This window comes from Diadema antillarum, unplaced genomic scaffold (genome assembly GCF_040938485.1).
Source record: "Diadema antillarum isolate AM-2024a unplaced genomic scaffold, OU_Dant_1.0 scf00000060, whole genome shotgun sequence".
NCBI lineage: Eukaryota > Metazoa > Echinodermata > Echinoidea > Diadematoida > Diadematidae > Diadema > Diadema antillarum.
Window position 1 is genome coordinate 3,360,441 of NW_027270949.1, and position 61,496 is coordinate 3,421,936.

The following is a 61,496-nucleotide window of genomic DNA, read 5'->3' on the forward strand; positions in this document are numbered from 1 at the left end:
TCTATCTCGTGGGCATGTTTTACTTGATATCTTACTTGGTATCACAGCAAGCAAATGGCGACATAATGTTATTACATTTTATTCTATGAACAGATAATGAGAAATTAAGAGACGCAAAGAGAGGTATGAAGAGAGCTCTTGGGCCTGTTTCACGTATCTACCTCATGGGCTGTATGACTCATGGGCTGTATGACTCATGGGCCGTATCACCTGTGAGATTAAATTCTGGAATAATTTATTACTAAAAGTTTATCCAGAGAGTCAACGCGTATTTTGCATAATCCATCCTTACGTTCGAGTTAACTTTCTCGGCAATGTAGAGACCTTGTAGATGATGCTTATATCTTTCTTGTCATCATACTTGATGGTTATTGGAAAGATGAGAACGATGATGACTACGGAGAAGGGAAAAAAATCTGGACTTATTCAAAGTAATTTTATAATTCTAGAAGGTTGTCTTTACACTGTTCTGCGAAGTGAACTTGTGTGATACTACTGTCTGCCTTATGAAAATATTGAAAAAATTGAAAAAAAAATTAATTTCTATTGACTTTGTGCATGTGTTTAATTAGAATAATGAAAAATTTGTTTTTATAAGTATGTAAATTTTTGTTAGTATGACGTCAACATTCTCCTACGTCTGCTTGATGCGATTAAACATTCAAAAATTGTATTCACTTATACGAGGTGCACTTGATCACGCCTTTAGACAAGACAATTATATGCAGTGTCAGTTTGAGTTATCTTATATACATTTTATCTTCCAATACAAAGTTCGGACCTACCAACTACAATTTTGTGTATAATTGTCGATTATAATCATATTGCAAGCTTCCGAACTCTTGAATAGTAGAACTCCATTTCATGATTAAGTTCAGTTTGATCGAGTAACAAAACAAACGCAACAGTGAATGTCTAATCACAAACTTAAACAACATCAACAACAACAAAAATCCGACGTTTCACATGCTTTCTCCGCAGGGATGATGTTGAGCACAGTCGTTCGTTGTTAAAATTAGATTGCTGAACAATTCAAGAGAAAGAAATTAGTAATTGCATCCTGCATATCATATTGTTCTAGAATCATTCAAAATTGCAAGTGCATGATACTGGCCACTTTGTGAAGGGAAGGAGGTTATTGTTCCGAATTATTGGCAAATATTATTAAAAATTTTACGATGGAGTTTATGTAGCAACCAATGGAAATGTCAAATTTGCATGCTATCAGGCAAGTCATTGTTCTCGAAATTATACCAAATCTCTTTTGTTTTCGCCTGTCTTAAAAAAAGAGCACATCGGCCTATATAAAAGAACTTTGTTCTGTTTGTTGGCCTGCTATGTTTCACCAGTGTTGGAGGGGATTTCTCCAGTTTGCATGCTCAATAAACGAGATGACTAATAAACACTAAACTATGCTACGTTTCTTCAACTTTTTGTTTCCAGTTTTGATAATTTTGGACTATAGGGCAATTTCTCACCCTCTCTCTCTCTCTCTCTCTCCCTCCCTCTCTCTCTTGAGGGAAAAGTGAGAAAAGAACGAAAGGGGAAGCGGATCCATAATAAAGAGTAGTACTTTGATAGGTCTGACAAACCGATTTTAATACAGGTATGGGCAGATCATAGCAAGTGAAAAATTAATAAGTCTACGGATCTCGTCTAGATAGTCTGGGATGGACTGGCATCCCTTCATCTTCATGAAAACTAACGCAGAGCACACACATTCAAACACACACACACACACACACACACACACACAGTGGCATAGTATTGAATAGACTCTCAACTTTAAGTCAGAGGTCCCGAGTTCAAATCCAGTCAAGTATACCTACATCCCTGGACAAGAAGCTTTTACTCACGACATGGTAATGTCCCTCTCGACCCAGGTGTACATACAAAAGTATTGTATAAATGGGTAACTTGACAACGCTGGGTAACAAGAATGGCAGGACCATTTGGTATAGAGCAACGGTCAACACTGAAGAGGTTATCCTGGACAAAGAATACCATAGTATTATAATGATCAATTTCTTCATTTATGTTTTTGATTATATTACATTTGTTTATAATGATTTTTCTTCAGTTATAGTATGTCTCCAAGTCTGTTGTCGCCCTCAAAAGAGTCATTATATTGCTCTGTTTAATCCAGTTTTTTCTTTGTTTGTGTTGTCAACTGAACTCCATCCATAGAAAATCAGGTCACTGCATTTGATAATTTGTATAATTATTTTTCGATTCAGGTAATATGCACTCCTTAGTATTGGTCACTGTGTAATAGTGTATCAGTCATATCAGAATTTAGCGAAATATGTCTTCTTTTTAGGGGGCAGTTGGTCTATAAGTACCTTCTAAAAGCTACATTAATAACACTAGAAATCGCTGTATGAGCCATGAGCCCATTAAACGGCGGCGATGATTTTGATTGAATTCAAAATCCACTTGATTGGAAATAACAAAAGTGTAAATGTACTTATTCTTCATTGGGAAAGATTAATAGAACAATTTACTTAAAAAACATATAGATGTCATATTGGTTCATTCTTTCAATTGTTTGGTAATTTCCTTTGTATATTATTTCAAATAACACTTTAAAAATGTACGCTAAAAGTTTAAAATATGGTATGAATACATGCAAAGTGATACATGTTCCAACAAAATGAAGAAATAGATAGCACCTCAACAACCCCAAACTAAACTGGATAAGAGTCTAAAAAAAGAGGATAGTGATGAGTATAAGATTACTTACAGAGTTACTATACCCTCTCCAGCTTCAATAAGCCAGTTCGTTATTAGCTCATTTAACCTTTTTTTTTTTTTCAAGAATGACCTTTCCTAGTTGTTGCGTTTTTTTTTTTGTTTTTTGTTTTAGTTGGTTGAGCACTTCACTTGTTTATGGCATAAGCTTACCCTAGTTTTATGAAATTCTTGTTCAAAAGAATAAACTTGCATGACCAGGCAACCTAATGGTCAAGTAATCAACATTCGGCCAAGCATCCATTTCATTCCCTTGCATCAAATGTATAACATCTTTATTTCTTTTTCTGAATTCAAGGCTTTAATAGACACTCTGTTGCTGGGAGGCTGGTGGACGTGCCGTAATTATATGAATAATCATTACATCACAGATACTTATCTCAGTGAATTTAATAACCGACATGCCTGATTGGTACACCAAATGATCCCTCTTCTGCTCATGCGCAAAGTAGAGCTGCAAACTTGAGCTGCAAACTTTTTTAAAGGTACACCACAGACTCTGTGAAAGCATGTGCTTCTATGAGCCGCAGATACAGAGAAAATTTCATTTTGTTTTCTTAATGTAATGTTTGCTCACTTTTTGCGTAAGTTATGCATGTGGAATGTGATTGTGACTGATGTATGGAGGGCAAGGTGATTAATGATTTATTTCTAAGTTTTGTTCTGAATTTTAGTTCAGACGAGCTTCATATCCAAACATTCCAAAGTCATGAGCGTACACTTGGAGCAACTTAGATATTGTATCGTTAGACAGTTTCCTCAGGGCTTTGTTGAAAACTGCACTGCTATTGGTCTCATGGAAGTTATCACGTGACGGGTACGTCACATTGGATTCTACTCCAAGCTGGCGGAGCATGTACGGTGCGTCCTCAGCCACTGTTTCCAGCTTCCCGATGAAGTCGTACTTTACCGTGCAGGGATCGCACAGGCGATGCATGAAGTTAAAATGTTCGTTGGAAGACGGTCCTCCTGGACTTGTGAGGAAAAACGTGAATTCTCTCCAGCTAACATGCTTGTCTTTGGCACTAAGGTCTTCACGTGTCACATTGTCCCTGCACAGCTTAATAATCTTGTTTGCCACTTTGCTGAGGTCTCTATCCACGGGGTACTTCATCACGTCTTCGAATTTGTTCTTGTACGCAGATAGCAAACGAACAAACGGGTGCCGTACATACATGAATTTTTTGTAGGTGGTGAGTATGCGCGTTCGATCAGCTCGGGAGTACTGAGTGAGATCGCGCAAATGGGTTCCTTTGCCTTCGTAGTGTATTTCCTTCAGCTGAAGATCGCTCAGTGATTGGTTGGCGCCGTCCAACACGAGCATAACACTTTTCCAGTTTGTACAGCCAACCTTTGGGATAAAACAGTAGACAAGTTTTTGTTTATCACTGACAAGGAGCTGATCGAGAGTTGTACGGCTGACGTTCACTCGCCGAAGCTCGGGATGGTCATTGCAGTAAGCGTCGATTGCACGGACTCGGTTTTCATTCCGCAGACGAACGAAGTCGTCAGGGTGCGCAGGCCGCGATGTCTGCGTGATGTTTGGAGAGTATTAAAAGAGAGAGAGAGAGAGGGAGAGAGTAAAAGGAATGGTGGAATGTGTTTTGATTAATAAACTCTCATCGGATCAGCAAGATTAGACTTAGCTGCTCCAAGAGGAATGAGATAAATGAAGAATGTAACGTAAAATAACCATTTCTATACATACATAATTATCCTGATCAACTGACCATGTTGTGTTACACTTTAGACTCACATAATTGGAGAAATCAATAAATGCCACTTTGCGGTTGCAAACCTCACTTTTATCAACGGTAATGATACGTGGGTATGGACGTAGTTACTAGAATTCTTGTATTGTATTCAGTAATCACAATCCGCAGTAGGCAGAAACTGTGTCTATATCATGTTGCATAGAGCTTTGATGAATGTGTGGAGCAGAATGTGCGCATTATTATACAGCATGTGTTCTGAATAGTCTTTTAACATCAGGTTAACATGACATCCTATAATGTGGATGAGGGAGAGAACACATCACCGATATAATTTAGATACTTTGTTTATATGAAAAGAGCACACACCGCTTTAACTATTCAGATATACTTGTATAGTACATGTACTCAAACCCATTCCGTTGGATATCTGTGTGCATTATCTATAGACCTTAAAAATGCACTGTCTTTTTTATCAAACACCACGATACATACAAACACAAACACACACACACACACACACACACACACACACACACACACAAACACACACATACACACACACGTAAATGACAAATAAAATAGTATAACAAATAGCAATTATATTATAATGTAGAAGTAGGAAGGAGCGGTAAGAGTAGCTAGATTTCAGCAGGTTTTAATAAAAGAAACCCAAACCCAAAGAGAAATGTGGATTCAGTGAAAACAGCAACATTAGTAGAACACATCAGTGAACGTTTGAGGAAAATCAGACAATCGATGCAAAAGTTATGAATTTTTAATGTTTTGGTGTTAGAAGTTTAGAATCGCTGGATGAGGAGACTACTAGAGGTTATGATGTCATTGTGGACAACAATATAAAGACAATATATAGGGAATTTTACACATTTTGAAAAAAAAAATCTTTAAAACGACATATTCCATCAATTTGATACTGACATAGGTTAAGGGTAATATTCCCCCTGCTTTCTGAAACCGGTTGGTCAAGTACTCTAGACTTCCATTATGCTAAAAAAAGTGAAAGCATGTTTATGCTAAGAAAGTGAAAGCATGTTAAATGTTCTTTACATTTTCTTCATAATTTTTGTCCACACATGTCATAAACTGAAGTAGTCCCCTCATCCAGCGGTTCCAATATCAAAACTTTAAAAATGCATAACTTTTGCATCGATTGTCCAATTTTCCTCAAACTTTCACTAATGTGTTTTACTAAATGTTGCTGCTTTCACTGAATTCACATTTCTCCTTGGGTTTGGGTTTCTTTTAATGGCCGCCGAACTTTCGATCCGTTAGTGGCCCTCTATCAGGGCTATGCTAACAGACAAATTACAATATTTCATATTTGTTTACATATGATAGTTTTTTACATACACATTGTTATGATGATATAGATATCGTTGGCATCACATCTGCTTACCAAGAAATCTGATTGCTGTAGACCATTCCACCTGTAGTCATTGTCATCAACTGTTGGTCCTAAATTGTGAACACAATAACATTAAAACTATAACATTTTGTTAAAAGCAATACAAGTATAATAAATTCATACAAAGTAACATATGCACTACAACAAAAAAAAAAACAAAAAAAACGTTGCCTAGCTTTTCGAATGTATTATGTATGGGCAGATTTGTTTTTTGTTTGTTTTGTTTGTTTTGTTCTGTTTTTGTTTTGTTTTGGTTTTGGTTTTTTTGGTCAAAGAAACTCCCTATGGTTGCACTGACATGGAAAGATACAGCATCTAGATATCCAAGGCTGACATTTATTAATAAATGAATGTTTCAGAAAGCATATTTAAGGATGCACTAAAATTTGCTATCAACACTCAGAGTTTTCAATGCGATGAATAATTAAGCTTCAACTCTAAATTCTATTGCCTTTTATTTTTGACATCTCCATGTACTTTATTCAAGTAATTTTGACTGTGTATCTAATATTTTCATCAGGTTTCTGTACCTCTGTTATCAGCAAACACATTAAAAACAAACTTGCCTTTTTAGTGAAGTTTCTATCCGGCAAAATTATGCATATATTCATGATGATCATGAGTGATATCATATATATATATATATATATATGTGTGTGTGTGTGTGTGTGTGTAATATTACATATGTGACCGTGCACCTCAAAACGAACATAAAGTCGCACACACTGATTTTGCGTGAGGACTGAAAATAAGTGAAATGGGTCAACCTAGCCGAACTTGACTTTTTCATATTTTCTGAAAGAGCGGGTCTTCTTTTACATTATGCTAAAATTTGGTATCATAAAACGGGCAGGAAAGTGTGTTTTTTTAGCAGTTTATCTCGAACATTTTTGGTAGAATAGTGTGATTAGGTGTGTCTTTAGAATCCCTTTTTCATTTCTGAAAAACCTTGTCCACACTCTTCACTTTCAACTCTAATAACTTTTGAAAGGATAGTGCTACTGCTTTCAAAGTTGGCATCAATTATGGACAGAATGTGTTAATGAGGCATGCTTAATTTCAGTTTAATGTGATAATCCCTTCATTGTTGTTACTCTTGTGGTTTACTTCCTGTTCTTTGTCCCATTCATCGCACAGCCGGCACGGTTTGGTAAAGATTAAGCGCTTGAATAGACACTGTACTTGAGAGCCTCTTTTCTCAGTTCACACTTTTCCTGAGTTTGTGCTTTCTTTCTAATATTTAGATAGGTTAGGAGAGTCCATTTCATTTGAGTTATACATCATTTTAAAGCTTAAAGTCTGCTCTTCCAGAATATGGTCTTAACTAAAAATTCTTGTCTGGCGACTTTTTGTTTGTTTTGAGGTGCAGTGTCACATATACTGTACGTATATACACATAAAATACATACATACACATGAATAATATGTGTGTACATAATTCTAAATAAAGAAATAAACAATAGCATGAAAGTTAGTAAACGTGAAAAATATTACGTATATTTGTGTACTGCATAGATTTAATGTATATCGACAATACAGTCAAATACTTAATACAAACATACAAACGTCAAACACCTGCTAGTAAATCCCAACATCCACACAAGTGGCTGTTCTACCGCAACTTTCATTTAGCACAGCTGTACAATTCTTTCACTGGAGTGCTCTTGAAGAGTCACACAAGATTAAGTTATATGTAGTTACCTTTCTGAGGTTTCTGAGGAGTCAGTGACGTCTCTAGCTCAGACAGTCCGGTCACTTTAAGGGCTGCATACAGAATGGACGATACGAGTATCATGGAGAAACACCAGCGAAGCGACGATCTCATTGTGACGTCATACGTACGATCCTGTGGATTTTGACTATACGGTCTGTGAAAAACAAAACAAAAAACAACAACAAAAAAAAAAAACAAGAAGAAAAAAAGAGCGTTTGCGTCTGCGTGTAACGAATGATATACACCTGTGATGTAACCGATACAGAACTTTTAAGTTATATGATAGAAAATCTGATTACAGTTTATGTCGAGGACAAAAACTGACTTCATTTACACGTGACATTTTATTTGATAATCCAAACTTAGGCTAACTTAAAAGCATGGTCGTATGCAGGAATGTTTTGGTAGGCCTGTTTTATTTTTTTTTCCGGTGGGACAGGGTACATCCCCTCCAACGAGAGAGAGTTTTTTTTTTTAATTGAAATTCAATGATCTGATGCGGATCTTGTGGTGGAATATCTGCAAAATTTTGAATAATTTTCAATTACAAAGTAAGAAAATCTACGATCAGACAATAAAAATGGTTAAAGTTAAGTTGTGGTATCCATCACCTCTTGTTCCTCAATCTTTTCACGTCGGTAAAATGTATGGCGGTGGAACAAATTAAGGGAGGGAATGTGGAAGGAGAACGGTATCCCCCTTCCACACGAGGGAGCTTTTGCATTTTTATTTATATTTATATATATTTATATTTTTTTTGCATTGAAACTCAACGATTGGTGCACAATTTTGGTGCAATATATAGAACATGTTTTTTTTTCTTCAACCAAACAGAAAATGATAACCAATCACGGACAGTGTGAGTAGCTCTGTCACCTCTTGTTCAGAATTTGCGTCTTCTCTGTGTACTGAGTATACATAACAGTAAAAATGGATTGAAAAAAACAATTTTGAAAAAAGTGGATTGAGTGAAAGCAGCAATACTTAGAAGAACATATCAGTGAAGGTTTGACGAAAATCAGAAAATTGATTTAAAAGGCTGGTATAGTATTGGTGGAGATGAAAAATCGGTTTTTGAATGGCTGAGACATAAAAAACAAACAAAGTAAAACAAAGCTGTAAAACGTTCTTCTAAACTCAACGCAGTTGACGCTACGTTGAGTCGTAGGTGCTTTCAAAAACGTCGCGCGGCGCAAAATGGAACAGCGCCGATAGACGGGCTATTGAAAGAGATGATTTTGAAAGCCCGAAACAACTGCTCATCTACATACATGACATTGTTATGCGGTTCATCGGTGCACTGGAGTGAGACAGCAGGTAATCTGTCAAGAAATGTCGCTATACCTCATTAGGACCTTGAAAGAACCTCTAAAAGCTCTGCGTAATGATGTTGTTAACTTCTGAAATGTAGCTTTAATAGTCTGTATGAGCCCTTTACATTGGGTTTTTCAATGCATCGTTAGCAAGTGTGGTTAGTATCAGTGGGGGCCCTGTGGCATAGTAGATGGGATTTCCGAATCCCTAACGGAAGACCCGAGTTCGGTTCCTGCCCAGTACTTAGGTGGTTGGACAAGATGTTTTTACCCACTTTGTCCCTCTCAACCCAGGTGCATAAATGGGTACCTGTTTCTTGTAATAAACTCGAACCCAATCAGTCTGGCATCATATTCAAGGATCAGCGTGAATTAAGTCAGCCTATTGTATAGTAGATAGGTGACTGAAAAAAAGATTTTGATATAGAGAGAATAAGACTGACCGAAAAATAAAATAAATTGGATTTATTTTGGATGTCACACCGCGTTCTAGTCTAGTTGCGCGGTGAGGTCAAGCACTGTCAGCCAAAGGACCTTTTGGGTGATTGATTTAGATTTCTTAACGTTGTTATCTCCTCGATTTTCCCCATCAAAATGGTGAGGCAAATCAGGACCTGCATTTGTTACACAGATCTTTAATACGGAACTATTACTACACGACGCGCAGTCACTGTCGTGATGATAGAATAAGTTATATTATTCTTTACTCAATTCTCACGATTAACAGACAAGCGTCTTAATTCTGAACGGGTATAGAAAGATAATAACAGAAATGCAGTCTCTGACAATTTCAGCAAATTCCTTGGTTTTGATTGGCTAAGATGCTCTTAGACCGGGGGCCCAGAGCATTTATTCAGCTGAAAAGGGTCACACTTTTTGATGGTCTCATCATGTAAGGATGTGGCCAAGGGTCAATAAAATGAATTGCTGGCAAGTCACATCCTGTACCGTAAGCCTAGGGGCCACAAAAAGGGACACCGAAAAATGGATTTATTCAGCCGAAGGGGGTCACGGACAAAAGTTGGTGGATATTGTTCCTTTGGGTGTACTTATCATGAAAACAGCAATGCCAGCTATTTTATCCTGTACGGGGCCCCGACAGTAGCCCCAAAGGGCCCCACAAATATGGTGTTATTCAGCTGAAAAGGGTCACGGCTAATTTCTTTTGCAATGGAAGTAGTTCCCATCAGAGATATCCAAAACACCAAAGCCAGCTATTTTATCCTGTAAGGGGCCCCAGACAGTAGCCCCAAAGGGCCCCACCCCCCATAGGCCTACGTACAAACACACACAAACATTGATTTTATTCAGTTGAAAAGAGTCACGGCTAATTTCTTTTGCAATGTAAGGAGTACCAATCAGAGATATCCAAAACACCAAAGCCAGCTATTTTATCCTGCACGGGGCCCCAGACAGTAGCCCCAAAGTGCCCAACCCCCTATAAGCCCTACGTACAAACACACACACACACACACACACACACACACACACACACACACCCACACACACACATTGGCTTTATTCAGCTGATAAGACTAACGGCTAATTTCATTTGCAATGGAAGTAGTACCCATCAGAGACATACAAAACACCAAAACCAGTTATTTTGTCCTGTACGGGGTCCCAGACAGTGGCCCCAAAGTGCCCCCCCCCCCCAAACACACATACTCACACAATGGTTTCATTCAGCTGAAAAGGGTCACGGCTAATTTCTTTTGCAATGGAATTAGTACCCATCAGAGAAATCCAAAATACCAAAGCCAGTTATTTTATCCTGCATGGGGCCCCAGACAGTAGCCCCAGACAGTAGCCCCAGACAGTAGGCCCAGACAGTAGCCCCAGACAGTAGCCCCAGACAGTTGCCCCAAATTGCCCTCTTACCCCCTCCCCCTCCCCCCCCCCTACACACACATTGAATTTATTCAGCTGAAAAGGGTCACAGCTACTTTCTTTTGCAATCGGAAGTATTACTCATCAGAGATATCCAAAGCACTAAAGCCAGTTATTTTATCCTGTACGGGGCCCCAGACAGTAGCCCCAAAGTGCCCCCTACACACACACACACACACACACACACACACACACACACACACAAACACACATATATTGGTTTCATTCAGCCGAAAAGGGTCACGGCTAATTTCTTTTGCAATGGAAGTAGTATCCATCGGATATCAAAATACCAAAGTCAGATATTTTATCCTGCACGGGGCCCCAGACAGTAGCTTCAAAGTGTTTTGCTTTTTTCTCTTTATTGTTTGCATCTCTTCTTCTTATATGCGCTCCTTCGTCTTCATTTTCGCGACAACGACAACGCGTCCTCCTGATCATCATCAGTTTTGCTGTTCTGGCAAACATTTTCCAGCGTATCGCATAATAATATTGCATGCATAATTTGAGTCTGGGAAAGCGTAGGAACAGCGTAGCTAAAGCGGCCAACAGCGTTATCGAAGCAGGAATGAAGCGTCGTAGGAACAGGCCTTGATTTTATACGAAAGTAGAGAACTAAGGCCCCGTCACACTACAGCGTATAAATCAGCGAACTTGCCTAGCGGATGGGCAAAATTTGGCAAAGTCCAGATACGCTCGTATCCGCTCGAATTCGCAAGCAAAATGTGGTTTTCGAACGTTCGCCTGACGAATGATGAGCATATGCTGACCGTGTAACGAGCGGATAAAGTAACGAATGAAAGCGAATGCGTACAGTCCATCCAACGGATGCTGAGTGGACAAAGCGAATGAGCAGCGAATGCCCAACATATGCAGAGCGATACTGCGGCAATTACGTGACGGATCTCGGATGACGCACACTTTACCAAATCATTTTGAGCAGTGACAGTGTCAAGTAATGTTGTCTCTCTAAAAAAAGAAGAGTGAAATTGTTCACTCATGAAGCAGTAAATAACAAAAAAGAGTGAGTTTCGAGTGAAATTGGAGTGACTTTGGAGTGAAAATGTTCATTTTCACTAATTTTGGAGTGACCTCAGGGATCACTCGAAGATTTTGGAGTGATCTTCTTTTTTTAGATAGTTGTGACTGTGAAAATGGCCCCAAAAAGAAGGAAGCCGAAGTAACCACCAAGTATACTCCTGATGTCACTCATTCAATATTCCCCTAAAAGGTGTACTTCCTTCTGATGATCACGTGACGATGATGTTGGTAGTCCAACATCCTCCATTGCGTCTGGTGCCTCCAACTGGAGTCGAACTTTCACAATTGTATTCCCAATTTCCATTCAGAGATTCCCATTCACTACAGGTTGACTTTTATAGCAGTGGTTTAGAATAATGTTCTCTTATTACTTAATGTCAGAATACGTATAATGAAATGTAATGTGGGGGGCTGTGGCATAGTGGATCCGACTCCCGAACCGAGGACCCGGGTTCGAATCCCGCCTAGTGCTTACATCCTTGGACAAGATTTTTTTACCAACGATGTCCTTCTCGACCCAGGTGTATAAATGGGTACCTGGCAACGCTGGGGTAATAATAATGGCAGGGCCCTCTGGTAGAGCAGTGACAACACTGAAGAGGCTACCCTGGGCAAATAAGACCTTTTTTTTTCTTATTATTATAATTATCATTATTATTATTATATGTGCTATATATGAATATCTATTTTTCATCTACGTTTGATAAACGTGTGTTGCTGTGCACATTTGCTGGGCGAATTTGGACAAACGGCGGACGAATGAGAAACCAATGCAGAGCGACCAAAACTTTCAATCAGCGGATGCTAAGCGAACACAGAGTCATTCCGTTCGTCATCCGCTCAAGATTTGGACATGTCCAAAATCAAAATTTTGCTCCGGCGGATCTCTGCGAATCTCTGCGAACAGCTAGCGGATACAACGAACGTCAAGCGGGTCACGAACGACGAGCAACGGATGTGAGGGTATGTCCAAATTTTCGGATCCGCTGGGCATTCGTTGGCTCGATCCGCTCTAGTGTGACGGGGGCTTAGTGAGAGCGTCGTTAAAGCGGGAAGGTCGTGCTTTGATCAAGAAAGCGGCGCAGCAGCGGGACCATGTCGTTGGTGTCTAGTTTAGACTACATTTCCCGTTCTTGTGCCGCGCTGTTACTACGGTCAGAAAAACCTGGAATTGTTACGCTCATCCCGCGGTATTTACACTGTCACTGCTCTCTCCCCGTTTGAGCTACGATTCAAAATAGGTCAATCTTGATAGGGAGATGAGGAAGAAATTTTGAACCAGTTCAAAATTTCTTCCCGATCTGTCAAATTGCCAGATCCAACCCCATCACCCAAACGCTGCTGCTACGATGCTCCCGGTCCCCGTACACTTTTGCCGCTCTCTCCCGATCTGACAGATTGAATAGATCGGGATGCAGATCTTGATAGTGGAATTACATGTGGGGACACTTTAGGAACACTCCGTGGGGCCCCGTACAGCTATATAACTGGTTTCGGTGTTTTTGATACCTCGTTGAGTACTACTCCCATTGCAAAAGAAATTATAGCAGTGATTCTTTTCACTTAGAATAAAATAATACGGGAGCACTTTCCAGCTACTGGCTGGGGGCCATTGTGTTTTACGTATCTCAGCTGTTAATTCCACTAGCTGCCAAGGAAAATAGGCATACATGACTCTTTTCACCTAAAAACACTTAATTCATATGGGGTGGGAATACTTTTGGGCTATACCTGTCAAGGGTCCTGCATCCGGGCCAATATCGCACCTCTTTTAATCGAATTCTTTAATGTTGAATTAAATTTAGCAAAAATTTCGCCTAGATGACATGGTAGTTCAATGTCATATCAATCTCTTCATTCAAATTTATTTTGAAACATTCACATTACATCATGTACCTCTAACCTTATTCTAAATAACACTTTTTCAACTGAAATCCATATAATATTATAAGACAAGTACCATTCCACTATCCGTTCATTCATAAATTCATAATGATATAGTCACGTGATTACATGCTGCGCTCGTTCATTCAAATTGATTTCTGGCCATCTAATTTAACATGTTCTGCAGTCAATTAAACAGATATGTTCATGCTTGGCCTCTTTCCTTATTTTCTTTCATCGTAGTTATTGTTTTGTAAGCATCATAGCATTTCATGTTTTCGTATTCGTTTAAGAGACTTTGACACCATTTTTTAACGTGCTTTTTGAATCCAAAGAAGTAAGAAGCCACAAATTATCTGGCCGTTACGAGCGCTTTATTACGAGCGGTAGGCCAGTTCCAAGAAGTCAAGGTTATGATCCTAAAATGTTTTTTTTTTTTTAAAATAATTCTTTCTATGTCTTCTAGAGATATACGTCTGTATCTATTGTGCTGTCATGACTATAAAAAATGAAGTTAATCTGCATTACTGGTACACGTATAGGCCTATAATGACATGTATATGAAAGAAAAGGAGCGTTACCAGTCTGGTTACAGAACAACCAAATCCAGTTATACTAGATAAGAAATATGATACTTTTACTGCTTTATAACAGTAATTCATAGATGAAACGAAAACACACATAGAAAGACATGTTAAAATGATCTGAAACAAAGAAATAGCATGATTTGAATTTGAATGAACACGTTTGGAATTTGACTGTCTTTCGCGAAATTTAATGGCTGAAATACCCTTTTCGGCAAGTCAAGGCGAATTAATGAATGAACGTCGGGTACCAGCCAATTTGAATACCCATTTTACGAATTCGAACCTTCTATCAAATGAACCAACAAAAGTGCGAAATTGGCTGGGAAAACCTAACTGGCTTTGATGTTTTGGGTATCTATGATGTAAACTAAGGCCTACTTCGATTGTAAAGGAAAAACAACTATGACTCTTTTCAGCTAAATGATGTCATAATAATTATGTGGGGGAGGGGCACTGTATGGCTACTGTAACCTGGGCCCAGTACAAGATGAAATGACTGGTTTTCGTAATATGGTCCTCTTAGTTGTGCACTTTACAGAAGTATGCTTCCTTTGCAAATTTCTTGAGTGTTTTGCTACTGTAACCTATGGGACCCCGTATACAGGATAAGATGACTTGCTTATAGTGTTTGCGATATCTCTGTTCAGTAGGTCCTGATATTAACGCTACAAAAGAATTTGTAAGACCATTTTCAGCTGATTCACAGTACGATTGTATAATGGATGGGACACTGTGGAGCTACTGTCTGGGGCTCTGTGCAGGATAAAATAACTAGCCTTGGTGCGTTGAATATTTCTGATAGGTACATGTACTTCTTCCAGTGCAAAAGAAATTACCCGTATTTGGGGCTATACTGTGAGGGGCCCCGTACAGGATAAAATAACTGGCTTTCGTAGTTTGGATATCTCTGATGGGTACTACTCCCATTGCAAAAGAAATTAGCCGTGACCCTTTTCAGCTGAATGAAACTTATGTGTGTGTGTGTGTGTGTGTGTGTGTGTGTGTGTGTGTGTGTGTGTCTGTGTGTGTGTGTGTGTGTGTGTGTGTGTGTGTGTATGTGTGTGTATGTGGAGAGGGGGGGGGGGGCACTTTGGGGCTTCTGTCTGGGGCCCCGTACAGGATAAAATAACTGGCTTTGGTGCTTTGGATATCTCTGATGGGTATATTCCATTGCAAAAGAAATTAGCCGTGACCCATTTTGGCTGAATGAAACTAATGTGTGTGTGTGTGTGTGTGTGTGTGTGTGTGTGTGTGTGTGTGTGTTAGGGGGGGGGGAGGGGGTGCACTTCGGGGCTACTGTCTGGGACCCCGTACAGGATAAAATAACTGGCTTTAGTGTTTTGGATATCTCTGATGGATATTACTTCCATTGCAAAAGAATAGCCGTGACTCTTTTCAGCTGAATGAAACTAATGTGTGTGTGTGTGTGTGGGGGGGGGGGGGGGGAGCTCCTTTGGGGCTACTGTCCGGGGCCCCCGTACTGGATAACATAGCTGGCTTTGGTGTTCTTGGTATCTCTGATGGGTGCTCCTTCGATTGCAAATGAAATTAGCCGTGACTCTTCTCAGCTGCACGAATGAAATCAATGTTTGTGTGTGTTTGTACGTACAATTTGTATGACCTATGGGGGGTGGGGCACTTTGGGGCTACTGTCTGGGGCCCCGGTACAGGATAAAGTAGCTGGTATTGGTGTTTTGGATATCTCTGATGGGAACTACTTCAATTGCAAAAGAAATTAGCCGTGACTCTTTTCAACTGAATAAAATCAATGTTTGTGTGTGTTTGTACGTAGGCCTATGGGGGGTGGGGCCCTTTGCGGCTACTGTCTGGGGCCCCGTACAGGATAAAATAGCTGGCATTGCTGTTTTCATGATAAGTAGGCCTACACCCAAAGGAACAATATCCATCAACTTTTGTCCGTGACCCCCTTCGGCTGAATAAATCCATTTTTCGGTGTCCCTTTTTGTGGCCCCTAGGCTTACGGTACAGGATGTGACTTGCCAGCAATTCATTTTATTGACCCTTGGCCACATCCTTACATGATGAGACCATCAAAAAGTGTGACCCTTTTCAGCTGAATAAATGCTCTGGGCCCCCGGTCTATCTGGTCACTGACTGTTACATAATGGTTATTGTCAGAGACTGACAACTTGTCAGCGCTGACTGACTTGATGAAACACCCCCCCCCCCCCCCCCCGTGTGTGTGAAACGGGATACATACATTGTACCTTGCTTTGTGTCCTCGTATAAAATGATGGACCGTTCGGAGACAATCTCTTGATTTTGCTGGTATATTACTAAACTGAAGATGAGTGGTGCATTATATCATTATTACGCCTTAATACATGAGGTGAATCAATGTTCAAAAAGGCCTCCAATCTTGGCTGACGCCTCGCTAAGCTTTTTAGTGCTACCGAGAGGAAGAAATAATTCATCGCCTTCTCTATTTTCCGGGTCAGAAAAGATGAGATTATAACAACTCCCCTTCTCGCCGTCATAGAGAAATATACCTCTGAACACAGTAAAATATATGACTATGCATAAGCCTGTCTTCATTTATGGAAAGCCATCCTGAGATAAGAGAACCCAACACTAAAAGAGCTCTCGACAGGCAAACAGGATATGAAATAAGCATAGAGAAGCGCTATAGGCTTTAATTCAATTCTTTTGTGCATTTAAGACATAGATCAGGGCATACTAACTTACCACTGTCATGAGAACTAAATCCCAGGATGAACGTTGATGTTAATGTTCCTCCGCCTGGATACGAATGCGAAAGTATACAAGTGATATGCATTTGATACGTGCATACTCCGGTACGTTCGTAGACATCTCTCCTCTATACACCATTGTCAGTAGACTCTTTGCTTGTTGTTCGCCCAAGCGCGAATTTGTAGCGAGTCTCAAAGGAGACGCTCATTGTACAAGATGCAGGCTTTAATGCACTGATCTTGGCGAGAGCTTATTTCAAGGAAGTAACAATATTGATCGCCGACGTTGCTCTGTCCTGTGATGTAACGGTCCATTAGTCAACCCTTTTCTGTCCTAGGCGAAATATGGACAACAAGCAACAAACAGAGACCTATAAAAAGAAATTATTGCATTAAAATAAAACATGTGATCGAGTACCTTTAGGAATGCAGCCCCACCTGTCATGAGACGGAATGAATGCACCACCCGCCGGCGCCATACCCTCAAGATGCTGTAATGAGAGGCACACCTGCACCGAACACCTGCACCTGCATAGATTCACAGTCATGAACTCACATCACCACACAGACACCAGTCCTGCAAACAGCACTCTGCACAGCACAGCATAGCCCCCTCCATGAACAACGTCTTCGCTTTTGGGAGAGCCCTCACTGACAATCAAGGTTTCATTATGGTTCAAGTTCAAAGCATAATCGATCGACCAAAAATACATCAATAGCAGGGGTGGATCCAGGAATTCCGTAGGGGAGGCGCCTTTACAAAATCAAATCGGGGGGGGGGGGCGCCCCCTCCCATTTTCTTTATTTTTATTTCTTTTGTTTTAACAAAAAAATAAAGAAGGGGCGCGCGCCCGGTGCGCCCCATCTGGATCCGCCAATGAATAGAATGATACAGTCATAATAGATGACAACATTTCGCTCTAATTTACCCAAGGGAGCTCTTCCGTGTAAGAATTAAATGCACACTCTTGCTTATATATGATTGTCAGTGAAGTACCAGCTTACATTGTAACTTCATGCCAGATTACTTTTCTGAAAGCAAACAAACACTGTTTTGGTAAAAGTAAACCAAGAAGAAGAAAAAGATGGAGGAAACGAAGAAGAAGAAAAAGAAAAAAAGAAGAAGAAAAGAAGAAGGAGGAGAAGAAGGAGGAGGAGGAGGAGGAGAAGAAGAAGAAGAAGAAGAAGACTCTCTGATCTGTTAGATGTAAGCTTTGACTGTATGTATTCAATCTCGGATAAAGATGATAGAATCATCCTTTTGGGAGACGTTATAAGTAACATGTCAACAGTAAATCCACTCTCAAAAAAGCTGGAAGAGTAAGGTTGAGTGGGTTGGTGGAATTTCCACAAGGGTTACTCTCAACAACAGTACGTACACTTGTCAGCTTATAGACTTGATTTTTGTGTCGCAGTCTTTAGGGGAACTGCATTGTTGTGTACAATCTCTCGGATAAAGTGACCACTCCCCAGTGTGACAAAGTCAAAGACACAACAATCGAAACCTAAGAACACGTCTTTTCATTCTTTTCGTTCTTTTCGATGTTTTTATGAAGATGCCTTTCTTAGTGATTTGGCTGTTATTAACTGAAATAGATTGTGGCGACAAAATGCAGATGTTGATCGGAAATGGCGTAAATTCCATGCAGTATTTTTCCAGACACGTGGAATAAACATGCACATTATGTTACAGTTCGTCAAAAAAACAAAAGGGATCAATGATCAATATAACCTAGGGAACATGATTTTAACAAGAGAAAACACAGTGAAATTATTCAAGGAAATGGCACTCAAAGATCCGAAAAAAATATCAATATTACTGAAATAAAGTAAATAATTTGAATAAAAAGTTTAAAAGGGTATAATATATGTATGAAGTATCAGACAGTGGTAATGCGGGAAAGATAGAAGGTGCTTAAAGATTTATTGCCAAAATATAAAGTACATGATGAGTCAAATGTGTGTATTGACGGTGAACTAATTTCCATGGAATTGCAACAGAATTCAATATTACGTTCAGTAAAGTTAGCAAATTATATGTTGCGGTAAGAATGACAAGAATTATAAGTCAGCAACGCCAAAAGTGTTTGGATTATGTCAACCGTGAACAATCTTCCTTTTCTTTTGATGAAACAAGTACAGATTTTGTTCAAAGATAATTACAGAAGCTGGGCAGTACAAAATATGTTGGGTTGGATAAACTTCATCACAACTTTTGAAAATAAACGCTCATCTGATAGCCTCACCCTTAGCGCATATTTTTAATCAATCGTTAAAAAACGGGATTGTTCCCCCGGCGCTCATTTAAGCTTGCTAAAGTTATACCTGCACTTGAAAATAAGTTTGTGAGTAATATATGTAATAATCGTCCGTTTCTCACTTTTATCCACTGTCGCAGAATTTTTTGAAAACTGCACTCCACTCGCAACTTCTTATAGTTACTTGTATGACATATTATGAAGGCGATCTGCTGATGGAACGCCAATCGGGTAAATAGACCAAGTCACTCAGGCACAGATATTTGTGATTTTTTTTTTGGCAGTCTTTTTAGACTTAAAAAAGGCCTTCGAAGTCATACCCCATGACCTGCTTTTGCTGAAATTGACGTACTTCGGCATCAGCAAAACTGAACAAAAGTGGTTTGAATCTCATATTTAATAGGGAAAGACCAATGCGTTTCTTTTAAAGGCAAGTGATCCGAATTTCTCAATCAGGAGATCTTTTGCATGTTCATCGATGATGTTCCAAGTGGAGGATCCAGGGGGGGGGGGGGGGCACCGGGCGCGTGCCCCTCTTTATTTTAACAAAAGAAATACAAAGAAAAATGGGGGGGGGGGCTCGTACGCCACCTTTAATTTTGTAAAGGCGCCTCCCCTTTACGGAATTCCTTGATCTGCCCCTGATTCCTAACTTAATGTTATTCCTTGGACTAAACTTAATGCAGACGACGCATGCACGGCAATATTTTACCCAGGACGTGATGGTTACAAAGTACAGGAACAACTCGAAGCAGACAATCTACCCCTAAGCAATGGTTTTCCGATAATGGTATAATTGTATAAATTTAGAAGAAAAAAAACCCCGAAATTTGTGTTATTCAGACCTCGTCGTGGAAAACAGAAACATCCTTTTCAAATTTGTATGAATGGCAGGCCTTTGGAAACTGTCTCGAGACTGAAACACCTTTGGGTATAATCTTTGAACATTCTTTTGACTGGTCTCCTCATGTTGATGAAGTAGTCATGGAAATTTTCGTTCTATTGTGCATGTATATGAAGAATCAAATCGTGTTTGACACGTAAAATCATGAATCGGTTGTAATTTTCTCTCATACTTCCACATATTGATTACTGTTGTGCTGTATGGGGGTCTTTAACAAAGATTATTCAAACAGTTTGCAACGTTCAAAATAAGTATGCTCGTTTAGTATTAAATTGGTGTTATTACATGTCAGCACACACTCTTACTCATGCTCTCAAATGGCAGTCAATTGAACAAAGAATTCATAATACCATAACTGTGTCCTGGTGTACAAATTGTTCCTCAATTTAGCCCCACCGTACATAGTCAAACGTGTGACCAAACGCCCTGCCACTTATACCACTCGATATCTCCTTTCTTGCCAATTACATACCCAAACCTAGAACTGAATTATATGAAATGCTCCTCATATGCTGCAAACAAATTATTTACTGCGTTACCCATTTTTATTCAAACAGCCTCTTCATTGCAAACATTGTTTAAGAATCGTGTATGCCAACATTCTCTCAATCTCTCAGTTGATATGAACCCTTTGCACTAGCTATGCATTATTTAGATACCATGGTATCATTGGTTTCTGTTTTCTCCTCTCGATTTATGTTCTTTCCCATGTGTCTTATGCTCTTACGACCTCATTGTTCTTAAAGTGTACCATAATATTTTTGTTTGTTTTGTTCTCGTTTTTTATTGTGTGCGTATGACAATGGTAATGTAATGTATATCGACGCAGGGCTCCCTGGTAAAGCAGGCCTTTGTGGTTCAGATTGATTGGGACTATCCTGCTTTTAAAGAAGACTTGATAAATATCTAGTAAATAAACTAAATCATTGATAAGCATACAAAAAAGCAGAGGCCCTATATAGTACTGAACGTTGCGGGGTATCTGATTGAACGGGGAGAAATTCAGATCTCTTGCCTTTGTAAGACACGCAATGCTCTCTCCCTATTACCGTGTACGTTATACTACGTAAATTGTCGTTAATGCCGATCGAAGTGTGACAATTTCAACAAAAGCAGACCATGGACATGATGGGGTATGGCATATAGGAGTATATACGCAAAAAGACTGCCCAACCACAGTACCTTTGTCAACACCCTCAGACAAAAAGTCACAAATATCCATTAAGCACATTATGGTTCAGTGTCTGGGTCCAAAACCGATTCTTCATTATCAGCGATTATAGGTGTGAAAGAAGCTTAGCAAATGCAGAGAGTGAATTATAACTGCTTTTTCGAAATCGATACATGAAAAAAATGTGAACAATAGTTATGATAAAAATGTTTCCAGACTAAACCATCTGCAGTTATGGTTTTATGAGAAAAATAGTGATATCTCCTTATATCTTAGGCCTTACTGCAAAAATTTTGTGGTAGATTGTTTTGTGATACAACTGACCTACACATATGCATCAAAAGTGATATCTTGAACATTTTCTAAATCACTGCTCCCGAAGGTAAAAAGGACCTTTAAATAAACGAGGGAATGATCCACTAGCACTTTATATTAATATATTGTTATTAATGTCATGTAATCAAATTTAATGATTTCAAAGCCCCAAACGGGCCACCATCCCCCAAGAAAAAGTTAATATCAACTCTTGCCTGTAAGGATGCTTCCTGCTACGTTTGATGATAAAGCTTTTTAACCTACTGTATTCGTAATCGAGACACTCTTTGCAGCTCTAGTTTGAACATCGATATTACAGTTGTACGAGCTTCTTGGGACTTATGAATTTCGTCTAAAACAATCGATATTTTGAATACAGATGTATCAGGAACCCACACCACAAATTTAAGACCTCCAGTCACCGAGGCCACAGATAGGCTACATAGGATTTGCACAGCATTATTACACATATTATTGTTATTATTATTATTACATGTATTATTATTATTATTATTATCATTATTATCGTTATTATTATCATTATTATCATTACTACTACTATTATTATCATATATGTGTGTGTGTGTGTGTGCGTGTGTGTGTGTGTGTACTATAATGTGAAGACTTTAACTGCAAAACGGATTCAGCACCGCTTTTTAAGCACTTTAGAGCGCACCATCATCAGATCTAGAACAAACTAAGGTCTTTCCAATGATACATGTACATGTACCTCATTTGTTACGTAACGAGGAATGTTCTTAAAATTATGATTGAAAGTGCCCTATATTTTCTTATTTTCTGTTTTAAGGCAGGATTAAAAGCAACCATCTCAAATTGATAAGAATGGAGTCAACTCGTTTTGAGATCAAACGATCATAATATATCATCAACCTTTTTTTTTTTTTTTTTTTTTTAGATAAAACTCGACCACTCCACACACAAAATCTAATGACATCCTCTTGAAGGATTCTCTCTACACAGACAATTTAATATGCTTACACTTGTACACATGCATCATCAGACACACTGAAGTAACTTGTAGTGATTCATATATAGCTTTTTATTGACTATTAGAGATAGAACGTAAAATACCAGACAATACTTCAAATAAAACAACGCCCCGAGATTTCATACATGTATGATATTCATAACTCTATTTTTTTTCTCAGTTCCTTGGATTGAGAATCTATTAACTTAAAATGCGTAATGTAATATATTCGTCATCAAAGTATTGAAATCATTAGAAGTCTGTAATCAGTCATGGCTGAACACATTATCTTAATTGGCTAACAGTCCCGATGAAAAATAAAAACATAACTTCACAACATAAAATACCGATTACACATTTACACCAATGTCGTGCCATACTGCGACACAGCGCTGCTTACCTTGAACTTATTATTATACGTGGACTCTGTAAAATGTGGTTGAAGACTGATACGTTAACTGACAGACATGGCAACAGAAAATGCATGTAACCACAAATAGTCGTGTTAACTTCTGACCTTATGCTGTGTAGAGTAGCCTGCGTTTGCTTCTCACATAGTTTTAGATTTATATTCAAAACCAGAGGTAATCACAATTTCTTTTTCTTTCCATGTATAATAATCCATGAGACAACATTCTAGCAATATGGAGAGAAAGCGATGATAATTCTTCAATCAAGACTTTGTAATTTAATAATTTAGTTGTTAATTTATACAAACAGCTGTATCTCATAAGGGAATATCAAGTCGTTCCATTCTCGATTGAAAAAAAAAGTAGAAGATGCTAGTAGACTATGGCACCACTAAAAAATAAATAAAAATAAAATAAAACTGAATCTAAACTGGTACAAATAAATGTTAATGCACCTTATCCCTTGATACAATACAATATACCTTCCCCTAAATGTATGGATTCATACAAAACAGAAAACTAATACACGTAGCTCCATCCCCTTGTAAATCAAACATCATTTAAAGATTAACACCTTTTTCAAGGAAATAAAAAAACATACACCAAGAAAGAAAAAACAACAGATAAACGCGCCAATTCAATTTGGCAATTAAAAATACGGAGTTGCCTGTTCGCACGGATGACAAAACTTATTCAATACTTCAATCTGTGGCGGTACACACGTAAATGTACCCCACTTTCTGCACATTATATTCTCTGATTCAATCTGGGCAGAATAAGCATATTGTGATTCCCATAAACCATTAACTTCCCAACAAACTATGGTGTCTTTTGAATGCATTCAATGATAACAAAGTCTCTAATAAGTTTTCTTATAACATAACTCTCTGTAATACTCTGGAAATATTGGTACGTAGTTCAAGATTACTGACACTTTTATCTCTCTACTACATGCTGAAGAAGGAAAAGTATCTTCAAAGTTCTACAAATCAAGACGTAACAATACCTACTTATGCACAATTGATGGAAATCATGAGAGTGAGAGAGAGAGAAAAAAAAAACACCTTGAATAATGTAGTAGAATTTTCATCATTTTTAGTGTATACTAAGTGAATTTCCTGTTGTGCACAAAAACAAGCAGAGTTGCAATTCATTGCCACAAACAAGACAGAATCTATATGCATAAACACATAAAATTATTACAAGGACCAATAATAGTGACAAAATTAATACAATTTTACCTGTTTACGATGATGCCACAGAGTTTGGGTTATGTTGGAACAAACTTATCAAGTTTTATTTTCACTACTGCTAAACTGCAATGAATCACAAGTAAAAGGATTGTTTTCTAGCATCAAATTGATCATTTTTTGGTACACATGTAATTCTTTTTAAAACACCATACAGTGTACTTCACCCGATGTGATATCTTTCTACCTCCATGGTTTAATGCACATCAACACTTTTAAATCATTACTAACTGTCTTGTAGTACAGTGACAAATGTAATATCAGTATACTCATTTGCAATATTTTACTTTAATTACATAAATCTGCATGGGTACTTGTACCCAAAATCCTTCAAGACAGTTTATTCCCACTCCCACCTCCCAAACTGCTTCTATCAGGTGTACCAAAACAGCTCAGATGATGGAGTTAGCATGCAAGGGCACGAGGGCTAGGGTCTGACATGAGTTACTTCTATAAAGAGAGCATGTAACAAGTTTGGATACATGGAATTATTGATTAACTGAAATAAATGAAGCCTAAGAAAAAATGTTGGTAGCTATACAGTTGAACTTCAAAAAACAGATTAGAATAATTTGGTTTACTGGTAATAAATACACAAAACTGTAAAAATGTGTCAGGTTCACACATTTTCAGACATTTCTTCTTCTTTTTTGGTAGAAACATTGATACAATAAGTAGGTGAATTGGCCTCATATCCAGAACCATTCAGATTGAAGAGGAAAGTCTATGGGTACATCTTTGTTGCCATCTCTATTGTTACTACAGTACATCTAGAATGGTGGTGTCTCAAGTTGCATTTGTGCACTGAAGAATTCATTGTTTAATCCTACTCAACAAGTTCTGATATTTTCAAAAAGGAAGTAATTATTGGTGATCTTTTTTTGATATGTCACATGTGCCATTATGATTATACTGCCCTGACCTCATATACACATACAATGTATACAACATTCAATACATTTTGATTAAATATAGACTCTAAACATTAAACATACACATGGTATGACAACAAGGAATGATCCGAAGAAACAAAACTTTGCGGTATCCACTTACAATCTTGAAAGCCCTCATCGATGGATCTGAGGATATATGTCTTTTCCCATTAACACACCTATAAGGACCAAGTCCTCGACAGAAATGCGGTTAAAATCAATACAGGAAAATAGAGAATAAGTGATTACTACACTCCTTTACAACTTCCATATGCACCTTTACCTCTTGATAGCTGAATAAAAAGCATACATAAGCCATATTTGATACAGAACAAGGTATATGATCACTGTGTGAACACTAAAGCTCTCTATAGATACAATTAAAACACAAAACGTAAGAACAAAAGAGACACAAGGTTTGTATAAATTCTAGTCTGCATACAATCAGTAATCAAGAAAGTGATTGTTATGTAAGTAGTCAGTGAAGAAAGGTATCCATTAGTCATGACTTCAAGTCCAAGGCATGATGTAAATCAATAAAATATGTGACCACCAAGCTCGAAACCCCAAAACAGTAACAGATTAGCAGGGCTAGTGAAACTCCCCACTTTTTTTTTTTTTTTTTTTTTGCCTGTACATAGGAATACATAAAGGTGTCACCACTTTGGGCTCCCCACCTTTTTTTTCTTTCGTTTTTTAACCCTAGAAGTGGCACTAGAAAAAAAAGAATGAAACTTTGAACACAGTAAGGCCTTTGTTTGGGAGCTGAAGACGACCTCTTTTATTTTTCTTACGTGTCAGCTGAAGAAACTCGTAAGTGGAATGAGAAGCTTGTTAGCTCATGAAGCCCGGAAATGGGCCTCACCCACTTCTGAAAACATGGCGCCAGCCATGATTAGGATTCTCTGTAATGGATCAAAACAAAATACGTCATTTTTGGGTTGACGGACTCAAATTTTTCAAGAATGTCTTACGTGTAGTTGGGAGAGTAATCCTTTCTCTACCTGCTGTCAACATTGAGATGTTAGCAGTTTTTCTGGGGCATGCTTTTTCAGACAGGCACTGCATACACTGGGAAATAGCCTATAGTTATCATTTTTAGTGATACTTTTGCACAGCATGCCTGAGTAGCCCTATAGTCTTCATCTTTTCTGCTTTTTCTATGAAACTACACCTCCTAGCTCTATGCTTTTTGAATGGGTTAGCACGGTCCAACTATAATTATCAAGTTATTTCAAAGCTTAGAGCTTACTCTTTTAAGCTACATGTGTAAGTAGGAAAGTGAACATTTATGCTGGCTTACATGTACTTTTTGTAAGTTTTGAGCTGGGTGGTCACAAACATCACATTCTCTCTCTTTCATAGCAAAGTAGACCTACAGTATGTACATCAAACAGGTGTAATTCAACAAACTTTGAAAATGACATTCTCAATGTCGCATGGAGTGACTTTAAAACAAGAAAAGCAGTGCTATCCAAATTCCTTACCAAACTTTAAATAAGACAACTAGAAATGTCGCTCTGGCGACTGGTATGCCTCCGCAATAATGCATGATTTTCCCAATAGGTCTAGATAGTACATGTGGACAATGTGTGATTACATTTTCACAAAATTGGCAAAATATTGAAATGACAAGTTTGTCACAAATGTGTTGAATGTTCACCTTCCTTGACCTAGGTTTAATTGGATGAATAGGAGAGCATGTATCTAGGGATTTAAGGACTTTAACTTGACTTTGCCCCATTCATACATTTAGGCATTGAGTAATTTTCAAGGTACAGGTGTGGAGAAAACGTGCAATTTCTGAATTGAATAGTAAATTGTTACCATTTTCATCTGGCCCTTGACCCTAAAATTCAAAAGATAATCACTTTCAGGTAGAACATGAATAATATGTACTAAGTTTCAAGACTTTAGCCACTTCCGAGATATGGAGGAAAAAGTTAATTCAGCACTTTCACTTGATCTTTGACCTTTTGACCTTTGAGGCAAAAAAAGAAGAAAAAAAAAAATTTCCAGAGAATGTCTATTAGGTTACACATGCATACACCAAGTGTAAAAAAAAAAAAAAAAACCCTGCTGGCATTGCATAAATATGAGGGAAATAGTAAAATTTTGAAGTGTTGCACTTGACCTTTACCCCTGACCTTTGACCCGATGAACTCTTCATTCTCTAGATAATCACTTCCAGTCAGTACATGTATATACTATGTTCCATGAAGATACCTTGAACAATTTTCCAAGGTACGGAGAAAAAAAAGAAGTTTTAATATTTTTACTTGACCTTTTGACCTTTGACCTTTGACCTCATGACCCAAACTTTCACCAGAGAATCTTAATTGGGTAATACATGTATACACTAAGTTTCAAGAAAATATCTTCAGACGTTCAATAGATATGGTGGAAATAGTGAAATTTTATGTATTTGACCCTTACCTTTTGACCTTTGACCTTTAACCTCATGACCCAAACTTTACCAGAGAATATCAATTGGGTAATACATGTATACACTAAGTTTCAAGAAAATATCTTTAGGCATTCAATAGATATGGTGGAAATAGTGAAATTTGATGTATTTGACCCTGACCTTTTGACCTTTGACCTTTGACCTCATGACCCAAACTTTCACCAGAGAATCTTAATTGGGTAATACATGTATACACTAAGTTTCAAGAAAATATCTTCAGGCATTCAGTAGATATGAAGGAAATAGTGAAATTTTATGTATTTGACCTTGACCTTTTGACCTTTGACCTTGAGCATGTGCACCCAAAAGTTGATAGGCACAACTTCACCCCCTAATACACATACATGCCAAGTTTCATTAGGATACCTCAACAGGTTTTGATAGTTACCTTGTCCACAAAATTCATTACGGACGGACGGAAGGACGGACGGACGGACGGACGGACGGAAGGACGGACGGACGGAAGGACGGACGGACGGAAGGACGGACGGAAGGACAACCTGAAAACATAATGCCTCCGGCACCACTTCGTGGCGGAGGCATAAAAACAACACATCTGTGACATACCACCATTACCTAATAACACTGTACTAGACAGAATTGTCATTCAAGATACACATAAACCCAGCAGCCAGTAATAAGGTAAGTACAGAAAAGCAATATTTTCTCTCATGGCAGTATTGATTGTAAAGTTCACATCAAATACTAGATTGCTGCATGGTTTTACAGAATTTGGTATTGATGCACACCTGAAAATCAACCAAACCTATGTGATTCCATTCATACACGTACCAGTCAAAGTTTGGCTGGCACACATCTTTTTTTTAAATTTCTCAGCTCAAATGACAAAAGCTTTCTACTTGCAAAGATAATAACAAATATATTATTTGATATATGCTAGCTATAAATATGACGATCATCTTTCTTTCATTTTGATTTCATCCACATCCTTGCAGGATATGACTCGTATTGGGCCAAGGCAACACTAACAAACTCACAGCAGGACATGTCAACCCCAGGCATTCTTGAAAAGGGATAGGTACGCAACATACTGTATCGTGCCTCATATGAGCAACATACCACAACATTCAATTGACAATTGTATCAGTGTACATCTACACACAGACAAAAATTCATCAGAGATGATTTCCCATTTCCAGTTGATACTCATCAAAGTGATGTGCCGGTCTTGAACAAGTCGCAGAATCTCACTACAAGAAAATAATCAACCAGTGAAGTTCACTTGACACAGAAATCTCACAGTATCTGACTTTTAAGGCCTGCTTGATGTGAATTTTGGCACTTGTCACTCTCGCGGTTAGAGCCTTTTTCGGACAAAACTCTATCACAGAATGGTTGTGCCTCTACAGCACCTGCATGCAGCAGATATCCATGCAGTGACAAGAGAATGCCATGGATGAGGCACCACTATCTCCATCACAGAAACATGTGCTACTCATACGATGACAAATATCAGGACTCAATGGAGAATAAAGACCTTTTCATTCTAACACCAAACTCCAGCCAACCAAAGAGATTATGCAGGTACTTCACACAGGGGTGAGAATCAAATTGATTCATTGCAATAAAGTCACTATGAGGTTCTCAAGCGTGCGCAAAAATGTGACAAGTTAAATTTCAATATTCAACTAACTACGTAACGATCAAGTTAGTACTGCATGAAATTTCAAAGATGCAGAAAATTGTACATTCAAATTTCAATCTGCACAGCATAAAGTCTTTGAAAAGAGAACTAACAAAACCACAAGACTACAACGTACCATTCACTCCTTTTAGCTAAAAACTGTTACATCTTCAATGGCAAAGGACATATTTAGCTCATATTTGATAGCTCAATTAGTAAAGACATGGATGAAACAAATACATGAAAAAGGGTTCCTTTCTTTTCCCTTCGATCAAAGCTATCTTCCTTTTTTCCCCTTCACGACATCAAAGCCTGGTAATAACTGCTGTTCAAGGAGGAAAGCAAGCATGCAGCTCCAAGAATAGATTACAACTACAAGTCATTTTAAGATTTCTATGTACCTCTGGATACACTGTGTATGCAACTGAGCTAGAGGTTAACTTACTGTACAAGAAATGTCAAATAGGAATGGGCAACTGGTGGTGTGGAAGCCATGGTTCAACAAATGTTGAGGGGAAGTTCCCTAAAATGAAAGGTGGTGAATGCAGAAAGGTTATTCATACAGAAAGTCTCACAGCTCTACGGCATCAAAAGAACACTTGATCTATACGTCGTAGCTCCTCCAGAATAATATTTGTTTATCATAGTAACATCATATGAGAATCTGTAGGTTGAAAAAAAAAATTATAAAGGAATTGTGAAATTGCATTCAAATTTCCTTTTTTTTTTCCCCAATCCTGCTATGGTAACAACCAAAGTCATTAGTTTCCATCCAAAGAGGGCAGTGCAAAGAATTAACCAGAACTTTATTAAGTATCAATATTTTTTGAACAGTTTGCCTTTTTCCTTTAAACTTTCACATATTATTTCACTAATCTCTCTGCATTCACTAAACATGTTAAAAAAAAAAGAACTTCCCCTTTTAGTAGTACAGCAACAATGCCTTTGATAGAACACAAGAGTTATGACCCTGAAAATGGTTAAAAGACCTATATCAGAGTCACTTCACAAGCAGAATTCTAGCAATTGTGCTCTTACAGTTTAAGAGTAACAGTGCTAGAATTTTTCTTGAAATGGCAAAGCTGAATAGCACATTAAGAAGTCAGTAACGGTCTCTCATTTTGGCAAATACAACTAACGATAGACACCGAAACAAGTGAACAGACAAGTTGATTTGCCACATACGAAGTAGTGGATTTAAGTGATATACTATACTTCACAACAAATGTTGAATAATTTAATCTGTATTAATTCAGAGTTGTTTATTTGGCAACACATAAAGCATAACGGTTGTTCAGTCACCAAAGACATGTGCCATGATGAGAAGCAATGTGAATAGGGTTTACTGCTACACTTTGAGGAAACAGCACTGAATCCAACAGGTAAAATGGTCATTGGATTCTGTCATCAACTACAGAGAAAGCAATTGTATTATATGTGTAGTGCGGCATGTACCTGATATACAAAGATGCCTAATCACAAAATTTATTATTGTTAAATACACCATCAACACAGCCAAAGAAAACATACAATGCTAAACTTATCCTAGTAAACATAAATTGAAAAATAAAGGAGAAAGGAAACAAGACAATATACTTGTTTTTCAATAATCTATAAGGTGTGATAGACTTCGACAAAATACACCCATAAAAGTTGTTCATCACCAGCTGGCAAACAGTCCATGACTCTTTTTGCGTTTCCTGTGTCTTACTGTTTTTCACAAAAGCACATTCTCTCTGTATGGCTGTCCCACAACTCCAGCCAGCTTTACATGGGAACCTTCTCCTCTGGCAGGGGCTGCTCTGGCTGGGGGTCCGGGCTATGCTGGTTAGCCGTACTCTGCAGGACATCTTCAAAGCTGGACTCTTCCTCTTTAGTCCCGGACACTTTGGTCTGGTCAAGCAACAGGTAATGGTCAGGGCAGAGGGAATGTTGGGGGGAGGGGAGGAGAAAAGGCAATTGTTCTTAACACTCCTGATGTTCAATACAAAGGCAAGTAGAGCTGTATGGGACATATTTAATGACAGTGGAAGATTATGGTACACGTCGATAATTACCAAAACTAGAAATCAAATATAATTGAGTATATGAATATAAGAACGACCCAAGTCCAATTTTTGGCCAAATTCAGTTTGACATTGGAAATTGTAGCTTTTGCATGGACTCATCTTGTGTATAAATGATAAATTCTAATTACCCCCGGAAGTGCCTGAAATAAATGAGTTAAATCTTATATGAATGTAAGAATGAAGGACTTGGGTCATTCTTACATTCATATTATAGCGCCCTCTCTCGTCCTTCTCTCATCTCTATAGCAGAATATCATGCATATGAATCAAAGAACGACCCAAGTCCATCACACAAAATGGCCGCTCCACAATTAATGTTAAATGTTAATTGTCATAATAATATATGTTCTAATTTGTATATACAATGTTGCCTTCCAATCACAGTTAAATAGAATATTATTGGACAAACAAAAAAGATATGAAGTTTTTTTTAGTTTACTCGAAATGGTCTTCCATGGACTTGGGTCGTTCTTATATTCATATACTCAATTGATTGTATAAGAAGTGCAGAAACAATGAAAAAAAAAGAATGAAACAAATAAAGGTTCATATCCACCATGGCTTGAAAAGGTGTTTAAAGAGGGTTATTCTTTCATCTATGGAAATCACAAGATTTCTGTAAAATGCATTAAATTTTATTTCATAAGATCAAATTTTCATAAAAGTCTATGTCATGTTATCATTGGCATGATTACTTAAATAACAACAAATGGCTCTTTTTCTTGATTTTGATGTTAATAAGTATCCCACTGGGAGTTTAAAGACAACAGGGAAAATATCTTTTTGTCATTTGCCTCTTTCAAGTTCATAAAAATGTTAACAAATTTTTCTCATCAGAGAACATGTACCCCTTTTTTTCAATAGTAAAGTTCTTTGACTTACCTTGAGAGATGTTGCTGTGTTGGAGACCTTTTCCTCAAAGGACTTGAAAGCATTTGACTCTCGAACCTCGCCTAGCTTCTTGGTCACCGCTGTGCCGAAGCTGGAGAAAGCTGCTCCCGTCTTCTGGCCAGCACTTTGCAACCCAGTCTTTGTCTTGCTGTACCTGTGGTGTTTGAAAGAGAGACGCAGAAATTGGGGGGGGGGGGGGGGCAGATTGTAAAGTCTGTGATTTCATGCAAAGGATCAGACAAGATTTGGCACACTAGTGTGTATGCTTCATACATCCAACTTTATGAATCTATCTGTTAAAAGGGTAATCACTTACCTCAAGCCACTTATTCTAAGATGTCACTTTTACTGGATGAAATTTTGTACATTTTGCAAGAGGTCTCTTTCCTGCCTCAGGTATTGCCATAGTCAGAAGCTCAACAAAGAAAGGAAAAGACAGATCATCATAGTGTGTTTCCTGACTCCAACTCAAAGATGAGAGAAATTATTTCAGAAAACATTTGAATAGGTAGTTAGATACAATTGTAGACACTAGAGAATATAAACAGAGGCCAAGAAGAGATTTAAAAAATGATGAGTGTTGATTTAGTCTAATATTGTCTTCAGTTCATAAGATGACAACACTGATTTCAAGCATACACGTGTACAACAGTTTACAAGATGATTCACATATGGGCAAGTCCAAGATAACACGCGCGTTACGTATGGGACATTCAGAGACTTTTATGACCTGAAAAATAGTGTTAATGGCTTTTGATCATATTAAACTTTATCATGGTGATTGGTATCTAGGAGAAGTATAATCATGCAAAAAATGGAGAAAAATGACCTTCACAATTATATTCTAGAAGAGAAAATATGTGCCGTTACGTATGGGACCAGAAAAATTTTGTTTTTTTGAACATCTTTTTCAACCTCAAAACTCTCTGAAAGTATTTCATTCTACAACTTGTAACTCACTGTGATGAAAGTCACAACACTCAAGATTATCACAAGTAAGTTTCGTGTCATTAGGCAAAAAGCTCTAATTACAGGTTCTACTTAAAGACAGACATGACGTGTTACGTATGGGACAGTTACGTATGGGACAGTTTGTCCCCCATTCATTTAGTGTGTGAAGAACCATGTTTATGGGTATTTTGCATAATTATTGAAGTAAAATCAGTTGAAACTACTCAAATACTGATCCAGATTGTCAAGGAAACAATATTCCCCAAATATTCACCATCCTAATCATATTCAATCATATTTTTATATTTTTATGACCAACCTGAGTATGCATGCCCTATGTCCCCCATTCGTTTAGTGTGTATAGAGACATGTTTATGGGTATTTTGCAAAGTAATTTTGCAAAATACCAATAGACAAATTTTTGCATAATTATTGAAATTGAATCAGTTGAAACTACTCAAATACTGATCCAGATTGACAAGGGAACAATATTCCCCATAATCATATTTAATCATATTCTATATTTTTATGACCAACCTGAGTATGTATGCCCTATTTTTATCAGGATAGTTACTACTGAAAAATTGAGTACTAGTTTAAAGTGTTTACTTCCATTGATGAAGGGCAGTTTGCCATTTCGTTTCAATAAAAAACAACTTGACACAGGAAATATTAATTTTTATAAATAAGCAATACCTGCTGCGTGGAACCCCAGTGATTGAGTAGATATATGATGTCTGTCTAGCAGTCAGGTCATTGATTCGAGTCACACCTCAGTATGTATACCCATGAATTTTGTCGTGGCTATTATTGAAACCTGAATAAGGACAAGTTGTGTATCACTTGCAATAAAAAAAAAAAATCATTTTACTTTATATTTTTTTTAAATATTTATATCACAACCATTTCAAATTGGATCTCCATCACTAAACTTTGAATTCCTCTAGTCTTAAGATTGTATGCTCTTTGGTAATTCATATAATTGGTTTCCAATCATCTCATTAAATGTTGAAAACTGAATCCCCATTTCTGCAAAAAACTATACCATCCCTTTAATGCTGATTTTTCATTGTGTATTTTGCCATTTTTCCCTCCCCCTTTCTGAAACTTGTTCAGTCAAGTACATGTATTGTTTAAAGTGTCTATAACTCAAAAAGTAGCTACAATGTTGGGATGCTTTCTTCAGGATGATTGACCATTTGTGTACTGAGAGACCTTCCCAGCTAGCTACATGCATTCACATGCATTATGTATGAGGATGTCCCATACGTAACGCATTTGTCCCATACGTAACATTATTTCAATGCCTAATAAAAAATATTCCTTTTAATGTTTTTTCTTTTTTCTATGGTATTTAATTTCTCTAAACAATAAATTAGAACTTTCCAAAAGGGCATTAATATAACCTTAGCAATTTCAGAAAAAACCTAAAAAAATGACCTCAATTTGTTACGTATGGGACATCTCATGATAGGACACGAGCTAATTTGCATAATCATTTGCATAATCCCTAAATTTTCATACCAAGTTAAACTATTTGATGAACTTCTTATGTCCACATATTAATCAAATATCATTTGCTTTCCTTTGAATTAATATGAATTTTTATAAATGTCCCATACGTAACGCTGTGTTTCACATTTATGCAAATGAAGCCCTTGAAATTTGCATAAATTTACGTAATATAATTTTTTCCTCCATGGAAATCAAAACTTCAACTCATAAGCTTCAAAACGATACCAAACATGTCAATATTGAGCGAAGATGAAATTTTGCCTTCTGAGGGGACCTTATCTTGGACTTGCCCATATCTCTAAAAATTTCTGGAGTTGTGCTGTTTTATACTCATCACATTTGCTGTTTTTTTTTTTATTGACAATGATGTACAGGACTCCATACTGATAACATCATGTTTTTAAAGATAGAACATGGCTATTGTCACCACAAATCATTATTTTGCTCCATGTAGAATCTGAACTTGTTCCACAGAAGTGATTTCCGTGTTCACACATAAATGTAGTTTCCAATAAAGAATTTTAAATCTACTCGTAAAGTGTTGTGAAGTGGTGAAATATATATGGAAAAGAGCATGTTTCTGAATATGTTTACAAGCAAAACAGCATGAAATAAATGTGTGATTCCTACTAATGACATTGTTAATGCACAAGTAATAATATGGTGCAAATGTTATCACATCTGATGTAAATGATGGTGTGTTGAGGAAGAGCAAGCATCCTCAGAGGGGAAAAAAGACAAACACCTGTTTTCAGCATCAGAGATAAATGAAATAAATTGGTTAAAGAGAAAACTTAAATTATGCATGCACAAAATATGAAAATGAGATCAATCTACACATTTAGAGTGCACAGATATGAATCAGTATGTTGTAATCTTCATCTAAACCCTATCATGACCAGCATGCTTTATAGAGAAAAGTTTAGACTTCAATAAAGAAAGATCTTATTAATTAAAGGGATCGTACAGTTTTGGTTGAGACCTACTTTCAGGTTTCTAACATTTTTTGGTGAAATAATGAGAAGCCTCTTATGAAATATGAAAGAGCATGTAATTCTATGAGGAATTGAACGTTTATTTGAAGAAAATTGGTTTTGAAATGGCTGAGATATCCAAAAAAGAACGATTCTAATAAAGTGTGGGACCCACACTTTATTACGATTGCTTTGTTTTACTTTGTTTTGGGATATTTCAGTCATTCCAAACCCGATTTTAATCAAATAAACTTTGAATTCCTCTTAAAATGGTATGCTCTGTACTATATCATAAGTGTTTTCTTGGTATCTCGCAAAAAGTTAAAAGCCCAATTCTCATCTCCACCAATACTGTACCATCCCTTTAAGAACTGCATTTCATTGCACCTAATGTAAAAAAAAAAAAAAAAAGGAATGTAGGTCCCCAAATATAGGATGCTATAGATCATTTTCAGCCATCAGAAAAATTTTACCAGGGTATTCAAATCCAAGGTTGAGGCTATCATATAAATCATGTCTGACAATTTTACCTGATCTTCAGAAGGTTGTGAGAGTCATCACACTAGTCTACAAACATCTGTACATATGAAAAATGAGTTTCAACCACATACATGATTGAATTATAGTCAGGTGAAGTACAATAGAACTAAAATAAAAATGTCATCATTATGCAAACAAACATACCAGCCTTTAATCACAAGAGAGTCTGAACTTGTCTCTGTTCTACCACCTTTTTTTTTCTTTTTAATGATACAAGACTCTCCACATTCCCAAAAGTTCTGATGCATTTTACTGGCAGCAAAACATTGACATTGGTGCACGCCATTATAGTTAATCTCAACAGCTACATTTTGGTTAAAAAAAACAAAAACAAAACAAAAACAAAACAAGAACAAAATCAAAATCAGCAGCAGAAAAATCACATATTTTTTTGTTTTCTTCAAACCACTCGCTGGAGTATTTTGTTCACATTTGGAGTCTAGTAATCAATCATATAGTATTACAAACAGAACATGACTCAAGATTTCTTCATTGGTTCAGTACCCATTAATTTCTATAGATGATTTAAAGATGTCAAAAATTAATGGCAACAAGTAGCATTTTATTGTTCATAATTCCTAATTTATTACTCCTGAAGTTTTCTTAATCCATAAAGTCCTGTGCACCATTTCATGAAAGTTGTCAGCCCTGATAAGTTGTCAGTCTCTGACAATTTTTAACCATGATAGTATCAGTCAGTGACCAGGCTGAGAGCTACTCAGCCAATCAAAACCAAGTCTTTTACTGAAATTGTCAGAGTTTGACAAATTTCATGAAACGGTGCCCACATGTAATTTTTTGGCAAAAAATCTTCTTGTTAACATTAAATTCAACTATTTGGTAATCTTGTCCTACACCGCAGAAAGATTAGATGAAATTTGATTACATCATTAATAAATTTGCATTAAATCAGGAGAAATCTAGCACAGGTTTGCCATTTTATAATGTTCAGAAACATAAATTCTATTTTTCTTTTTTTACATTTGTTGAAAATCCACAGGTCAGTTAATAGAAATGTACTGATTCAGCGGCTTTTGATGATTCTGCAACCAACATTTTAAAAGGAAATGGAAAGAAGACAAAAGTAGAGCTAAACTGAAAGAAAGTTTCCATTTCACTTATTTATGAACACTAAAAAGAATTGATAATTAAAAGAAATGTCAAACCAAGGACACAATGTTTCTGAGGCTCCATGGGTTAAACAGTCTCATACACATATTAATGTATTTGGCAGCAAAATATGTCGCCACTTAAACTCATCAATTCTTATCAAACATTAAGGGCATTGTGTTACAGTTTGCATCAGATGGGACAAATTATGTTACCTAAACAAACTGACTTTCTAACATTTATTGGAAAAGCTTCCAGCCACGAATGGGAATGTTCAAACACCAATTTCACCTTTCTTGAATTGTCCATTGGATTGTCTCATATCAAGATCTGCATCGGAAAATTTTTATGCTAGTGACATGATGAATAAATCATTCACAGAGGAAATTTATAGGACTATCCCTTGAAGAGGCAGAATATCAAGCCCAAAATAGGACTGACTTGCAAGGGATTTGTCAAAAGAAAGCAAGGGAACACTTACATTGTAGGTCTGAGCACCTAAAGTCAATTTTTGTGGACTACAGTCTAGGAATGAAGCAAGAATTTCAAAACCATCTTTGCAGCATATGGAAGACATATGCTGCAAAGATGGCAGCCTTTTTAGGTTTATAAGAATTTTGATTTTGAATGGCTTAAATCAAGATGAATTGTACCCTACATCATATTCCTTGAATTTTGAAAAAACCTACAAACAGAAATGTTTGAATAAGGGTGTAAAACATAATTTATTTCAAAAGCATTCCCTGTGTTAGGAGCATTATATCAATATGAAATGATAGAAGAAAATCATGAATTAAAAAAAAAATGAAGAAATACGATTAAAAGTTGGTGTTGAACATTTAAAGGTTTGTGTTGTTACTGAGCCAGCATGTGAAATTTTCAAATTAGTCACACAAGATACAATATCATGCTATTAAAGCATTTTGATAAGCTGTTAGCTGCAATTCATTATTTTTTTCTTTTGTTTTCATCATGCAGAGTATGCAATGTATTCAGAAAAAGTACATGTAAGTCAACATACTGTGAAGTTCATGGCCATATATTGTAATATCACTATTTCGATTTAACACTCTTCTTTAATAACTTTTAAAAAGTTAGCAGATTGGTCAGGAGAGGAAAGGAAATTTTCTTGATATGGTCAAGTTTGAGATACGTGTAGAAAGAAACATCTAATTTCTCTTAATTCTGTCATAATACCAAATAAACAATCTATTCTGGAGTTTGTGCAATGTACAGTGTAGTTCAACTTCAACATTAACCTATCCCTTTTTAATTATAATAATTATACAGTTTTCTCAAAGTCAATCTACATTTTTAATTCAACTCCCACAATCAGTCAGTTCCAATGCGGAAAACTGACTTTAAGAAACATACAAAGTTGTAAGAAACTGATCTGAAACTGATAAACTGTGGATGTGCAGAAAGATCGCAGCATGACTTTGCCTTGAAATGCTTGCTGTAAAAAGAACAAGGAAATAACATGAAATACAGAGAATTGAGTTTGGAACATATTGCTTGAAGTATTAAAATCTTTCACTTCCATTGTTGGTTGTGTTTAATCGAGTTGACTAGTGTACTATGGCCATTCACTGTACAGTATGTTGTCTTGCTCCGTACATTTACACTGCATTCAGGTGAATAAACTTTCTCTGAAGATGTCACTTTTAATATTCATGAATATTGTTTTCTCCACTCAAACACACTTACAATTCACTCTGAGTGATATTCGAATTCCACTCTTTTACTTTGGCACTTGTCCATGTGTACCTATTAAGTAATGGCAAACCAATAAATTACAAGCTGAGCCAAAAATAAAAGGGCAAGTCCAAGATAACATGCGCGTTACGTATGGGACATTCAGAGACTTTTATGACCTGAAAAATAGTGTTAATGGCCTTTGATCATATTGAACTTTACCATGGTGATTGATATCTAGGAGAAGTATAATCATGTAAAAAATTGAGAAAAATTACCTTGACAATTATATTCTAGAAGAGAAAATATGTGCCGTTACGTATGGGACCAGAAAAATTTTGTTTTTTTGAACATTTTTTTCAACCTCAAAACTCTCTGAAAGTATTTCATTCTACAACTTGTAACTCACTGTGATGAAAGTCACAACACTCAAGATTATCACAGGTAAGTTTCATGTCATTAGGCAAAAAGCTCTAATTACAGGTTCTAATCAAAGACAGACATGACATGTTACGTATGGGACAGTTACGTATGGGACACTTTGTCCCCCATTCATTTAGTGTGTGGAGAACCATGTTTACGGGTATTTTGCATAATTGTTGAAGTAAAATCAGTTGAAACTACTCAAATACTAATCCAGATTGTCAAGGAAACAATATTCCCCAAATATTCATCATCATAGTCATATTCAATCATATTTTTATATTTTTATGACCAACCTGAGTATGCATGCCCTTTGTCCCCCATTCGTTTAGTGTGTGGAGAACCATGTTTATGGGTATTTTGCAAAATAATTTTGCAAAATACCCATAAACAAATTTTTGCATAATTATTGAGGTGGAATCAGTTGAAATTACTCAAATACTGATCCAGATTGTCAAGGGAACAACATCCCCCAAATATTTACCATCATAATCATATTCAATCATATTCTATATTTTTTAATGACCAACCTGAGTATGTATGCCCTATCTTTATCAGGATAGTTACTACTAAAAAATTGAATAGTTTCAAAAGTGTTTACTTCCATTGATGAAGGGCAGTTTGCCATTTAGTTTCAATAAAAAACAACTTGACACAAGAAATATTAATTTCAATAGATAAGCAATACCTGCTGCGTGGAATTCCAGTAATCGAGTAGATGTATGATGTCTGTCTAGCAGTCAGGTCATTGATTTGAGTCACACCTCAGTATGTATACCCATGAATTTTGTTGTGGCTACTATTGAAAACTGAATAAGGACAATTTGTGTATCACTTGCAATAAAAAAAAAATAATAATTTTACTTTATTTTTTTTAAAAATCACAACCGTTTGAAATCGGATCTCCATCAAATTAACTTTGAATTCCTCTAGTCTGAGAATTGTATGCTCTTTAGTAATTCATATTATTGGTTTCCAGTCATGTCATAAAATGTTGGAAACGAATCACCATTTCTACAAAAACTATACCATCCCTTTAATGCTGATTTTCATTGTGTATTTTGCCATCTTCCCCTCTCCCTTTCTGAAAATTGTTCAGTCAAGTACATGTATTGTTGCAAGTGTCTATAACTCAAAAAGTAGCTCCAAAGTTGGGATGCTTTCTCCAGGATGATTGACCATTTGTGTACTGAGAGACCTTCCCAGCTAGCTACATGCATTCACATGCAATATATATGAGGATGTCCCATACGTAACGCATTTGTCCCATACGTAACATTATTTCAATGCCTAATAAAGAATATTTCTTTTACTGTTTTTTCTTTTTTCTATGGTATTTAATTTCTCTGAACAATAAATTAGAACTTTCCAAAAGGGCATTCAAATAACCTTAGCAATTTCAGAAAAAACCTAAAAAAATGACCTCATTTTGTTACGCATGGGACATCTCATGATAGGACACGAGCTAATTTGCATAATCATTTACATAATCCCTAAATTTTCATACCAAGTTAAACTATGTGATGAACTTCTTATGTCCACATATCAATCAAATATAATTTGCTTTCCTTTGAATAAATATGAATTTTTATAAATGTCCCATACGTAATGCTGTGTTTTACATTTATGCTAATGAAGCCCTTGAAATTTGCATAAATTTACATAATATCATTTTTTCCTCCATGGAAATCAAAACTTCAACTCATAAGCTTCAAAATGATACCAAATATGTCAATATTGAGCAAAGATGAAATTTTGCCTTCTGAGGGGACCTTATCTTGGACTTGCCCAAAAGCAGATTTTCAGAAAAAAAATGTAGCGGCAGAGTTTAGAATGTGCTTGCAGCGACGCCTGTATACTACACAAGCATCTACAGTTGTGCACACTTTATAACTGCATCCCCTTCCATCATGCCTGCTTTCATCCAGAGGGCAAAGGAAGAAGTGTGATGTGTCCAGTTAATACAAGTTATTTTGTTAGACTTAAGGTACAACAAACTGAAACGACATGCTTGCCAAAGCTGTCATCAAACATTAAACTACAATCTGCAAATTGGCAAGTCAGTATGATGCAATGTGTTATGTTTTCCCCCCTCCCCCCCCCCCCCCCAACGTCATTCAGAACACTACATCACAGATGTAGGAAATGATACATTGCACAAAATGTAGGCCTAATCAATTAATTGTTCATTCTTAGAAACATTACTCCTGTCAAGAGAAGGCAGAACAGAATGAAAGTGTGAAGTGAAGATAAAACTGACTTGTACAATGTACCCAATTTTAATAGAGTTCCCTTTTTACCGGAGAACATCTGGAAGACATGCTAGATATAAACCAGTGTAATGTAGAACTGCGGCAACCCAGCGGTTGGTGAAAATGACCTCCATAATAGAGTTCCTGGTCATCTAGCATGAAGCATGTATGTTTCTACGGAAACCAGTGTCCCCAAGTTTCTCTTCAAGAGGCAGGCAGTTCTAGGGAGCACTTGCACCACAGACAGTGCAGGTCACTGAAGTGTGCGCCATGTTTACCCCGCGACTGTTTAGAGTTCCCTCGTCTGCAGTAAACATGGCACAACCCAGAGACTCCAACCCCAAGCACCTTCTGATCTGGAGATTCTCCCGCCTGAAACCCCTAGCAAACAGGAGACTCCAACTTGATCGGCGCGAAGTTCCTTGCTGCCGGGGTCCAACTCTAGGGTCCTAGATGTTATCTCGTGCTATCTACGGCTTATTTTACAACATACGATGACACAGAGTAAGAAATCATTTCAAGCGGGAGAAATAAAATCTCAAGCGGGAGAACAGGAGATTATGCAAAAATGGGCTTTCGGCGGGAGATCTCCCGTTGAAAGCGGAAGAGTTGGAGTCTCTGACAACCTCTGGAGGTTACTTAAACTCATGCTAGGCTGTCTAGCATGACATTTACCTCAGACTCACTCCAGACTATTGCTTTGTGCTTCGTGCCGTGTCCACTTAGAGTCCCAGGCGTCTGAGGTAAACATGGCATGACCTCCAGAGGTAGTGCTGTAATTTGGGGGACCCTAAACTAGCTATTAAGAGTCTATGTGTCACAATAGCATAAATCTGGACCTGGACAAGAATAACAAACAAACAAACAATCAAACAAGAATAAACATTTCTGATGATTCAGAAATCAAATTCTCCAGTGGTACAGGTACTTTAAAAATTTTAAATCGTTTTGACTACCACATAAGCACAGACTTTGCATAACTGCATGGCAAAATAGTTTTAGAAAATGCTAAGTCACTTTTGCTTACATACATTGCCTTAGAAAACTACCAGCATTATACTCTCAATTTTAAATGCCAGATGGTGGCCAGGACAACATCGATAACAGACGAACTAGTGATCCAACATTATCATGGCAGTCCATGCTCCATACGCACCCACAGTAAACCTCCAAAAATCCTCAAACAGCACACCAGTTAAAGCCATGCCAACATCTTCCTCTTTGTTTGTTTGATTGTTTGTCTGTCTGTCTGTTTCTAAAACATCAATTCATGAAAACATGCACTGCATCAGTCATTTCAGGAGACAGAGCTCAGTCCATGTTAATTATCAGTTACTGTATGTGATCAGCTTGCATAACATGCCATGCTTTGGGCATGGAGAAGAAGAGCTAGGAAGGTCTAGCTGTAGGAAAGGGGTGGGAGGGGACTGGAGTAGGAGAGAGGGTAGGAGTGGTCTAGGGGTAGGAAAAGGAATGAGAGGGGTCTAGGAGTAGAAGATGGCATGGGAGTGGTCTAGGAGTAGGGGAGGAGATGGGAGGGGTGTAGGGATAGATAGGACTGAAGATGGGAAGGGTCTAGGAGTAGTAGAGGGGATGAGAGGGGTTTGGGGGTAGAGGAGGGATGGGAGGGGTCTAGGTATAGGAGAGGGGATGGGAGGGGTCTAGGGGAAGTAAAGAGGATGGGAGGAGTCAAGGAGTAGGAGAGGAGATGGGAGGGGTCTAGGGGTCTAGGGGTAGAGGAGGGGATGGGAGGGGTCTAGGGGAAGTGAAGAAGATGGGAGGGGTCAAGGAGTAGGAGAGGAGATGGGAGGGGTCTAGGGGTAGAGGAGGGGATGGGAGGGGTCTAGAGGAAGTAGAGAGGATGGGAGGGGTCAAGGAGAAGGAGAGGAGATGGCAGGGATCTAGAGGGTAGGAGATGGGAGGGATCTAGGCATACATGTAGGAAAGGAGATGGGGAGGGGTCTTGGGGTAGGAGAAGGGTGGGAGGTGGTCTAGGAGAAGGAAAAGCTGGATAAGAAGGGTTTAGGGTTAAATACTGGTAAGAAAATGGGTGATTGGAGGGGTCCAGGAGTCAGACGTCATATACTTGTAGAAGTATGGTTGCCAACCTTGTAAACAGTGTATTGTAGTATTCTGAGGCTGGCTGAAAATGCATTTTTTTTTAAAAATCAGTATTTGTACCTTTCCTGCAATAAGACTTGTGCTAATACTATTTGGGAAAGCATTATTTTCTATGAAACTTGCAATGTTTGGCAAAAATACCAGTACAAAATACTCATAATAATTACTAGTTGGCATCTCTGCAGACCAGATAGAGGGGAATAGGGGTTAAAGAAGACTAGAAATTCACTTTACAAAACTGATAATTTTAATGTCGAAGAGAAAGGATTTCTCTGCATTTTGTTTCTTCTTAAATCTAATGCACTTTATATTTCAACTGCTTTAGACGAAAAAAAAATCCATCATAAAACAGATATCAAAATAATTATTTGAATGAACCTCAATCTTCTGGTTGCATATCAGTTTTTGTATGTTAACATTGTGAGCTTTGTATCTGTGGCAGTTAGCATTTTTGCAGACTTTGATGTATATTCAGCATGATGAAGCTTAAATGGAGTTTACATGATGAACACACCTGACAGTTGAGGGCGCTATCCATGATAACAAGAATAAAGAGCTCACTTTATGTCATGTAGCTATACATCGGCATTGCAATGACTGAAAAGCACTTTCAATGTACAGTGATGACAAATGAGTACTGTCGAAAGTTGCCCTGTTGAAGTGAAGCAATATAAACACCATATCTCATTTTGCAAAATCTTCTGAATATATTACAAGATTATGCATGGATATTCTGATTATTGATTGTTCTTATGACTTTTTGACTAATATGATGGTGATTTGCACAAGAGAGGATAAGCTGCACAGACTATGAATACCCAGTACTTGATAATGGTAACATTGGTGATTACAGGAAAGCATACTACCCAAGCCAATGCCAGAGAGTCCCTTGTCATAAAGATTAACAAAAGGATGAGTTGCTTGAAAGCTATACTATTTTTTCTTTCGAAAGCGAGGGAACCTCAAACCACATGTAATAGGCATTCACGCTATATATCTAATATCTTAAATTTGAAGCCAGCCATGGGTTCTATTCCAGAGGACTAAATGTCATGTAACCATAAAAGATGTATATCAATGAGAGGAAGAATTACTGGTTGTGATAAATGTAGACGGTGAAATTCTACTTTATGGATAATGCTGACAGGTAAAACTCTTAAAACTGTCATATTTGTATCTCTTTCTCTTTTTTGTCTCTGTCGTTCTGTAACTTATCATCGAGTTCATTGTCCCTTCATATCAGCTCTCATATTTTAACTTTCCACTTCTAACAACCAACAGTTTTAGCTTTCATGTGTTTACTTGGCTATTTCTACTTTTTGCCTAAATCTGATGGCGAAAGTTTCATTACTGTTAATTAAATAGTAAATTACATCACAAAGAAAGTTAATAGTAGCTTTGTTAAATACCTTGATATACATGTACATGTATACTTTTTAGTTGTTTTCGTTTTACTTGCCATTACCTGTTGCAGTTGGTAATTATCTGCAAGAGTAGAATTCTGTGGGTTGGTAGACCTTTACTTTCTTGGTATCAAATGCTTTCAAAAAAAATATATAGGGATGGAAAATTAAGACTGCTTGATTTGATTTTGGATTCACACTTTTCATACTTTCCCAAAAGTGTTTAATGCACTGTGTACAGTACATATCAGATGTCAATGGCACAATCGATGATTTGATTTTCCAGAGTTACTGAAAACTATGCCTAATTTTGTTTGAGTGCAGGTGCAGCTTGTTATCAGGCTGTGGCAGCTCCACTACATCACCCATGCTCTATGAGGATTCAGAAAATATGGAGGAGAGAAATGGATGCAGTGAAGGTGAAGAAAGTACAGACAATATGCACTACGAGACAGGATGCTGACAAGAAACGCAAGCAGTGTACATACATCGACGACGTGGTCACAGCTTCATTCCACTCGGAAAATTTGTTCGACGTGTTCACATACCTAGGGGGAGGAGGGTCAGAGGTTGTTAGACAGCTGCGGCGCAATTATCACACATTCTGAAATCATAAAATGGTGCCCCCAGAAAGTTTTGCTACATTCACTCTGCACAACATGGAATAATATTATTTTCTGGTGGAAAAAAAAAAAAATATATATATATATATCATTGTACACATATGGGCATGGGTTGAGTGGTATCTCACAGTGCAGATTCGACACTCACACAAGAAAATTTATACAAAAATTAATTTTTCTCTCATCTCATTCTGAACCTGGAGAGAAGAAGTTTACAAACATTTAAATGTCTTTACCAGATATATACAGTAAATGTGACACTCTTTACTACAGCCCTCTACAGATCTGCCTAAACAGGCAAAATGTCGTGTCTGGCATGCGAGCAAGTGATGTCAGAGAATTCAAAGTATCAGGAAAACTAACCACCAATAATCACAATGGTCTTTTCTACAGTTTCCTGTGCCATTACTGATATCTGAGTTATTTCTGGAATGACTCAGAAACCGATTAAAAAACTCATAATCTCTGTTTTTCCCCAGCTTGGGATACAGGGAATTGCTGGAACAATCAACCCACATTCACAGTGCCCCGATAAGGTTATATCTTTTTCATTGCATAATAAACCAATTCACACTAAATCTAATCTTACGATGACCTGTTGTATGAGAACATGCCCATGCAACCTCTGCAAGTAAACTACAATTAACCCATCACTTACCAATAGTGGGCCTGCCATGTATTGACTCTATACACAATTACCATATTTCAGAGTCTGCGGGTTAATTGGTCAGGAATCCTCGCTGAGGTAATTTGCACCTGCTACTGATAAAACATGATACCTGTACTAAATTTTTGACCCTAATACAGGCAACTACCAAAGGAAAGCCCACTTTTCTCTTGAACAGGCACTATCTGTGTTCATTATGTGCTCACTTTGTCCAGTGTTATTTTGCTTGAGGATGGTAACAGGTGTTGAAATGAAGTGAGAGAAAATCATCTCCCCTTTTTGTACAGTCATGGAATTATTCCTCAAATTTCTTCTACTTTCTGTCAGGGCCTCAGGAAATCACTGTCACTTGAGAGCTGAAAACATAACTCTCTTAACATGCCATTAAATCAAATCATCGTGTGCAAATGCTTTAAATCCTGCATTACGCCGACTTTAAACATCTCTCTTTATTGCCAGTTTAATGCTTATATTTTCTCTTTTCTACAAATCAAGACATACATTGCATCTTGCAGGAAAAGTGGTAAATTATGCAAATCTTTTATTTCTTTTTTTTCCAAACCAAAATTCCTTGATTACAAAAAAATAAAGAAAAGTACATTTGCAATTCTGGCAATTACTGATATCTGTATAAGCTGTTATTTTTCTGAATGAGGAGGTCACATAGTATTACATTTTCGTGAGATGTTGTTTTCGAAAATTGACCTCAACGCTATCGTACGTAAGGGCAGTATTAGCCTACACATGTAGCTCATGGTGACATTTTTGTGTGTAGTTAAATTCACAATCCAACTGTGATTCGCAAAATTCACACAAATTAAACCTCGTCAAAATAACAGCTAGTACAGTACATCAAGACAATTTGATTTTTTCCCCTCATTCTTGTACACATTTGTGCAGTCAGTGTGTGTGTGTGCATGTGTGGATGTTTGTTTACGTGTACAACATGTCGCAGGTTGGAAGATATCAGTGGCGGATCCAGAGGGGGGCGAACCGGGCGCGCCCAAATCTTCATTTAAATGTTAAAACAAAAGAAATAACAAGAAAAAAATGGGGGCGTGTGCGCTCCTCTTTAATTTTGTAAAGGCACCTCCCCTTTTCCATACAGAATTCCTGGATCCGCTTCTAGATATACATTATTCAGGGAGGCACTGGGAAAGCAAAGGGGCGCTAATTCCACAGACTGTGGATGGCAGGGATACCCTTCTGCTTCTAACGTGATAGCCCCCGCAGGGAAACTTACGCGCTGGACTGCTTGAAGTTTGTCCAACCTGTTTTCATATCATTTTTGAAGACAGCCACCGGTGTGATTCCCAGGAGACGTCTGATTTCCTTCGCTCTGATTTCTTTGGCTCTTAAAGTTTGTCGCAGAGCTTCAATATCCAGCTCCACCTATAAGATACAGACAGGAAAAATAACTGACTTCGTTAACCCGTTGAGGATGAGTCCCGAGTATACTCGGGGGAGTGTCTATGGGAAATGCATGTTGTAGCAAAATTAGTCCGTTTTCAACTGGTTAACCCAAACTTACCTGGGGGGGGGGGGGGGCCATAATGGCCCCCCCCCTCGACAAATTCCGCGACCATTCCGGCGCGCAAAATTTTTTGACCGCGCCGCTCACTGACTTTTTACTTTCAAGTCTCGCGCAACTTTTGATACCAAATTTGTCGTGCCCGGGCATACCGTTCCGAAGCCATGCCCTTTCAAAAAATTTTCATCAACCCCAAAATTGCTCAAAAACGTGATTTTGTGTACAAAGTCAATACAAATTGTGTTTTTTCAATTAATTCACATAAAAATTCATATTTCTAATTTCAACAGCTGAAATCAATTTATTTTAGTATAATTATGCTTCCAAAAATGTGTATGACAAATTATGCTGAAAAAAACAACAAAAGCAAAAGTTCGAAAAAACAAGGAAATACATAAACAATTGATAAAACAATAAAAAACATAAGAAATCAAATTTGATACTGAATTTTTTTTTACGCACAAATGTTCCGAATGTCGCTAGGAATATTTACACCAAAAATCAGCATTCCATAAGCTTTCATAAGCCAATTACAGACGAAAAATGAGGTTGTTTGCATATATTTGCATAATTAATTGATTTAAGATAGAAAATGCAATTTTTTGAAAATTCAACTGAACGGTATTGTAGATTACATCCAGCTTTATGTTCATGCAAAATTTTGCGGCGATCACGTGATCAACGGCCGAGATCTAAAGGGGGGCCATAATGGCCTCCCCCCCCCCCCCCCCCCCCCCCAGGAATTCAAGCTCGCTAAATAGCCCAGGTAAGTTAGGGTTAAAAGTCAACTAACATCATTCTGGAAAATTATGATATTGTTGCATTGACAAGATCTACTCATGATCAGATAGAAAGATGATTCTTTTTTTTTTGGGGGGGGGGGGGGGGGTAATGGGGGGTTCAAGTATTGCAGCTTTACTTTCTCAGGGGTTATCAATGAATAAAGATTCTTGTAGCTTGAAAAGAAATCATCAGTAGGCCCTATGGCTACTAACTTGTTGGAATTACTATTTGGACTATGTATCACTATCATTATTATCTATAATCATCGTTTTCTCATGAATTATAGGAATGACAGACAGACAATGTAATGAATGGTCTATGTAAAAATGAATCGGTCCCAAACAATTAAGACTCGGCAGCATGGGGATATGGCATGGGAAAGCTACAATGTAGCCCGGCTTGTACTCACGAATCCCTGTAACAAATTGTGTGCAGAACGTATCACTGATAACTTCTAAAGAATACACACAGCCAAAGAATATCTACTGTATGCTGGAGTAGACCACCATCAACAATGAGGACGTGCTTTGATGCACATCATTTGCTGATAGGCGTTATTCATGGTTTTCGAAATGAACAGAACATGTAGCACTGAGAAAGGATTGCCATTAGCATTACTGTAAAAGTGGAAATTTTCGCGGTGTGGAAATTTTCGAGCATTTCGCGCAATCAAAAACTAGCGCGAAAATAAAAGCACGCGAATATTTTTGCTTGCCATACGTTCCTGTGTGTGATGTCTTGATTCCGCGGAATTAAAAACAAGTGAAACTCTTCTGACCCGGCAAGGCGCGAAATATTAGTCGCGCGAAAATATCCACTTTTACAGTAATCTTATGAACTGGCATTCACAACAAAATCATGTTACTGTGTCTTTAGCACAGAATGTCACCTCAGCAAGTTCTGTCTTTAGTCTTCCCCTCTCCGCATCATCTATGGACAGGTTTTCACTGATGGGACTCGCCAGCTCACTTGGGGTGCTCGCTGGAGACTGTTCAAACAGAGGGGTGGAGTCACCTCGCCCTCCTGACTGCTCATCAGAAACTGCAGGAAAATATGAACATATTAAAAACATTAAAGGGATTGTATAGTTTCGGTTGAGACCTAACTTATCTTTTCTAACATTTTTTGGTGAGATAATGAAAAGCTTCTAATGAAATATGAAAGAGCATGTAATTCCAAGATGAATTCAACATTTATTTGATGAAAATTGGTTTTGAAATGGCTGAGATATCCAAAACAGAGCGATTGTAATAAAAGGTGGGACCCACCTTTTATTATGATTGCTTTGTTTTACTTTGTTTTTGGATGTCTCAGCCATTCCAAAACCGATTGTCATCAAATAGAAACTCAGACATCATTGCTCATGCTGCCCTTAACATAGAACACAGACTTCTCTGCTCTCCTCAACTTTCACATTGTAATCTGGCTGCACAATTCACACATTGCATTACAAATTCTGTAATCACATGATCCAGTCACATGACATAATCATACGGTCTTGTTACAGTGTCATTCACTAAAGAACACTTCAATAGTTAGCCATTGACTGGAAATAAAAAAATCCATTGTAGGCTCACGCATGTTGAACACAGTGATAATTCTTGGAGTAGAGTTGGTAGTTCAAGGCAATCACTGCCAAAGTTTTCCTGGTACAAAGTTGTAGATCCAAACACAGGAAAGAGGTTTATTTTTTTAGCAGATCATCTAAGCACATGGACCTCTAAAGACTGCAGTATTCATCCCTTCTCATCAGTGCATAAAGTTACACTGTAGATGTCTCCAACACTGTCAAAATCAGTCGACTGCTGACATACAGTGTACGTGCAAGCCTCCTTGATGTACTGTTGCCTTTGACAAGGAGTTGTATGTAGTCCGGTTCAAGCAAATTGTAAATTGCCAATTGCAACCAGTTTTGAAACAGAAGATTCACTTGATACTACCCAGTCAGCGGTCAACAGCTCTCATCACAACCTATACCAGTCCCTTCCAGATGATGTACACAGAGCGAGCTGTACAAGCGCCTACAACACAGGCTGCCAGTCCCGATATGAGTACATCTATCATGATCTGCCTTCACAGTACAATGGATGTGTTGGTTTGTGTATTTACAGCTTTTCATCTACCTCCTTCACTCAGTAAACCTCCCATTCATCCACACAAGGTAACTGCCTATTGTGTTATGACTCATATCCCCTAAATATAGCAAACCATAAAAAACAACAACGACAGAGAGAGAGATATTTCAATACTGCCACTGTTCACATTCAACATCCTGTGCCTGAGAGGCACTTTCATGTGAAATGATCCTAACAATAAATCTTTTACAGTACTTTGATATCGTAATTACTAAATTGACTCAGGTTCACGTTGAGCACATTGTACACGCTGCAGTAAAAGTACTTTCAAATTGCTGTGTGGCAATCATTGAATTGACAGCGACTTCAATACAGTTGCAATCACATTCACTTACTGTATCATCAATTAGCATCAGATAGGCTAAGCGCCAATCAGTCCACCACTTGAAAGTTTTATGACAGCATCGTTTCATTGTCTCGGTTTGTGAGCCGAGTCTGACTACATGCTGAAGCACAGGCCGCAAAGAAAACGAAACATTAATCAACTGTAGATACTATCCAACACACATAAAGTCACACCCACACAGACAAAATAGCAGAATATTCAACGATCGCGATCCTAATGCTGAGAATTTTGCTCCTGTCCAGACAGACAAAAATATCCCGCCAATTGCCAATCGCAATAATTTGTCGCCAAAACTGTGGGTGCCCGTAATCTACCAAAATGGTGACCCTTTTCCATGCATTGGTGAGCTGTTCGATTGTGCCAATTTTAGATGGGGGTATGATTTTTTTTTTTTTTTTTTTTGCTCCAGAGTTCACACAATTGTGAACAGTGTGAATTATCATGCTACGGATGTATTTCTGAAATTCCTTAATAATCAAAAGATTTCTTGGAATTCAGATCACAATGTTGAGCACGCTATTCAGTGGATTTTTAGGCCCTCAAAGGCGATGCCCTCAAAGGCGAAAATTTTGGAATTTGGATCCGGATGCAAAACTTCATATTTTATCAAGCTAATTTTTGTAAGTGTACGCACATATGAATCCCACTATAAACATTGTAGAAAAATCAAAATGTTCATTTGTAGCGTTTGTCATTTAAAGAAAACATGCTAGGTCCCCAAACACTCTGACAGAGGATTCTTTTTTTTTTTGTACCATTTTATTTGTCTAAATCAATTCGGGTATATCACTCAATTGATCAAGACAAATTGAACTGTGATGACTTTTTAGTTTACTGCTACCAATATCAAAAAATTGGGAGGGGAAAAAAATAATGTTTTGACTGACAATATGGTGTAGAATTAACCTGTTGAGGACGGACTGATTTTGCTACAACATGCATTACTCATCTATAGATACCTGCCCGAGTATACTCGGGACTCATCCTCAATGGGTTAAGATCACATGCAGCTTGGCCCTCACCCAATCGGAGTCCTTCATTTTGGGAACCCATGACCTTTTCAGTTATCCCTCATTGTAAGCCACTGTAGTTATTTTTTTTTCCCACAACACATGCCCTAGAGTGGCTAAGACACAAACAAAGCATTGCATAAAATACAAGAGCATAAAGGTGCGCCTGTAGCTAGAAGGTAAATATTAAAGACAAAAATTGTTTCCTGAGCAAACCCATGCCATACTCAGGACAAAGGGTATTCAATAGTGTGTGCCCCATATTGCACAAAAAAAAAAAAGAAGGAAAGAAAGTAAATGTAATCTAATGTCACCATGCACAACCACTAGACCCTTCTCAATCGTCATCCGGTAGTGAATCATTGTGCAAACATGTACACTGTACCCAAAATGCATGTGACTATAAAACCATACAAATCAAATACAAAATAAGAAATTCAATTCGTGATAAGCCAGGACTTGGCTAGTCTTCCTCAAAGACCCTAATGTTGTAGCACAGACAGTTGATGAGCATAGCGAGCCCAAGCTGATTGAATCAATGGAAGAGCCTTTTCAAATCTGTGAATGCCGAGACGCCAAACCCCAGCCATCTCTTTATATACAGGACAATCTCCGGCCTGACCCCCATTGCGAATTGGAGACTCTGATTGCATGAACATGCGCACAATATCGTAATGTTCCTTGCTACGAAGTTCTATATGTAGCTCTAGGGATACTGCAGATGCTCTCTGATGCTATAGCCTTATTTCTGAACATACATGACAAAATTACGGGTGAGTTGGATAAAGCTAACCTTAAAGCAAGAGAAAATACATCTTAAAGGTACAGTTTACACTGTACCTTTGGGAGCAGTGATTTACAAAATGTTTGAGATAGCACATTTAATGCATAAAGTGTAGGTCAGATTCACAAAACATCCTACCATGTAATTTTTTTTGCAATAAAGCCTAAGGGGATATCACTATTTTTCTCAATAAGCCATAAATGTAGATGGTTTAGTCCAGAAACATTTTTATTATACACCTGTACATGTAACTATTGTTTACATTTTGTTTATTTAACAATACTTAATATTAATTATAATGATTCAAATGTTTACATTGCTTGTTTCTATCACTAGTAAAACATTTTAACTTAGAACTATAGCACTAAACATGGGTTTTTGTTTCATCTGCATTTGGTACATTATGCCTTTAAGCAGGAGACACACAGCTACACGATGTACAGTGGGAGAAATTGAAACTCAAGCAGGAGAGAGGGAGATTTCGAAAAAATGGCCTCAAAACGGGAGATCTGCCAAAAGTTGGGAAAGTTGGAGTCTCTGTGAATGAGTATTACTTGCACAAATTATGAGCCAGTAGAAAGCCAATCCCACACACCACACAACACCTACTGAATAATTCAGAATTGAAAAAAATTCAGTTACTTTAACCAATGGAATTGTCAGATATGCCCATCAGCCACCAGTGTAAAATGCACTACAATGCATGAGCTTCTTAGAACAGAGTTTTGCCAATTGGTTGGGACTTTTGGAAAAGAAGGCTCTTGGCAAAATTTATTATTAAATCAGAGTGAGTGAGTTCAGCAAATCAGGCAGCATTCCACAAAATGATCTCATTCCCACTCCCCTCTCACTGGTGGCTCAACTTTATAAATCTAACATGACAACCCTTTTATACTTGTTTCTCTTGTAAATACTACAGTGAGAAAGTCTTGGACAAAGGCTAGGACTTGGCCGATTCAGAACTCTTTCAGCATAGCGAAAGGAAAAAACTAGAAATGTCGCTATGGCGACTGGTATGCCTCCGCCATAATGCATGATTCTCCTAATAGGTCTAGATATTACATGTGGACAATGTGTGATTACATTTACAAAAAACTGGCAAAATATTGAAATGACAAGTTTGTCACAAATGTGTTGAATGTTCACCTTCCTTGACCTTGGTTTAATTGGATGAATAGGAGAGCATGTATTTGGGGATTTAAGGACTTTAACTTGACTTTGACCCATTCATACATTTATGCATTGAGTAATTTTCATGGTACCTGTAGGAGAAAAAGTGCAATTTCTGTACTGAATAGTAAATTGTTACCATGTTCATCTGGCCTTTGACCCTAAAATTCATAAGATAATCACTTTCAGGTAGAACATGCATAAATATGCAGTAAGTTTCACAATACATGTAAATTGAGCCACTTCCGAGATATGGAGGAAAAAGTTAGTTCAGCACTTTCACTTGATCTTTGACCTTTTGACCTTTGAGGCAAAAAAAAAAGAAAAAAAAAACTCTCCAGAGAATTTCTATAAGGTTACACATGCATACACCAAGTGTAAAAAAAAAAAATAATCCTGCTGGCATTGCATGAACATGAGGGAAATAGTAACATTTTGAAGTGTTGCACTTGACCTTTGACCCCTGACCTTTGACCCCATGAACCCTACATTCTCTAGATAATCACTGCCAGTCAGTACATGTATATACTATGTTCCATGAAGATACCTTGAACAATTTCCAATTTACAGAGAAAAAAAAGAAGTTTTAATACTTTTACTCGACCTTTTGACCTTTGACCTTTGACCTCACGACCCAAACTTTCACCAGAGAATCTAAATTGGGTAATACATGTATGCACTAAGTTTCAAGAAAATATCTTCAGGCATTGCATAGATATGGTGGAAATAGTGAAATTTTATGTATTTGACCTTGACCTTTTGACCTTTGACCTTGAGCACGTGCACCCAAAAGTTGATAGGCACAACTTCACCCCCTAATACACATACAATTGTACATGTCAAGTTTCATTGGGATACCTCAACAGCTTTTTATAGTTACCTTGTCCACAAAATTCATTACGGACGGACGGAAAGACGGACGGACGGACGGAAGGACGGACGGACGGACGGAAGGACGGACGGACAGACAACCCGAAAACATAATGCCTCCGGCACCACTTCGTGGCAGAGGCATAAAAAGAAATGGACAAGACCTACACATGTACATGCACTCGACTTTGGCCACAACGACATGACTTCTAGGGCACATCTATTGACTTTATAAGCAATGTGTAGAGTGCATTTGAGACCAGAGTTGTGCAGAATTAGGTAGACTTTGCTGCTCTGCTACATGTACATAAACTTAGTTTGTAAAATATACCCTTTGCATGGTTTAGTTTTATAATGTAAATGCTTTTGAATCAAACTGAGCTGAACTCTTGTACAAACTATTATTTCAATTCACAATGCATGTACACGTTTGAGAGCTTCTCAAGAGAGCACAACAGCCCTCTACAGCTTTCACTTTAGTATCATGCAATCATCAATCACATGATGGATGAGAAAGTTTGGCTGACTTCAGTGATAATATCCATGAACCTTGCCTCTTCCTTTGAAAACTGATTGAATCTTTTATAGAGAATGGGTTCAAGGGAGGGTTGATTCGAGACACTTCCCCTTCTGTGCTGTGTGTGAGTCAAAGTAGTGATCTTTAGGTGACTGTTTGGTCAAAAGCTGATGTTCAAGCCTAGGAAAACTGCTCAAACACAAAATATATCATTTGACTGACATCTTTATACTCAGATCAACATATCAGCTTCTACTTTCTTAACTTGTTGGGGACAAGCTGATTTTGCTGTAACATGCATTTCCTACAGACATCTGTCCAAGTATACTCTGGACTAATCTTCAATGCATTAAGCCTGATTAAACGTGTATAATGGTAGTGACCACTGTGAAGACATTCATTAATATTTGTGAGGAAGATGTATATCTTGGGGATGATTGTTAAAGCAAAGTCACATCAAGAAACTTTTACATGAATGTAAATTGTAAATCCCAGATCTACGTAGATTTTGTCACCATGAAAGTTATTTTGTTCTCTCAAATTTTCTTTGAAAAAAGTAATAAAATGAATTGATAAATCTAAAAACAAGGCAAGTGCCAAAATGTATCTAACCCAATCACATCTACTGAGAAGAAATTAATATTTTCTAACTCCCTGAAGTTCATTAACCCCACCCATGACCTTTGACCTTGTGGTGACCTTCAACTCCCCAAGGGACATTTACCAGCTAAGTTTGGTCACAAACAGATAGGGATCAACAGTTATGAAACATAATCGAAACGCGCCATAAAAACTTACCATTGGGCCCTAAAAGTTTGTTGACCCCTGTTTGTGACCTTTGACCTTGTGATGAACTTCAACTCCCCAATGGACATCTACCATCCAAGTTTGGTCACAAACGGACATAGGGATCAAAAGTTATGAGCCATAATCGAAACGCGCCGTAAAAACTTACCATTGGGCCCTAAAAATTTGTTGACCCCTGCCAGTGACCTTTGACCTTATGGTGACCTTCTACTCCCCAAGGGACATCTACCATCCAAGTTTGGTCACAAACAGGCATACACATCAAAAGTTATGAGCCATAATCGAAACATTGGGCCCTACGTAGAGTTCGTTGACCCCTGCTTGTGACTTTGACCTTGAGGTGTACTTCATGTTCGGTAAAATGTGTAACTTTGCATAACCACTCTTCCCTCCAAGTTTGGCTGAAATTGAAGTCCTAAGTAGAGAGTTATTCTAGTTTTTGTAGCATTACGGACGGACGACGGATGGACAGACGCCGCAGGCGATCCCTTAGAGTCTCCCCGCACCTCTCCGGTGGGCTTGACAAAAAAAATGAAAGTGTCACTCACTTGGTTTAGTGGCAGTAGGAACAATGGCAAGCAGCTTAACCCGTTGAGGACGGACTGATTTTGCTACAACATGCATTTCTCATAAACACCTGCCCGAGTATACTCCGGACTCGTCCTCAACGGGTTGATTTTGACAGATTTAAAAAAACGGTTACAGCTCGTTATTCCGAAGGTTCATTATTCCGAAGGTTCTTTATTCCTAAGATTTGTTATTCCGAAGGTTCATTGTTCCGAATTTCATTTTCGGATTAACCAATCTTCGGAATAACGAACCTTCGGAATAACCCCACAAATTTTCGGATTAACGAACCCTTTTTCATTTTCGGATTAACGACCCTCTAGGTATAGGGAATTTGCGTGTTTCGGATTAACGACCCTTCGGAATAACGAACCTTCGGAACAGTGAACCTTCGGAATAACGAACAGCACCCAAAAAAACTTGGGAGAATTTTATTCATACATCCAGTTTGGAAAGTCAGAACAATCTTAAAATGAAAAGAATAGTTTAAAAAAAGAAAAAAAAAGGTTGAATCTGAACAAATAAACCTAGTATCAGATAAACTAAAAGAAAGATGTGAAGTATACTGTATTTTTAATAGGAGATACCATGATCTATAAATCCTGTCTTTGTACTTGTATAGTGCATTACATGGCATGCATGCTGGTTGCAAAGGTCAGTATGCCCACTCAAGACTTCCAAAATGTAAGCAAGAACTTTTCACACAAGAAAGGCTGTGATAATAAAAACATCAATTAGTTTAATACTTAAATAAATACTAATTACACCACAGAGATTAGATATTTCCAAGAGAACACCTCTCCAGTTAAATTCAGTTGTGTATTTTGAAGAACATGAACGTCTACAGCATGAAATACAGTTACTGTACTTCTGTCACACATATGACTCACCTATACGTTTCCATAATTCCTCTTTGACAGGTAACATAAAAAGGGAGAAAAAAACTTGCTTTTTTTAATATAACCTTTTTTAGGAAGAGAAGAAGTAGATTCAGCTGCAGAGGAGCAGGTTGTCTCCGGTCCTGAATCTCCATCTAGGTCTGGAACTAAGGCTAGATAAGTCTGATAGCTGGGGGCATTCTTCAGAGGAGACTTGTACCCATCTTCCGCCTCCCATTCATTACCTTCCTCCTGGGAGCAGTAGCCATCCTCTTGAGGGGAGGGCAAAGTGGGCGTTGTCCCTTTAGTGGGCGTGGTCCCTTTAGTGGGCGTGGTCCCCTTAGGAGGCCTCTGGCCTGCCTTCTGCCTCCCGGGCAGATTTCCACTCTCTGAAGTCATCGACGAGTTCTCCATCTCTAGGAAGCTCCAGTCGGCATTACTGTCATCAAAGTTGTAGAGCCGGTGGTCAAGGATTGGGGAGTGTGTGTGCCGACGGGGAGGAGCAGTTTGTATGGCAGCATCACAGGTTGCAGAGGGCTTGGTGGCCATTTCTCACGACAACATCTATCAGCTTCAAAGACGAACAACTGACCACTTGTTGTACACTAGGCATTATGGCAGATGAATCCAGTATAGCACGGTGCAAATGCCAACATTGATCAAGCAGTAACAAAGACTGGTACATATACCATGACAAGCTGAGCAGCTGTGTCCATGAACCGTGATGAGCTTATACTCAGCACACCTGGCCGACTCTCATAAAAAAAAAAAAAAATGAGAATAATAAAGACCTGTCAAAATTACGCCAGCAAGGAGAGATCCATACAAGTTTGTACGTCAGTATCTGAGCAACTACCGCCTACCAGTAGATGTTACTATCGTCTGACATAATCACTCAAGCATTTCAAAATAGATCATGATTGTGGGTTCACGTTTCCAACAGGAAGGCTGGCTAACACAAACCGCACCAGCAAGATTCAGGAACGACAGGTTCGAGTCATGCCAATGACGTGTTCTGTTCTGCCTGGCAAACAGCAAAAAAAGGTTGACCCATTTGATGCAAGAACAGCCATTAACTAAAGTACTGTCATGTAGATTGGCTTGTGATGACGGCTTCACGTTGCTAAGAACAAATTTGCCAAAATGCGCTTGAACGATCTCATAAAGAGACTGAAACTGTTAATGCTAACTGTCCTTGGAGGTCTTTCCTATTGACAGTGCAGCCCATCTAGTCAGCCAAGCATATCGCAATGATCAAGAGCAATGTACAAAACTCCAATGATGTCTGTTAGCCATCCCCAGTGTCACTCCAAATGGAAGAGATAGAGAGAGGTAGATTATGACGTGGCAACCTGCTGCATATGTAGGACATCTGTATTTAGAGGGCAAAGTATGGGAATTTCTTTGTTTACCAATCCAGCGGGCTGAAGTGGTATCATATCTTCATATACCCGGTGCCAACTTTACAGGATACTGGCTGTACAGTACTATTCCACCAGATCACTCTATGTTTGGCTTGTTGGACAATGTCACAAATAGTCTATAGTTGCAAAATGAAAGTAGCAATCTTTATATGTTATCTGATTCTCTGACCAAAGTAAATACAAGTAGTTCCATTTTTCACTTAATAATCAAATCAGTAAATGGAGTACAGAATGTATCTATAATCGATCTATTTTACATTAATCTAATTTAAATTGACTCTGATGTTGTCTCATTCAGTTTGAATGCAGAATTGACATTCAGACGCAACTGATTTACAAAATTTAATAGTAAAATATATGTGACAGAGGCTGCCATAGATGCAAGAAAAGGATCCGAATGTCGCTGATAGCTGAGCCGAGAAAATCAAGCTTGAAGTCAGATCAAAATCGAAAACCATCGAATTTCTGTTGTTGGCATATAAAGTTGTATTCTCGGGACTAGTCTTCAACAGGTTAAAGTTAACTTCCTGCAACACGGTATAAGATGGGGATGTTTTGCAAAATGAAGGAGTGTCTACAGTGTTACATACTACTGATACTAGACCTATTTGAATAATGGTGGGAAAATGTCCAGTAGAATGGCAATCCAAATTGGCAAATTAAGTTACAGTCTAGATACACTGTACATGACACAATTGTTTGAGTAAAAAGTACATCAATGTACAATACAACATACAGACTGTAGGCCTACAGAGGGATAAACCAGTTCAGCCAATAAAGGGAGATTGAAAAAAAGCATTCAGCTTGCGTGTTTAGAATGTATGCATATCACTACACAATCATACTAATTATGAAATCAGAGAGGCTACCAAGTACCGGTATTCTTTTGTCAGGGCTTAAAAATAATCAATTTTCCTTCAAGCTCTCTAACTGAATTAGGGAGTCTTGATAGTTCTGGTACGCCCACTGCATCTCCATGGTAACAAGTACCTGAAAACGTTATCTCTCTGAGTGAGCACACAGTAATTGATACCACTGCTTACCATGTAGATGACATGATTAAAGTGTGTCCTTTGCGCCCCTTTGCTTTATAGGCTAATCTGATAAGTGATTGGAAGTCTCTTTATCAATTAGAGTCATTAGCACAAAAGAGAGCATTATTGAGGCCAATGGTTGGCACCATGACTAACTCAAATCAAAGTAGAAATAAAAAAAGGACTTCTTTCAAGGGATCGTATACAAGTGTAGTTTTGGCTGAGACCTAATTTCAAGTTTCTAACATCTTTTGGTGAGATAATGAGAAACCTCTTATGAAATATGAAAGAGCATGACAGTACAGCTGTAATTTTATGAGGAATTCAACATTTATTTGATGAAAATTGGTTTTGAAATGGCTGAGATATCCAAAAAAGAGCGATTCTAATGATGTGTGGGACCCACACTTTATTACGATCGCTTTGTTTTACTTTGTTTTTGGATGTTTCAGTTATTCCAAACCCGATTTTCATCGTATAAACTTTGAATTCCTCTTAAAATGGTATGCTCTGTGCTATATCATAACCAGTGTTTTCTCGATATCTCGCAAAAGGTTAAAAGCCCAATTCTCATCTCCACCAATACTGTGTCATCCCTTTAAAAGATTGTGCTACAGTGTGTATTAAGGTAAAGAACAGAACACTGCGGAATTTCAATGTTGGCATTATAATGCAGACTAAAGAGAGAGACTGCCATAATGCCCATCGTTCAGTGTATGATACAAAAACCATGTTCCACAGGGTAGATTTGGGCACCATTAGGTGACTTTACCCTGTACTGTAGCTTTGAGTGGGACAAGCCTGAACACATTTGTACAACAGTTGTTTGTCCAGACAATTTTGACTCGCTGTTCTCAACACCTTTACATACAAGCTGTACATGCTAAAAATGGACCATGCTGACCACAGATTCTTTGATTTTATTAATTCATTTTTCTCTTTCCTTTTGGATGTCATTCTCTTTGATGTCAAAACTGTGAGATACATACGTATACATACACGTAGCTGTATCAAAATCAATCAAAAGTAACATGTAT

At 37.8% G+C, this 61,496-nt stretch overlaps 2 protein-coding genes across 4 annotated transcripts; both read right to left on the bottom strand.

The window, feature by feature from the left end:
- Nucleotides 1–3,421: 3,421 nt before the first annotated feature.
- Nucleotides 3,422–7,714, bottom strand: LOC139716037 (carbohydrate sulfotransferase 11-like). The gene is made up of 3 exons (XM_071627592.1): nt 7,591–7,714; nt 5,881–5,939; nt 3,422–4,282 (listed from the first exon to the last, which is right to left on the bottom strand). The coding sequence occupies exons 1-3, from the start codon at nt 7,712–7,714 to the stop codon at nt 3,422–3,424; spliced, it is 1,044 nt and encodes a 347-aa protein (XP_071483693.1).
- A 22,395-nt stretch (nt 7,715–30,109) lies between these two features.
- On the bottom strand, nt 30,110–59,317 carry LOC139716087 (tumor protein D54-like). Of its 3 annotated transcripts, none has more exons than XM_071627641.1 (6): nt 58,088–59,314; nt 49,807–49,958; nt 47,847–47,995; nt 45,802–45,861; nt 32,321–32,483; nt 30,110–31,262 (listed from the first exon to the last, which is right to left on the bottom strand). In XM_071627641.1, exons 1-6 carry the CDS (start codon nt 58,548–58,550, stop codon nt 31,137–31,139), a joined length of 1,113 nt encoding a protein of 370 aa, XP_071483742.1. In that variant the 5' UTR covers nt 58,551–59,314; the 3' UTR covers nt 30,110–31,136. The 3 variants fall into 3 exon arrangements, with proteins under 3 accessions (XP_071483742.1, XP_071483745.1, XP_071483743.1); XM_071627644.1 differs by having other exon boundaries at nt 58,247–59,313; XM_071627642.1 differs by lacking the exon at nt 45,802–45,861 and having other exon boundaries at nt 58,088–59,317.
- Between the last annotated feature and the right edge of the window lie 2,179 nt (nt 59,318–61,496).

Coding starts and splice junctions, on each gene's coding strand:
- LOC139716037 (XM_071627592.1), bottom strand. CDS start 7,714: ATGAGATCGTCGCTTCGCTGGTGTTTCTCCATGATACTCGTATCGTCC. Junction 5,940..7,590: donor TCCTCAGAAACCTCAGAAAG/GTAACTACATAT, acceptor TTCACAATTTAG/GACCAACAGTTGATGACAAT. Junction 4,283..5,880: donor TACAGCAATCAGATTTCTTG/GTAAGCAGATGT, acceptor AACATCACGCAG/ACATCGCGGCCTGCGCACCC.
- LOC139716087 (XM_071627641.1), bottom strand. CDS start 58,550: ATGGCCACCAAGCCCTCTGCAACCTGTGATGCTGCCATACAAACTGCT. Junction 47,996..49,806: donor TAAAGACAGAACTTGCTGAG/GTGACATTCTGT, acceptor TGTATCTTATAG/GTGGAGCTGGATATTGAAGC. Junction 31,263..32,320: donor ACACAGCAACATCTCTCAAG/GTAAGTCAAAGA, acceptor TTGCTTGACCAG/ACCAAAGTGTCCGGGACTAA.